At 31.7% G+C, this 72,089-nt stretch overlaps 2 protein-coding genes across 2 annotated transcripts; one reads left to right on the forward strand and one right to left on the reverse strand.

Moving 5' to 3' along the window:
* Positions 1–5,002: 5,002 nt before the first annotated feature.
* On the reverse strand, positions 5,003–29,633 carry LOC139516388 (metabotropic glycine receptor-like). Its single transcript, XM_071306457.1, has 13 exons — positions 29,527–29,633; positions 26,547–27,012; positions 24,181–24,351; positions 17,737–17,863; positions 15,309–15,617; positions 14,410–14,478; positions 13,615–13,724; positions 11,435–11,652; positions 9,688–9,826; positions 8,739–8,844; positions 8,113–8,256; positions 7,661–7,761; positions 5,003–6,409 (listed from the first exon to the last, which is right to left on the reverse strand). The coding sequence occupies exons 1-13, from the start codon at positions 29,579–29,581 to the stop codon at positions 6,406–6,408; spliced, it is 2,019 nt and encodes a 672-aa protein (XP_071162558.1). The 5' UTR covers positions 29,582–29,633; the 3' UTR covers positions 5,003–6,405.
* Positions 22,742–23,661, forward strand: LOC139518158 (tigger transposable element-derived protein 4-like). Its single transcript, XM_071309851.1, has one exon. The coding sequence runs from the start codon at positions 22,825–22,827 to the stop codon at positions 23,659–23,661; it is 837 nt and encodes a 278-aa protein (XP_071165952.1). The 5' UTR covers positions 22,742–22,824.
* Positions 29,634–72,089: the final 42,456 nt, after the last annotated feature.

A 72,089-nucleotide genomic window follows, 5' to 3' on the forward strand; every position in this document is an offset into this window, starting at 1 on the left:
GTAAATACAAAAGAGTGCGTCTGCCAGACAAGCAGCTTTTAAAACGATTTTTACCGCCTATGTGTGTTGTAACCTTATATCTCCTAGCCTGGTCGATATCGGAGAAAGGGGTGACAGAAATTTTGGAAACTTCTAATTTACTGAAATATGATGTTTGTTTAAACAGCTATTGGCTTTATACTATTCAATGTGGTTAGTATTTTTTTCTTGTATCGAGTTTATCAGAAAAGGCATTAATATAATTATGTTTGTATTTATATCAAGAGCATGGAAATTGTGCGATTAGTTATCTATTATAGATAATGTTGAATATCAAAAAGGTTACAGCCGATTGCATTGAGTGTATAGGTAAAGGTTACATCTTTGATTAGCTTGTTTGCTAGCTGACCCGTGATAGTCGAGCAATACTTATATGTTTACTGCCGATTGCATTGAGTGTGTAGCTAAAGGTAATGTCTTTGTTTAGCTTGCTTGCTAGCTGAACCGTGCAGTCATTATTAGGTAAAGCAAACTACCCTCCTTTGTAAGTTGCATAGTCCTACAGACAGATAGATTGGTTAACTGTCGGACTAGTCTACTCTTAAATGAGGGTAGTTTACTTTACCTAATAATGACTACACGGTTCAGCTAGCAAACAAGCTAAACAAAGACGTTACCTTTAGCTACATTCTCAATGCAATCGGCAGTAAACAGATAGGAATTGCTCGACTATTTTACAAGTCAACTAGTTCATTATGAAATGGTACAACAGGACCCATTGTATAACAAATTCAAAATAACTTGAAGAATCTCAGAAGATTATCGGATGAGTTTAAGGATTCTTACCTTTATCGACTAATGAATCATAGAGTTTAAATAGATGAAAATATAATTGATAACTTTAAGGAAAGCGGAAGGCACTAGAAGACTATTTCAAGACAGAAACTGATTTTTGCATAGTTACACGTATAATCAAATCTCTATAATTAAATCATCAATTTAAAAGTCATTTACGAGGCTAGGACTTTAATATTGATGCTTCAACCTACTGGGTTGGATAAATCAGATAACCTACTGGTACCATTGTAGAAATTTTGAAATATTGTATTTCATCTCCTTGGAATATTCTTGCAAAATATAATCGAATTTACAATTTTTTTACCTGAAGGTCGGTTCTTTACTCCAGACATTCAATCTCCCCTTATCAATATAAACTGAACGCTACGATATATTTTATAAATCCTAACATGGCGTGAAACACCTATATTGATATATCAATTAATCCAAATAATGAGATCCACTCAACGTAAATAAAACAACAATTACTCAATCTTTTTGAGATAATCATCAAAACTAATACATCAAACGAGCAGGAAAATATATCTCAACGAATTTCGTTTTGTTAATATTTCAGCTGAGGTATTTCTTTTATTTGTTGGTGGTTACATGTGTTACCTTGTGAGGAGAGCACCGGGTCATTTTAATGAAAGTAAATACATCACATGGGCAGCGTATAATGGAATAATACTTGGTAGTTTTCTGTTGATTCTAACGTAAGTTAATTCGTTATTTTTTTACTAGTTCATTATGAAATGGTACAACATATATATAGTTATTAGTCTTGTGCGGAAACATTCTGTTTTACTAGATAATAGCCTCTTATTAAACATTATTTACTTGTGATAGGATATTAAGTATTTCTCGTAGAAACTAACCAAGATAACAGGCTTATAATTTAGTTTATGTTTACTGGCGTTTTTCTTTTTCTCTACGTATTTCGTTAAATATTTTTCTTCACAAGTGCATAATAGAATGAGTGATACACAAAGCCGAAGATAATTATCGTTATTTTATTCTGGCATTATACTTGAATCTATTTTATTCTTTCTTATCATGTTTAGCAGAGTCTACTACGTTTCCATTTCTGAAAGCCTTTTTATGTCTCTTACCTTTTGACAGAGTGACCTTTATGTGGTGAAAATGTTGAAAAAAAAACATTTGTGTAAAGTATCCTCTGTATGGAACATCAACTATTGTTTCCTCAAAATCGCTTATGAAGACCAGGTTTTTAGTGGGAAATGCATAACATGACTTCTATTTATCTCCCCCACTACGGAATAGTTTTTTTTAATATTTATAGATATAAACACTATTTATGAATCTGTTTATTGTACAATAGTATTGTAAAACGTTAATACACATAGTACTGGGTTCAAGTGTATTTTAGCTGAAAAAAATTAAAAAAAATATTGCGGTAGAAATATTTGTCAAATAAAAATTAGTCATAGAGACATGTCTTAACCGAAACGCTGTCCTTTAACCAAACTAATGTATGAATAATATTTGCATTATAAAACGCATTTCAGTTTCCAGTATTTCATAATAATATATCTATACATATAAAAAAGAAGATGTGGTATGATTGCCAATGAGACAACTATCCACAAAAGACCAAAATGACACAGACATTAACAACTATAGGTCACCGTACGGCCTTCAACAATGAGCAAAGCCCATACCGCATAGTGAGCTTTAAAAGGCCTCGATAAGACAATGTAAAACAATTCAAACGAGAAAACTAACGGCCTTATTTATGTAAAAAAAAAAATGAACGAAAAACAAATATGTAACACATAAACAAACGACAACCACTGAATACAGGCTCCTAACTTGGGACAGGCACATACATACATAATGTGGCGGGGTTAAACATGTTAGCTTACTTATTAAAACTGACTCATTTTCATAATAACTGAAAAAATAAATTCAAAATAAATTAATAAGATATTTGACTTATTTGTACATGTACTACATTAACTAAATTTTGTCTGTTTATGCTGAAAAACTAATCTATTGACATTTTCAGACATTTGATTGGTCATTCATATGGACCAGATTTGCTGTACCTATTGCAAGGGCTGCAGATTCAAGCGTTCGTTACAATAACTTTGACGTTAATCTTTATTCCAAAGGTAAGTTCTAAAAACCATGGTAATACGTCGTTGTGAACTATATTATCTTTACAAAAAAAACCGCTTTGATATGTCAGATAATTTTTGTTTTGATAATAAAAAAAACTTGTGTGTATCTATGAAAAAAATATTCGTGTAAGACAAGATAGTTCAGCTATCATTTATTCTCATTCAAGTGTGTAGGAATATGGTTAATTGAACTTCTATTTTCCGGGAGGAAAAAATGCATGTTATGGAAGTGCGTCCTTTGCTTGTTCGGGTGTATAACCACGAATCCACGACATTAACACGCCACAAAGTCATTGCATCAACTATTTGATAAGGTTTATTGCAAGTAAACATTTGTTTTCAAGATAATGCCATATTCAAAGGATAAAAGACGAACGGTTACAACTGTCCAGAAATATTTTAGCTTCAAGAATTCTATTTAAAAACTGGGTTTGACCTTTAAGGGTTAGCAGATGCTGATCTATCAGATGGATTCAGACAAAGAGCTTAATTACCACTACTTATTGGCTGTCTACAAGCGGTAACAGATATTAAAGCCAATTAAAAACTAATCAGAATTAACATTAAACTATTCTATGATACTGACATTTATAAAAGTAAATACTATCTCATTTAACTACTTTGTGTTATTTCAGATTTCAGCTTTGTACAAAAAGGAAGACATTAAGCGTGCTAACGATACTTTCAAAACCGAATACGACAGCAAATATCCGAAGACAAATACCATTGAAGCAACACAATTAAAGTCAGTTGGGACACAAACATATGAATATGCAGCATCAGATAAAAGGGTAATGATCCTGAAAAAAGATTCTTATATTCCTTTTCCCAAAACATTATAAAAATCAATCTCTGACATTTGAATTTGAAGTTAAGGATACTTATCTAAGTTTATTTGAATAGAAAAAAAACAACGTAGAAAGTAGTACAGGAATTGAAAATCTCAAAACCTGTAATTGATAAGTTTTTAAACAGAACAGAATAGTGTGAAACAGTATATCATTCGTAAATTTACGCGAAGCAATGCCAAATTTCACGTCATTATCACTTATTGGCTGATAAGTTTGTTGAATAGACTTATACATTTTTTTTTTTATCATATGTCCAGTGATTTTTTTTATAAAGTGCAATAGTAGCAATCGCAATATTGCATTCACTGGCTTTCTTCAGCTCTAAAATGACAAAATAATCTGGACATTTGGGTTTTCAATGATCTTTAACGTCGTGCTGTAATTTGTTTCGCTGATGAGTTTAATAGTCAAACGAGCGAGATTTGAATTCTAGTATATATAATTTATTCATAAGGGTTTCTGAAATTTTGACATTTTCTGCTTATAAAATGTTATGATCAGTTCATCTTGCATATTCCAATGTTTTATATCTTTTTTTTACAGAGTAAAATGTTTTGGGCGTCTGTTTCCAAGTTGTCGTTAAACAGTCAGACTAGAGTTGAACCTATGATTGATCATTTACCCTTACCAAATTGTGAAAACAACAAAGAACTATCCTTTTAGTAAAATAAACAGACCCGCCTTATGTTGAAGAACAAAAACAAAGTACTGTTTAATGAACCTCTTCTATTTTATGTTAGCTAGATATTATTTTTATAAAGATTCCTATTGAATCCTACTTATACAAATATACAAAACATGTACATTGCCGACTAGGGCATGATTGAAAGGACATATATTGTTGTAATGTGCATCTTGGTCTGTTAAATTGGTACCCCGAATATTATGATTATGATCAATTTAATGTCTTTTTTCAAAATAGAAATAAACTAATGGGTTTGTTTTTTTAATTAGAATATTTTCACATATGCGAATATTGATAGGGAAAAAAATCATAAAAATACTGAACTCCGAAGAAAATTCAAAACGGAAAGTTCTGGTGGCCGGTTAAGGCCATTTCGCGTTTTCGCGTTTCGCCTTTTCGCCTTTCATATTCTATAGAGAGAAAACGCGAAAACGCGAAATGGCCTTAACCGGCCACCATAGAAAGTCCCTAATGAAATGGCAAAATCAAAAGGTCAAACACATACAACAATAATATACAAATTACTATTACTAAATAGTTACACAAAAACAAAAATATAAGAGTCTGATGATTCAAATCGTACTTCTGGACCCAACTGCACCACGGAAACATAGTCCTATAAGAACAAAATCTGGATGTACAAATATCAAGCCGCTCCAAGGTCATACGACCAAAAGAAAAATAATAGTACATAGGCAGCTAAAAGGAAAACTGTATTGTAAATACAAAAAACACAACGTCAGCTTCCAGAATCTAGAACGGAAGTCAATCCTGTTTTACTGGTGAGTTACACACTGAATATTTATCTATAACTAAGTTATAATCCATAAAGTATGTGTCATTTCTGGTGATATTTTTTAAAACAATCAAGCCTCAATAATGTTAAACTCAGGACACTTTACAAACCATGAAAATCAGTGGCAACCTCTTCAATTAAGAATTGAATGCTTCTTTTTGTAACTTAGTTGGGGTGTAAAAGCGTTTACAGAAGTACATTTTTCCGCGCTTCATTCTAAAAATGTGCGCACGGTCAACGCTTTTACAACCCTATGAAGTTACAAAAAGTAGCATTCAATACTTATAATTACATCTTTTAGCTATGATCATGAAAACACGAATTTTCTGATTTTTTTTATCTAATTCACCTGTGCACTTTATTGTGGGACCACGTGTTATCATGAATGATAAGTTTTATTGAGTGATGCAATTACCTAAGGAATAACATGTGATGTGCAGTTAGCCAATCAAAATAACGTATTATAATGAAACATACATCTTATGTAATTATTATCGTATAATAAGTTGAAACATTTATACTCCACAAGTGTCACATCTAGATCTGTTAGGGCGGAAAATTGGTTTGTCAGATTAGCATTTGTAGGACCGACTGTCTAACTACTTATGCACTTTGGTCTCAATATCAGAGATCACCACTAATATATTAATCTTCCCTCATCCTCGGGAGTCATCTTTATGTAGAGGTTTGATTTAGATATATATATATATATATATATATATAAGAAGATGTGGTAAGAACTCTCAATCCAAGTCATAATTTGTAAAAGTAAATCATTATATGTCAAAGTACGGTCTTCAACACAGAGCCTAGGCTCACAACGAACAGCAAACTATAAATGGCTAGTGTAAATTAATTCAAACGGAAAAATCAACGGTTTAGTCTATATAAAAAACGGGAAACAAGAACCATGTATGAACCATGTATGAACCATGTATGAACCATGTATGAACCATGTATGAACCACATCATCAAACGACTACCACTACTTATTGTGTAAATGAAACGTCAATAAATGAAAAGGCATGTTTGGTGATTGTGATATTCTTGCATCACATGTCAAGATGAATACCTAGCTAGGAAAAACTTTTCTTCTACGGCACTGTTCCGGAATCATCTAAAATTAAAAACACCAATAAACAATTAAATAGAAATTTCACATGATTTCACTTTTAATTGTTTTTAAATTATCTATTGAGATTCATGCATCATACACAGTTATTTTGAACGAAATGCGTAGAAGCATTCACCACCTTCAATCCTCCTTTAATTAATTTCCACACCAAAGCAGCAAAAGAACATACAAATGATGTTAAAACAGCCTTTAAAATGGCTGTGTATTTGTCCAAGAAAACTTAACTTAACATTTAGCTGTTTTTAAAATTTCGAAAATCTAATAAATTTATACCCTCAGGAATAGTTTACCTTAGCTGAATCTCATAAAAACCTATCGGAGATTGTGGTCATAAATGCTTATCAACTTTGTACTTAATTTGCCTTTTTTTTAATTTTGATTCCAGCGTCTCGGAGAGTCTTTAGTAGACGAAACGCGGATCTGGCTTACAAAATTTCAATAACCAATGTTCTTAAGTTATCGACTGATTTTTTTAGTGTTTTCTCATTTCGTGTTTGTATACTGATATTCAAAATTAAAGAGGGTTCGGCGTTTATAAATATGTCAAATTTCGCAAAATTGAATTTTAAAAACCAGAAACTTGTAATCCAGTTTGTCAGTTGTGGCTATCCGCCGTTTTTGTTCATAGTAAAAAAAAATACTTTGAAATTCGTCACACTTTGTAATTCCGGTGTCTTTAAGGAAGACTAACTATTTAGTATATTTTTGCTCATTGGTTTCATTCTGTACTGCTTATATCCTCCTTTGCTTTCAACACCAAAGCACAAACACAAACATACCAGCGATGGTAAAGCAGCTTTAAACCTATTTTGTTTGATATTTCAATTTCATACTTTTGTTTACCGACTACTTTCTCCTACCGACTACTTTTATCTACCGACTACTTTTGTCAGTCAGAAACCCTTAAAAAGGCTTACTATCAATTATATGTTTTGCTCATTGTTGAATACCGTACGGTCACCTGCAATCAATCACACTTTGTCTTCCCGGAAAATTGTTTCGTTTCCACTGATATCACGGTACTTGTTTTTGTTAAGCGCATTAAACATGTTAAAACAGTCAAGCAGTTTACTAGTATTTGTTTTTATTTGTCAAATGTCGTCCTTGTCAAGACTTTAAATTGTTATTATACAACAGAAATTCATATTGTTTCATTATTTGTGATGCATAATTCACAGATTGTAAATCTCATGTAACTACTTCATAGATTATGTAGGATAACTGTTTACTTACAAGTTGTCCATGTCCGTATTTAGAATAGTTTGCGTACCAATCGACTCAGTTGTACAACGTTTATCAGTGTCCATTTTTAAATATTCGCTGCTAAAAATTGACTAAAAGTAAAATATAAGTTTCTTTAAATTCTTCCTGATGGCAAATTTATATAAAAAAAAATCATCAAAATATTTCAGGCGAGAAAAAAGTTGAATGCGCAACAGTCATGCGTGAAAATTTTCTTTTCTGTATTGATATATCATTGGTTATAGAAATGTTTGATTTTAAGCTTTCTTGCTAATTTGATAACAATATCAATTTTTATAAATATAGAAACCCAGACATCATTGCATAATATAAAAATAAAAGAACATGAAAAGCGTCCAAATCCGTTTTGGTTATTTTTAATATATATTTCACTGTACTACATACTCAAATTTCAAACGTCATAACTATGGATAACCTATTACCTTTGAGACTGCTGTTTTTATTTCATAGCTGTGCAGGTCCTTTGATTGAACGATGTCAATTGAGTTTGTTTTATTATTTTTGCCGCCATAAGAGAAGGTATTGGAGCCTTTCTTTACATCATCATTTCTGTATAATGCTATTAACTGCAAAAGATAAGAAAACTTATAAACAACTGCCCATGTTTCTCCTTGACCTGCACAATGACAGGAACGAAAACAAAATGGAAATATAGATAACTATAAAGAGATCTACAGAGGCAAACGATATTTCTTTTTTTTATTTTGACAAAAGTGAACCAAGCAGGCAGTTAAAATGAATTATAAAGTTACCATGGCACTTTTATTAATGAGTGAACTATAAACAAAATCATATATTTGTTTATATTTCGAAGCTAGTATGGAAACATTTTCAACAAATGCTCGAAATGACAATAATATGTAAAAGGAATTCGGAAGGACTGAATATGGTGATACACTTAAAATATGATGGCTTCACATTACTGAAGATTTCATACAGTTATATCATGCCATTAGTTGTACAGGAAGAGAAACTATTGTACAATATTCCAAGTCAACCTGATGAAAAGTAAGAAAAAATAATGAAAGAGAATTATAGTTTTGTTTACCTTAGGAACGTAAATCAACGTCAGAGTTATCGTAGCAAAAACTTGAATCTGAAGACATTCGAACAAGTACAGCATGCCTGGTCCGTGGTGATGGCCAATTACATGCCTTTAAAACAAAATTTGACGTTAGGTTAAAAAATATTTACAAAAAGGAACATTAACACATATATTTATTTTGAACTTGAAATACAATATACAACAGATACAGTTATATCTGCCTCATATCTTGATTAACATCTACTAATTGACAATGAGGGTAGGTTGACAGCAAAACTTACGACAAAAGAGATCATTTCAGCCTCCGAATTGTGAATTTTTCATTTCTTTGTAACAACTTTCCAGCAGCGCCTACATATGGAGTATATATATATAAATCTCAAATTGATACGACATTCATGGGTAAGGGTTTGTATTTCATGTCATGATGATATTGTTTCTCAAAAAGAGACTATTAAATCAAGTGTTCCAAGTGGTGAAGTTGAAATTATTTCTTCGAAAAAACAATACTGTCCTGATTTTCTCCAAATAAGAACAGGATTTGTACCTACATGAGCAACACGACAAAACCCACATGTAGAGTAGCATCTACTCAATAGTTTTTGGTAGGGTCTCGTGTTGCTTAGTCTTTGCTTGTACTTCTCTAGTTCGTGTATTGTATGTTGTTATTTGTCTTTTTGCCTTTTTCTTAGTTTTGCCAGAGCATTGTCAGTTTATTTTTGGCTTATACGATTGAATGTCCTGCGGTATCTTTTCTTAAGAATTGTCAATACGATATTATCTTGTGAACACGTACACACGTGAAATCAACATGAAATAAAAACTTAATTTCTTTGTCCGATATTCATTGTCGATTGTATCATAAGTATTTTGATGTTCATTTTGCCTTGGTAGGTACATAATAGAAGAAGGGAGTTATGTTGCTGTTTATCATTGTGATAATTGCACTTACGTCAGAATCAAGAGAAAACTTCCAAGCAAGATACCATTATAAACTGCCCATGTGATGTATTTACTTTCGTTAAAATGTCCAGGTGCTTTTCTCACAACATAACACAAATAAACACCAAGAAGTAGCAATAACGCTTCAACTGAAATATAGAATGCATTTCTTAATCATGTAGACTCAAACGAGTAGATTTTGAATACACAATATGAAACGGCTGTCAAGTGTGTTTTTAGGGTATGAGCTATTGGTGAATTTCAAATCATAAGTCAAAAAAAAATAAATCCCCGAGGCTAAATTGCTTAAAATACAGGTAACTTTTATGAGAATGTTTTTTATAGATACTGATAAAATCAATATTATCGTCAAATTATTGCATATGGCGTTAAATAATAAATAATATCAAATATATAGAAAGAACATGACTATAAATAATTGGAGTTTTTATTTTTTTATTTGTATTCGCATTTTTCTCAACAGCTAAGACTGTAAAATGCATGGCTTCCATTGACAACTTCGGATTCAATTCACAGGTTATAAAGTATGTTCAAAGTTCAAACCAAGATTTTAAAGGGTTATATATACGTCGTTTCTTTACCATGTTTACCAAAACATTGTAATTTAGTTTGTCTAAAATCTATAGACTATTTGATGTTCTTTACCAAATATGATTCTTACAAACCTAGTTTTAAAAGTGTCTTTCACAAAAAGCATAGAAAATGTTTCGATTGCTTCAAAAAAAAACTGATGTGCCAATTATCAGCAAACCATCGAATATATATTGACCAGTGCATGAGTGCATAGGATGTAAATTAGCACATTAATTTTAAGATATTCTGATAAATCGGGACATGTGACGCTAACCGGCTAATCAGTAAAATTGGTTCAAAACATATACAAACAATCTGAAGTGTTTTGCAATAGTTAGTAACGCATCATCTGTAAGTCATATGAAACTTCAAATTTTTAAACAATTTGTAAAATCCTTTATATTATTAAAATTTTCCTGCTAGATCTCAAAGGTACCAGGCTTATAATTTGATACGCCACACACGCGTTGCGTCTACATAGGAATCAGTGGCTCTCAGCTTAAAAAAGAATGTGTCCATAGCACACGGATGCCCCACTCGCATTATCATTTTCTATGTTCAGTAGACCGTGAAATTGGGGTCAAAACTCTAATTTGGCAATTAAATTAGAAAGATCATATCATAGGGAACATGTGTACTAAGTTTGAAGTTGATTGGACTTCAACTTCATCAAAAACTACCTTGACCAAAAACTTTAAACTGAACGAACGGACGGACGGACGGACACACATACCTGAAAACATAATGCCCCTCTACTATCGTAGGTGGGGCATAAAAATTAGAAAGCCAAAACAAGTATAAATTGAAGAGCATTCAGGACCCAAAATCCCTAAAAGTTGTGCCATAAACGGCGAAGGTAATCTATGCTTAGGATATTGAATTATGGCCTTCCCATATACTAAATATCCAATATATTTCCGTATACAGTGTCTTTTACAACGAGACATCTCGTAAGAACTTCAACCTATCACAGCGCAAATAGGTGGTAAAATCGCGATGAAAAATTGTAAACAAATTTGCTCTTGAAGGTAAATAGTAATAAATGATTTTTAAAGAAGAATATTTACCATTGTTTAGGAAACGACTTATTAACAAAACGTAGTGCATGGTTAAATACTTGTATCACTAACTAATTGAATTTTATCTTAACTGTAAAAACGTACCACATTGAATAGCATAAATCAAATAGCTGCTCAAACACACTTCATATTTCAAATGATTGGAAGTTTCCAAGATTTCTGTTTTGACACTCTCTGATATGGTCCAAATAAGAAGAAACATAGCAATAATGAAAATTAGAGGAAAAAACCTCTTCAACAGTTCTTTATCTGGTAGATACACTCTTTGTAGTGTGTTTGCTGATTTAAAAATGATGGCTATTCTGAAAATAAAAAAGAATTAAAGTCAGACGTCTATAGTATAGTGGCTTTCGTTGGTTTCTGTCTTTTCATCAGTCTTGACAAAAATTTGAGGGTTGATTTTTTTCGATCAAATTGTTTCACGTTTTGTCATGTTGGTGGCTTTAAAGCTTAATATATGGTATGGTTTTTCCTCATTTTTGAAGGCCATGTTGTATTGACTCTGTTGGATAGTTGTCTAATTGAATATCATACCACATATAAAAAAATATGTTGTATGAATGCCAATTGGACAACTCTCCACAAGAGACCAAATGACACATAAGTTAACAACTATAGGTTACAATACGGCTTTCAACAATTTGCAAAGCCCATATCGCATAGTCAACGATAAAAGGCCTCGAAATGGCAAGTGTAAAATTTAAACGAGAAAACTAGCGACCTAAATTATGAACAAAAAAATGAACGAAAAACAAATATATAACACATCAACAAACGACAACCACTAAATTGCAGGCTCCTGATTTGAGACAGGCAAATACTTGCAGAATGTGGCGGGGATAAATGTCCTTATTTTAAACAAATATACAGTTTCTGGTTAATATAGTTATTGAAGAATACATGACATGTATAGCAATTACTATTTTTTTTTATATACTGTTTTATTCGGTATATTATTTTATAATTAGGAACATGTGGTATCCTTGCTAATGAAACAGCTTTCCGTGACAGACCAATTTACGATGATGGAACAAATTAAGGGTCATCATATTGCATTAAACAATGTGCAAACCTCATACTTAAATGTCGGTTTTAAAAGGGATCGACAAGACAGAATGCAAACGAGAAAAAAAAAACAATCTGAATTATGCAAGAACGATTTCAAATCTTTGTTTTCCATGTTATTTTTAAAATTCATATCCATACTGAGTTTTCCGTGTAAATTATTTTCACTGTTGCCGTACATCAATTATTGAACAAACGTAGCAGACCGTTAAAATTTTGTTGACGATAAAAAGTAAAATCATTGTATATGATACTAGAATATACCCGTGATATCGCGTGTCCGTGACTGAATTAAAGTATGTAGCTATGTGTAAGCCTTATTTTAGTATTGTATTGGTATTGTCATCTGATAAAGTCATGCCGATTATCAGATACACAGTTTTCTCTGCTTGCAAAATCTTTCTGTTTGAAAGCGTCGATCTGTAACTTATCAATTATTGGTAATATTAATTATTTGTAAAACAAAGGGCCTAGAATGTAGTATTTTTTAATCAATAGCATTGTAAATAAAGTTGAATTATTTTATTCGCTGTTTTACGTCATGCCCGCTAACAAATTGAAAACTGTACCTATATACGCCTTATTTTAAGTCCAGATTTTCAGTATTCGTATTGTTATCTCAGAAAGTCTTACTGATTAAAATACTACAATAGGGAACAATTTGACTATGATTGAATTTAGTAGTGTCAACCCTGTGATTATGACCCGTGTATATAGCAAAATCATAAATACACCGTTTGGTGGTGCGCCTGTCAGATGCGGAACGTACAGGTAAGGTAATAGGTAACAGGTGAATATACTATTGGTATCGGTATCTGATTCGACCTGGAACTTGTTAATAATTGGCAATATTAATTATGTGGAAAACAAAAGGGTCTGGAGTGGTGTAATTTTTAATCTACACCATTTTCCTATATACGTTATATATAAAGTTGAATTCTTTGGTATTTCGTTGTTACCCGATGACGGCTGACAAATTGGACCTTGTTATTTTAGTATTATAGATGTTCTATACCTACCTTATTTCGAATACGTAACAACCTACCCGAGCACATCAATCTTTTGTTTTAATGTAATTACCGCCAGGCTGGCCGAGTAATAACAAATATGTAATAGACGTTTAAGATTTAACCGAATCAATAATCGAATACACTACCGTTCTGATATTTTATTTTTATTTTGATAAGGATGTTATGTACCTCCATGTCTTTGCCACAAGTGCGCCATACATCAAACTGAAACCTATATGAAACACCCAGGTCTGTGTAGCACATATAAATTCTGAAGGCTTTGGATACGCAATAAATCCCTACAATTGAACTTGTATTTCTTTATGTATGTCATCTTCAAAATAAAGCGAATATAAAGATACGAATTACCTGTTTAATTTATAAGTTTAATTTTCCGGTTTTGTCAAATAAATCAAATTCAAGGCTTGGATTCAGAAATAACTTTACATTGTGTGTACTTACGACTGTTTGAGAGCTCCAACAACGAGATTTTGAAGATACTTATAAGGCTGAAAACAACACAACTGGTTGGGACTGTACGTTAAAGGTTTGAGATTTTTTCCTCCATGAATTGATTACTTAAGCTATTTTTTTCAAAAACCTTCCATAAATTTTGAACCCTTAATGCTCTTCAACTCGAGCAGGAAAGTTCGAAATTTTATTATTTATATTCGAGTGTCACTTCTCTCTTTGCTTAGAGTAAACGCATTTGTAGCATACGAAAATATAAGTCTGCTTATAACTTTTGTTCGAAGCATCGATATATGACTAAACACCATTTTTTTCAATTTCATAATGACTAGTTGCAGAATTTAAGAAACGTGGCATTTTGAAAGGATAAACACACAACTAAAACAGTAATGTCCTTTTTCAAATTGTCAAACAAAGTCAAACCATGGAAAAAATTGAAAAAAGGAAGATAACAAGATAATTAAATGTTTGTCATTAGTTATTAAAAAACTTCATCCAATTTGATAATCTTACCGTTGTACACACCAGTAAACCACCAGCACACATAAGCAGCAGAAACATAGGACTTCCAGCTTTTATTACCTGAAAAAGAAAGCAATTACTAAGTATCTCAAACAAGTGTTTCAAGCATTTATATCACTATAACATGAAGGAACACTTTTTTCAATAATGTATACACTCAAATGATTGAACATAGTACCTATATTTTATTTGAATTTATTTCATATAATTTTTCGTGCATAAATGACAGTGCATCATAAGCATCTAAAGGCTGGTTGGTATAAATGTACATGTTAATTGACTGCTAATGTTTAAAATTGTAGTATATTGTATTTCATGTATATGTACCAAGTTGTACTTTAAAATAAAAATATCTATCTATCTATACATTTCAGTTTAATAAAAGAAGAAACAATCTTTAGAAACTGCAAACACTTATCGTTCGAGTGAAAATATTATAGTTATAAGTATTGCTCAAACTATCATTCTATAGGTTAAAATTTCTAAAGTTAATGATTCTGAAATCGTATGAAAAATAAACACAACAGAAAATACGTTATATCAAAAACCTAACAATAAAACCGCAGAATCAACTGTCATGATTCATTTACAGGGTGTAAAACTAAATCTAGCTGTATATCGAAATGAGTAATGTCAACAAGGTGAGACCCACGCGAGTTATTCTAGTGCTGTCTGAAAGAAATTCGTTAAATTCATTTAATTTATTATAAGGGTACGACTAAAGTATATATTTTTTAGACACATACGGTTGCCATGCTTATTTTAAAACATGTTCCTGATATGAAAACTCTGTGACTTCCTTCAAACCATTTTTTTTGGCTTTGTGTTGCATGTTTAAACACTTGTATGGAAACATTTAAACATTTACTTATTCGGATATAGTTCTTTACCGGTTTATTCCTTAAGATAGCTGTGAATGCAATCAACGCTCCGATTGCAATAAATGTTAGGAGAGTAAGCAGTAATAGCAGGAACCGGAACAAAAACTGGTATTCGTAAAGGCATGGTGAGTCATCATCACATTCGGAACATCCCTCCTTACAAGGTAAACACTTATACTGAGTCGTTTCAGACGAATTTTCCATTTCTAAACCACTGAACGCCTTTACTTTAGCGTTTATATCTGGAAAGAAGTACCCCTCGGAGCAGACACACTCATAAGCACCTCTTTGAAAACCTTGTCCTTCTATAAACTTACACTGAAACAATAAGATATAAGCATTTTAAATTAAATACAAATGCATTTATTGATATAGGTAGAAATTTATTTGCCTGACTTTCAATATAGTTTACCAGTGCTGTGAGAGTTACCTTATTTTTAACGTCATATGTTCGTTTAAGATACTAGAGGATGGTCGCTTGCAATTACAATTACGAATGTTTCAGGCATTTTGCTTCATTTAAGTTTTAGTATGATAAATACTGCGTATCTTTAACAAAACAGATAAAATTATTTTTCCCTTCTGGCTGACAATATATTTTACAATAAAGATAACAAAAAATGAACAGAATTAAAAACCAACAATTGAAGGCCTTTCCACCAGTTTATATCTATTTTGATATTAAAATATAAAAAAATAGTCTAAAATGTCAGTTCATATGGCTTTATGATGTATAGATATGAATTTAAAGCAAAGGTCAAAATCTAGAACGTCAAATTAACCTATGACCTTGACCTCAATTTCAAGGTCACAAACTGAGGATTTCAAATTAAAAGACCCTAGTCTCTAATATGTATGGTTAATAAGTGATATCGCTTTAAACATAATTTAAGATATGATAGGGGCTAAAACTCCGATTCATTGTTTACACACCCTTTCAACTAAAATTATTTAGTTACCACATGTCGTAACTAACAATTTATACAAAATAATTTGTCGATATCTTATAAGGTTAATGAAAATGAGTGAAAATAAGACAAATTCAAAAATTAGAATATGACCTTGACCTTTGACCTTGACCTAATTTTCATTTTTTTGGACCAAGGACCTCAAATCAAAAGATCCTAGGTCTCTATCACTTATGGTGTTCCAGTTTAAAATACATTTCAAAATTTTAAATACAAAAAGGGAAATAACTCTCATATGGAGCGTTCATATTGCTTCGGTCGAAATTGGACAAATCATGCGAAGGATATAACGAGGAATTTTATAAAATAAATTTGTCGTAATCTTTTACGGTTGCGAAGGAGTTGTGATCACAAGGAAAACAGTGTTTGGGGAGATAACTCCTACAAAGAAAAGTATTCGGTTACGCAGGGTAAATTTCAAAAGCGCATAAACTGTTCGATATTATATACCAAATATCTAAGCGACATGTTGCGAAACAAATGTTTATCGCAAGAACAAAATTTGGCGGAAGAAAAAAAAATAATCAGAAGAAAAACAATAGGTCTTTCCACAGAAAGTGGAAATACCTAATAATTGTTGATAAACTGGATAGGTATGCTTACCCTTACCAAGCACATTGATTGTTTTACATGCGAATAAACAAAATAGATACGCTTATCCTTCCGGAGCGCAGGATATCATAACCTCCCCAGTTTTCGTATTATTGGTTGATTTTTTTTTGTAGTTTCTTCGTTTTTTGCCATGACATTTTCAGTTCGTTTTCGTCTTATGAGTTTGAATGAACATATTCTAGTGTTGTATACTGGTGTACTGTCGTAAGTTAATGGGAGTAGTGTCCGTTGTTATTCTGTAGTTGTCATGTTATTATGTACTATTAGATTATTTATTTATGAGTTTCTCTGCTTTTAGTTTTCTTGCGTTTATTTATACTATATTACTGTCACACAATGTTGTCATTTTATTGGTATTTTTAACATTGCCATATGTGCGGGGCTTGGCTAGCCATGCCATGAGATCTAACTCACCATTTTGTCTTATTATGTCCTGTACCAGTCCGGAATATGGATTTTTTTTTATGAAATAGTCCTTTTATATGACTGGTAGGCTGAGGTGTCTTATTGTATCGTTGTTCGTTGCTTACCTCTTATAGTTGATATGTTTCCGTCGGTTTTGGTGTGTGATATGATTATTTTTTTTCGCTCAACCGGTTTATGAATATTGAACAGTGGTATACTACCGTTGCCTTTCTTTTTTTGCATGTTTAACTATTTTATGAAGTATATCCCTGAGGTCTTGTTATCACATTTTGTTCATCATTTATTTGTTTAAGCTAAATAAACAATCGAGTTTTACAGGAATTAATTCTAGTATGAAACACACTTTGGTTTAATTATATCATGGCGATAAAAATGAAAAATGAGCATCATATATTAGACCGAAAAAAATAGGTGCACCTATCTGAGAGTACCTCTGTTGTTGAAGGACACCTATGCGTTCCTCGAAAAACGTCAATATCGCTGTTTATGTGCGTTGAATCTTGGTCACATTGGTTAATGTCAATATTTGTTAACTGTATATCAACTGAAGCTATGCCTCTAAAATGATACAATGATAAATGCTATAAGTGCACTGACGTTGCTTATCATCTTAATAACGTGTTAAAATATTCTTTCAATTGCCAGTATTAATATTTCTTTTACTGTGACGTGACACTTAAGGTGGCACGGTAGTATTTCCTGGCCCATAGGGATAATGATAGCCTTTTTAGAATTTTCACCACTTTCTAACACTGCAAAAAAATCTACATTCACACTTAACTGAAGTACTTTCATTTTACTATTCAGAAATGAATTTGAATATGTATCATGACCGTTTACTTTTTTTGCTATTTTTAGAAACCTAAGGCCACTAGTAATTTTAGGTCTTTTATGGTGCAGTGAATACAAAATTTAAAAAAATTCTCAAAAATTCATTTTCATCTGTATGTAAAATTATTTCATATTTTTCTACACCTGATTCATCCCTCAGTTTGGGAAAGTATGTTCAGTTGATACTGTATTTTTTGTCCAATCACACTGTTTAGATACATTTACCTAAGTAGGGTACACAAAAGAGCAACCTAAATTCTGGAATGCAAATACTACCGTGCCACCTTAACCAAGACATAACAAACTTGAAACCAGTCATGACACCTATGATGCATAGACTTCTTACTTTGGAACATATTACAATAAAGAATACTAGTCTGCACTCATTTCTTATTAAAAAAAAATGAAACATTACATCCCTACCCCATCTGGCAGATTTTCACTTTTTTTCATCTTACCATTTTTACTTAAGAAGTGAACAAAACCCAAATATATGATGTTTCAAATCAACACAGAAGTCAAACATGGTGATTTAGGAGGAATTATTGGATTGCCAACTCTGTTTATGGTTAATCTGAGTAAAAGAAACAGTTTAATCACCAAATCATGAAAACTGATATTAAAGTCCATTCCACATTTTACAGCATGCCTTACATTACTTTAAACATTTTCAGATTATGAGGGCAATACAACAAGAGTCTTTAGATTGCAGTTAACTATTATTCCGTAACCTGTTTGACAATACATGTACTAGAATACATCTCTAAGTTGACTGTTTGTCTATTTCTCATGTATGCATTAAGTTAAATTATGTCCCCTTACATAATCAATTTGCATTTATTGTGCTTTTCACTGTCAGAAAATCTTAACAACTAATGGTATTTGCATGGAAAATAGATAAACCATTTAATCTTGCTGATATAGAATCATAAATACATTCTTTGTCAAAAATAATGTCTATTCAATGTACAGAAACCCCTATTTCTATCTCTATTTCATACCAATATGAGAGCTAAATGAATAAGTAAGGACCCCTTAACCACTTACTGGTTCCCCAAAAGCTCCTACTGGTGTCATGTAACATCAGAACTACTAATTAAACCTTAAGAAAGCTAGTATAGCTGTACTTATGTTGAAAAAAATAAGAAATTATGCAATTTATTTATTTCGGTGAAAATAATAGGATGAACATGCAACCGTAGAATGTCGCGTCTCAAATTTCAGTGGTTGCACATGTGTCAGACACTGCGAAAAGTTAAAGCGAGCATTTATAATTAAAAATGTATTGCAAGTTACATAAAAATAATGAAGTTCTACTTTCTATGAAAATTTTTACATTATTACCTACAGATCAGGCAAAATTTGCTGAATCAGCAATTTTTACTCTCAGGGGTGGAATTTAAGGCTTGTTTTATCATAGTTGCCCTTAATCAACTTTTTATTGATAAACTTACAAATTGCATAGGTAAAAAAAGTTCCTTCATTGATTTAGTGTAAAAATATATATCCCCCTTAAGGTGGCACGGTAGTATTTCCTGGCCCATAGGGATAATGATAGCCTTTTTAGAATTTTCACCACTTTCTAACACTGCAAAAAAATCTACATTCACACTTAACTGAAGTACTTTCATTTTACTATTCAGAAATGAATTTGAATATGTATCATGACCGTTTACTTTTTTTGCTATTTTTAGAAACCTAAGGCCACTAGTAATTTTAGGTCTTTTATGGTGCAGTGAATACAAAATTTAAAAAAATTCTCAAAAATTCATTTTCATCTGTATGTAAAATTATTTCATATTTTTCTACACCTGATTCATCCCTCAGTTTGGGAAAGTATGTTCAGTTGATACTGTATTTTTTGTCCAATCACACTGTTTAGATACATTTACCTAAGTAGGGTACACAAAAGAGCAACCTAAATTCTGGAATGCAAATACTACCGTGCCACCTGCACTATGCATCCCGACATTTTTTTATATCTACCTATGTGTCGTTAAACACGCAATTTTACGTCAGAGTCAATCTTACCATGTGTCTGTCAGTGTAAGGATTCGGTCCCAGTGCTCGCAATCTTTAAATAATTTATGGTTGCATGTTACATAGTTTAATACAATCGTATAATAAAATAGCAAAATGCGGTTGTAAAATTTGATGTATGCCTAAATATACTAACACAATGTTGACTGTCGTACCCCTATTTTTTATCCTTTAACCTATTGTGTCCGATTTGTTTACGCATCGTTGTTAATATATGGAATTTGATGTGACTGTCTTACAAGTGAGTGGTTTAGCTAGGTATGAAACCAGGTTCAATCCACCATTTTTAGATAAGAAAATGCATGTACCAAGTCAGGAATGTGAAAGTTGTTATCCATTCGTTTGATGTGTTTGAGCGTTTGATTTTGCCATTTGATTTGGGACTTTCCTTTTTGAATTACCGCCAGAGTTCAGTATTTTTGTGATTTTACTTTTTTTCAATACTACAAAATAAAACTAAATAAAGATTGAATTGGGAAATGTTGTTAGGTAAAATAAATGAGAGAAAAATTTAGTTTGTGACAAGTAAGTCTAGATGAAGCAAGAACGTATAAAACCTGTGTTCCCAAAGGATGAAAAAATAACTTATTGTGCTTAAAACACAGGTCGTCACATTTGGCCTAACAGGAATAGGAAAATATGCCATAAAATTCCAAAATTTAAATGATCCTTTTTAACGATATCTTTCACGAGGTATGTTTTTGTTCATTTTCTTTACAAAATTGTTTAAAAAAAAAATTCAATTTTTTTTCAGTCTAAATTGGTCTTATCCAGTACACGTTTTTCCAGTTTTCAGTCCTCGACTCTGTTATTAACAGGTAGTTGCTTTGAATACAACGGTATTGGTAAATCTTATGTATACGAACCGTGCGTCGGACGTATAGAATAATAGGCCTGGTATATTCGTTGAAATTTTTCTTTTAATATCAGTTATTTTGAACGATAAATAAAATTAATAACCTTTATAGATTAATTACTTTGAGCTTGTTACTAGAAATTGCGAGTATTATCTATACGGTAGTTGTGTTTTCAATCTATATATAGCTCTACTTTAGTTAAGTAGATTTAATGACATATTGTGTGCATTGCATTCATATTTTTATCCTATTAGGTAACTAATATAGGCAAAATATGTACAGTGAAACTTCTCTAAACCGGTCCCTCTTAATACCGGTTCTCCCTTCATACCGGCCAAACCAACAAGTCCCGGCCGGCGTGTATGTAAATAAACGGTCGGGTAACCTTATAAAACCGGCCACCCCTTTAAACCGGATACCGGCCGTTATTTGTGTATTTGTGTAATCAAAATCAATAAAATATCACCTCATAAAACCGGCCTTCTCATTTGTAATCATTAGTCCATACTTATAGGTTAGACAATACTTGGTCATGTTTTATGAAGATTTAAGCCCAAGGCGAAGCCGAGGGCTTAAATCTTCATAAAACATGACCAAGTATTGTCTGACCAATTTAGAACATATTCACACTTTCGAGTGACCTTACAAAATTAGCCTTTCCCATTGTAATATTCAAACCTTAAAAAGAGTTCACATTTTATAATGAACCAAAACATAGGTAATCATCATTTCAATGGATGGAATGAAATAGCACTGACATAGTTTGTGAGGTCCGAACGGATAAATTGTTTTTCTTTTTCTTCTGCTTCAGGTAAAATTTAATACTAATATATCTTGAGATTTTTTTATTTTAAAAAGCTACAGAATGTTATATTAATCCCCTTTTTGAATTTTTTTTTTTTTTTTATAAATATAAAACTCTGTATAAGCATTTAAATTCAGACCGTTCAACGTTAAATGCTTACTTTTTTATTGATAACTTTATATGTATTGTGTTCACCGTAAAAAAATCCTTGGCTTTATATATCAGCAGTCTGAAATTGTTTTCTTGAAAGAAAAAAAATCCCTCAAATGCCCGGTTTATAATAAATAAATATTATTTTACTTACATCCTTACCCCCATTGTTTTTGTTTATTCTATATATGTGTACCATTAGAACATTTATGAAAATTTGCAAAATTCAAAATAATTTATTTTAATCTTTGCTCTTTCATCTTTAATCAGTAGGCTCTTTTCCAAGGGAAAATGCTTCAGGTGATTGTACACTTCATTAGTGCAGTTATTAAGAGTTCACTTTCATAATTAACTGACAATGAAAAGTCATTCATGTATAGCATTTCATAGTGCAAGGAAAACCATGTACTATGAAAATTAGAGGGTGAAAAACTGACTTTTCATTGGACGAGAAGGGGTGAGTATGTTCTAAATAATACTGTTATATAAACAAACAAGTTAATCCGGTCAATTAGACACCTGCATGGTCACTGAGTAGTGTTTACCTGTCAATGTTAAATCAATACCCGAATAAATTATCGGTTGAGAGATTATGATCTTCACCCACGCTAATCAATGATGATAATTAATTTTCATTAAATGTTTTAGCTTGGCTCCTTTATTTGATCATTTAAAAAAAAATATGTTTTAGGAAATTACAGAAATTAATCACTTTGATCTTTCAAAATAAATCGTAAATAGATATCGTCGGGATAATCTATTGATGTTTAATTTAAACTAATGATACACGCTTTTAATAAAATAAAAAGGGTAGTTACTGCAGTAATTCATCAATAATGTCTCGTCCAGTGAAACGTCAACGTGTAGAGTTATCACTTAGTGATAAAGTGAAATTGATAAAAGATCATGACTCAGTACCTAAGCCATCACAGAGAGAGCTTGCCGAAAAGTATAAAGTAGGCAAGTCGACAGTCGGCGATATTCTACGCAAGAAAGATACTTACCTGCAACAGTTTGAGCTTAACGCCAATTCTTCAAAGCAAAGATTTAACACCAACTGCAAATTCTTTGATATCAACGACATTGTATGGAAATGGTTCAATACTGCCCGTGCAAAAGGCATACCCATTTCCGGACCAATAATCCAAGAAAAGGCACTTCAGATTGCAGATGAACTCACCATTCCAGACTTCAAAGCTTCAAATGGATGGTTAGATAGATGGAAGTCCCGCTACTCTGTACACGCATTTAAAGTAAATGGAGAGAGTGCCAGCGTAGACACAACAACAGTAGAAGAATACCGCACCAGGTTACCAGACATCACAAAAGGCTACACACAAGCAGACATCTTCAACTGTGATGAGACAGGGTTATTTTATCGGGCCTTACCAGATAAAACACTCAACGTAAAAGATCAATCATGCAAAGGTGGAAAAAACGCAAAAGAGAGGCTCACTGTCATGTTCGCCTGCAGCTCCACTGGTGAAAAGTTGAAACCACTCGTCATAGGAGAGTCGTACAACCCACGCTGCTTCAAGAACGTCAACAAAGGAAACCTACCAGTCACCTACTACCCTAACAAGAAAGCCTGGATGACAACTAATGCCTTCATCGACTTGTTACGCACCGTCAACACAACAATGAGATTGCAGCGCAAAACCGGCCACCCCTGAAAACCGGCCGAATCCCGTGGTCCGACGGGCGGCCGGTTTTGAGAAGTTTCACTGTATACTCAAGAAACATTTACGTCTCTTATTTGTCATAACGCTCCTCTGCGGATTCGGTTCTTAACCAAAAATGGCTTTCAAATATTCAGCCTTAAGCGTTCCCGATGATGGTTATTTCAGAAAAGCTGCATCCTAATATCATATTAACCAGAGTAGTCTGTTAAGTTTGCTCACCAAGTTTTGACAATATAACTGGACTATAATCAACTGTCATACTAGCGGGAGGTATAGCCAGGTATAAAACAAGGTTTAACCCATCATTTAATTCTGAAAATTCCTGTATCAAGTCAGGGATATTGAAGTTGTTTTTGTCCGATCCATTTGTCGGTATAGTCTAATAATTGATTTGTCGTGTTTTATTTGACCTCCCACTTTATGAATTAAAATTAGATCTTGGTATTTTTGTTAATTTTAAACTTTTGGAATTTATAAAGTGTTGTTTTCATTTTTATATACGACACTTACTGAAACTTAGGTCTTCCCCGTTTCAAATCCAGTGAAAATATAGGAGATGAGAAAGTAACCATCCAAATATCTCCTCCTCCACAGTCAAAGTACGGCTTAGTCCAATGGCCGTCTTCTAGCTTAGCTGTAAGAACAACTATTTCTTGCTCCGGCAATGCTATTTTACCTGACCTGGAAATAAGCAATGGCATGTTTAAATGTCAACGGATACCTAAGAAAATTAAGTCAATCTTTGTTCGACTAGAAACTAAATAAACTAAAATGATATAAAGATTCCACAAGATTACTTTTAGCTAGCTATATAACAAGGTTTAATTCACCACATAAGAAAATGCATGTACCAAGTCAAAAATATGACAGTTGTTAACCATTTGTTTGATGTGTCTGAGCTATTGATTTTGCCATTTGATGAAGGACTTTCCGGTTTGAATTTTAGCCGGAGTTCAGTATTTCTGTGATTTTACTTTTTAAAACTAATTTATGTTTCGTCTACATAAGACTCATCAGTGACGCTCATATCAAAATATTCATAAAGCCATAAAGTACAAAGTTCAAGAGCATTGAGGATCCAAAATTCCAAAAAGGTTACATACTAACAGAAGTCAACTGAGGAGCATGGCCTTGTTGATATATTTCAAATCTGACTTTGCAGATCAGTAATGCTATAAGCATGAACACTATTACTATATCGATACGAAAATTTTCGGGAAGAAACCACCGTATTTATTTTCATATCATATTTGTTATCCCTCTAAAAATACAAAAATGGGTAATAATAGTAAAACAATGACAATAACTATCATAGAAAATTTACTTTAGCTTTTGACCATGTCAAACTGAACAATAAAATGGTAAAAGTCGTCATTTGAGGGCAGTAACTCCAATAAAGTGTCACCTGACAATTTCAATAAAATAAAATTAGATCGATATTTACACATAACTTTTAATCTTTTAACCCTGCATACTACCATTCCCAATGTGAAGTTATAATTGTTTTGAAAATACATTGAACGACAAAATTTCTTCCTATGTGAATTTTACATTTTCTGACGCTGAACACGAGATACAATGAATGTATTTTTTTAATTTGATCAATGATTTTTTTCGTAAATGTTTGTTTGTTTTGAGATTGTAACACAGTGATGACTGCTGTAACCATATTTTGACTATTTTACCGATTATATCTGTTTTATTCACACATCGTTGTAAATATTTCGGAATTGATGCGACTGTCATACAAGTGAGAGGTTTAGCGCTATAAAACCAGGTTCAATCCACCATTTTCTACATTTGAAAATGCCTGTACCAAGTTAGAAATATGACAGTTGTTATTCATTCGTTTGATATGTTTTATCATTTGATTTTGCCATTTGATTAGGGACGTTCCGTTTTGAATTTTCAGTATTTTTGTGATTTTGCTTTTTACATTCTAAACATCAGAATTTTATAAAGGAGTAGGTCCGGTAAGGACCGATTTTGGCCTCAAATTTCAGGTTCATCTGACAAAAGATTTTGACCACTTTTTAAACACTTTAGTGTCTATTTCATTTGAATCAATTAGTTTATGTGAAAGATTTTTACTGATTTAGTCATTAAAAACGATCCGATTCAAGCTCAAATATGAAAAATCTACCAAATATGCCGAAAAATGTCACTTTTCAGATGGTTTTTGTCAAAAACGAAAGTGGCCGCATCCGTGTTCATCCTCAACCTTTATATATATTATGTATTATCATAAAATACAACTAACATTTCAATATTAAGGATGAACACGAATGCGGCCACTTTCGTTTTACCTGAAAACTGTCTAAAATTTAACTAAAATGCTAGAATTGTGAAGATTTCAGTAAATTAGCATGACTTTATGGTGCTAGTACCCAATATATGTGCATTGTTATGTCAAAAACAGCCCATATTTATGTAGCAGAAGCATTCTACTGTCCAATAAATGACTAAAAGTTTACATTTTAACAACTTTGTAAAACTGCTATATTTTGGGGCCAAAAAGGGGTCTTACTGAACCTACTCCTTTACAGTACTGTTCTAACTTTGAAGTTGACGTAAGAATATTTTTGCTTCGCTATTCTTTTTTTGTTTTGTCTTTCTATTATACTGCTTCTGACTTTTCTGCATATCTATTGATTCCCGTGTTTAAATTTTTTGATTGAGCGTTTCTAATGAGAGAAAAAAATATTTTGATGTACGAAATTTATAAAGTGTTACTTAATTTGACCCTGCGAAATTTTTCATATAACAATATTGACGACGAGTACATATTAAGTCGCTGTACTCTCCATGGTTATATTTTCAGTCGCAGATTATAGAATAAATACTTTTCTGAAACAGCCTTATTTATGTTTCATTACCTGTATTTTGTTTTAAAGATAGTTCGTGTTGCATTTTCCCAATTTCTGACCTTTAAGTTGTAGTACCACTCAGTTTTGTTGTCTTGGTACATATACGATAGTGCTATATCATGGGCCAGTACAAAGTCACCCTGACGGTACGAGTAAGGTGCAAACAAACGATGTTTTGAATATATCCCTGGTTCGATAGCTATGCAAGATCCAAATACGGTTTTTATACTATTTACATTATTTCTTACTAGAGAGAAGAACATTTCATCAGTCAAGGAATCAAGTGAATTACTATTCTTCATGATAACTGATGTGAGGAAATTTGCGGTGAGAATTGCAGGTTGAGTGTACTTTTCCCATGCTGTATGGTTGAAGGTCAGGTCCAATGTCTCTTCTGTACCACCAGTGCAAGGATTTTTTTCGATTCTACTTACATATTCAAGAGCTAGTTTAGCTGCTTCCTTGCCAGTTTGTCCTGTTTAAAAATACAAAGAATTAGTAGAACTTTACAAATAAACTCATCATAGATACCAGGACTAAAAATTATCGTTGGTCATTTCAACGAGATTTTTTTTTCGCTTGAGCCGGCACGGCGACAGTGAGAAAAGCAATCGAGTTGAGATGACTGATGATATGTTAATCGCTATTTTATCTATGGTCGCGCACGTGTGCCCTTAGTTTCTAACAACAAGTAATAGTTATCCCATGAGGACGTGGTTTTTCAGAGTAAGATCACCCCGGTGGTCGGAGTCCAGAGGGGGATCTTACAATGACACACCAAGTCCGAAATAACTATTTTACATCCCAGCTGTTCTAGATTAGATAAAACACAATTTACGCTAAATAAGATCTAGTTTATATCAACAAAGAATCCTTAACATATGATTCATACTAGAAGACACCCGCGAAATCGCGGGCCTTCAGAGCGTGGTGGAGTGTGTAAAGTGTTGTAGGAATGACTGGTAGATTTCAGAAAAAAGTAACAAAAGTCATAGGTACTTTTGGACAGGGCCAGAGGAGGATTTAGAGGTTTTTTTAGGGGGACCGCCCCCCTTTTGTGGAAAAGAGTTTGTTGATTATATAGGGAATCACTGAATTATGACTGGAGCGGGCGTCCTCTTAGGCTGTTAGTTGGCCCCCACTAATGAAATTTTCAGACCGCCACTGAGGACAATTCTTTTTCTAGCCTGGCTCCTCCTTTTTTTCAAAATTCCAATTTTTGGTTTTCTTTAAACAATAATACATGAATAATGTTAGCGCTTATCTGTATATTCTCTTTATAATCAACTCTTGTGACCGACATGGAAAGTAAACTTGAAAATGATAGCAAATAGCAAATATCAAATACACTTTATTCATAGTATGTTTGTCAAACTATACAGAAAAACGCATACCGGAATGACGGAACCAATATCCGGCCGCCTTTATTTTCGATTTTTTCCCAAAATAACCCAAACTGAATAATCATAAGAACGATGACAAATGCGACTATGCATAGTACCTATAGAACACAGAGGCATGACGATTAATTTATTGTGGAAGGAAGAGAAGCGACATTCAAAATGAGGTCTTCTCGTTTAATAGTACAGATATTATCATAGTATCTACCTTTTTGAGCCCCGGACACTATGTTTAAACATGTTAAATTAACAGTGAGTTTATATCTAGTCGTTCTGGTGTAGGGGTGGGTATCGTGAGTCTTTATGATAAAGGTCGTGCATAGAGACTACATTTTTTCTACAAAAAATTGGATACTAATTCTTTTCGTATAAATAATTCTAAGTTTTATTGTTGATTAAGCATTCCCGCCAAAATGTTACAAAACAAAGGAAAGCATGAAAAACATAGAAAACTCAAACTGGGGTGATCATGTATGGGTGATCCGGCTCAGATCACCCCTGGTAGTACATAGGAGCTGGGATGTAATTTTTCATATCACTCTTATGTTAATTTTAAGGAAAACTCCGACTACGATGTATATCATAAATATTGTTAGTCATGAGCAATATCAAACACTTTAACTTATTATGCCTATATTTGGGATAATATTAACACAATCCTTGCTTTGCATTATTTATGACATTTTTTTTATTCCGGATACGGGAAATGTTATGATAAATATCTTAATTTTAAACTTAAAACGATTCTGATCATGACATGTTGTCTGTTTCCGTAAATAATCATACATGTTATCTATAAAATAGAGTTGTACGACAAAATATTCGGTTTCCATTTTTTTTTTTAAAGATTTCATGATAAAAACAAAATACTTTTCAGTTTTATTAAGCATTCATATGTGTTATGTTTCAACTAGCTATTGTGATAACAGATGTTGATTTATCGATGACATCAACTTTTAAATGTGCTTGTTTTCGTCATTTCTTTTTTTAACTTTTCATGATATAATGTAATAATAAGGTCACCAAGTAAAAACACATATAAATCTAAATTTAGTTGTCTAAGAATTTCAGTTATTAAGTTGAATGATCGACGACACGATATTTTCACTCAGATATTGATAGTTTTCTCTAAGCAAAGTTAACCATCATTTCATTTCATTTGTTTCTAGCAGTTATCAAAAGTACCAGGATTATAATTCAATACGCCGACGCGCGTTTCGTTTACATCAGACTTATCAGTGACGCCCAGATCAAAAATGTTATAAAGCCAAACATGTACAAAGTTGAAGAGCATTGAGGACAGTCTACTTCCATGTTTTGTTAACTATGGCTGTTATAAATATCGAAGTACTGTACGAAAATATGATTTTATATTCTTAAAAGAATCTAACTAGACAATGATTATCTCTCTTGAATCAACTTCTAATATACTTCTTTTTGCCCTATTGAAAAACAAGTCTTCAGCTTGACCATACAAGGACCAGATCACAAAATACAGTTTCCCTAAATTGAAAACGGATGATGAAAACTAACTAAAATATCATTTTGTTTTAATTTTTATCAGACGTAAAACTATTTAATAACCTTACCTGCATAGTTATCATAAGTTTGCCAAAATAACATTAGTATAATCAGTAAGACCATTCTAACTGTGTACTGATCATAAACGGGGTATTTTTTTATAATGAGTATTCTTAGTATTGTACGAAATTTTGTTTTCCTGTGCTGTTTAAATGTATTAAATCAACTGGGAAATCGGCCATTGTTATTAAAGTGTAGTTTCCGATTATTAGAATAAAAATATTAAATCAGATACTTTTAACACTCTCAGTATTTTTAAATTGTATTGTTGATTTGTTAGTACTTGTGAATGGTATATTATTCTAGTTTAAATGCTATTCCTGTGCTGGTTTTAATGCTCATAATTTTTCGCCATTTGTAATTCGACTAACCGAGTTTAAAAGGGAAAATATTTACACTACAACTAGCCATCTGTAGACTCTAGATATCTTCTTTTATTAAAATTCAAACGACTGACAATGGCATATAAGTATTGTCATCCTTCGTGTTTGACGTAAAGTCTTTCTAACGGGTATGATACGTTTGGGTGAATATGCAGCCTCGTCGAGTTGATATTTGTAAGTTTAATCTGATTTCTCTTTAATCGTATATCATGATCTCTTTACAGCGAATAACCATTGTAACACATATTTGGGTCGTAAGTGTCCTGTTGCAAAGCGGAATGGCTGTCCTTTTTCAATTGACGATTATTTACAGTAATTCAAATATCATTTCATCACTTGTTGAGTATAACTATTATATTAAATGTTTATATTCTCTCGTCCTAAATATTCATAAAATGGTTTACTTTGGAAATAACTCATAAACGAACTTTGGTCTGAAACGATCTTTCTGAGCTTACGATCATCCAAAAATCTGAGAAATATATTTTTACGAGATGATCAGTCTTTCTGTAAAATTTTAGTTGAATGCAGTACTGTTCAGACATTTCGCTTGCAGTCTATTCAATACTGTTCAGTACCTTTTTAGGCAATTATGAGTGTGATATTTATCGGAACAAGCCTTTTTGTTGTTGGGATGTACAAGTACCCGGTCACGGCCACTTCTATTTTTGTCCATCTAATGAGTTAAGCCTTTTTTCAACTGATTTTTATAGTTCGTTCCTATGTTGTACTGTTATACCACTATCCCAAGTTAGGGGTAGGGTGGGGATCCCGCTAACATGTTTAAACCCGCCAAATTATGTATATATGTTCCTGTTCCAAGTCAAGAGCCTGTAATTCAGTGGGTTGTCGTTTGTTTATGTGTTACATATTTGTTTTTCGTTTATTTCTTGTACATAAATAAAGCCGTTAGTTTTCTCGTTTGAATTGTTTTACATTGTCATTTCGGGGTCTTTAATAGCTGACTATGCGGTATGGGATTTGCTCATTGTTGAAGGCCGTACGGTGACCTATAGTTGGTAATTTCTGTGTCATTTTGGTTTCTTGTGGACAGTTGTCTCATTGGCAATCATACCAAATCTTCTTTGTTATAACACAACTACTGACAAGTGTTGACATTGACTGAAATTATCTTAATTGACTGCAAGCGTAGGGTCTAGACCGTGAATAAAATAACTAAGCTGAAGTTCTTGGGTAGCTTAAATTAAGGTATTAATATATCAGAAATTGCTTTAAAATACTAAAAAGCAGATTGACATTCATGTTTCCTAATAAAGACATGTTTTCAAATAATTAATGGAGTGGATTTTTATCTTTTCCTTGCCATGTGTGGACATGGTCATTATAAGACTGCTTTTTGTCTGTATGCGGCAGAGGGAACGCTATCTTCACTGAAATTTTACAATCTTTAAAAATCTGCATTTTTTTTGTGGGCTTAAAATTAAATATGCCAGTTAAGGTATATCAAGGACCTAACCAAACTTTCCAATTTGTTCTTCTTAAATATCGAAAAACACAATTACGTCGTTTAAACATACAAGTGTGTGCTGTAAAACCATTGTCCTAGGTTATGGGAGAGTTTAGAGCTCACTAACATGTTTGACTCGTCTACGTTCGTAATATATTTATTCATAAACAGCGCTTGTTGATATCTCATCAGAGTGTCTTTAAATGCCATATCTTTTTTCAAAAAAATAGTTTTAAGAATTTTTGAAATATTTTAGTAGAAACTATAGTCTGCCTATTATTGTTCTTTTTTAGGACTATTATGCAGTTGTGGTATCTAATAAAAGACAGATATTTTTTACTGTACTTTTAATTGTTAACACCAGAGGAGAGATTTGTGAATTACGAAAACAACAGTATTTATTAACGTGCAATTGTACATTGTTATATTATTATACTAGAACACATCCGCAACATCATCAAAAGCCTTACCTGAATAAAAGTATCTAATTTGTATAAGCCTTTTTAGTCTGGATTTTTTATATCAATTTTGTAATCTTGATAAATTCACGCTGATTATAAGATGCACGATTTTCTCTGCTTTCAAAATCGTTCTGTTTGAATCCGTGGAACATTTAACTTGAACGATTTTCGCTTTCTAACAATTTTGATGTGAGCGTCACTGGTGAGTCTTATGAAGACGAAACGCATGTCTGACGTATTAAATTATAAGCCTGGCATCTTTAACAACTATTTATTGGTATTCTATTTACTTGGATAACATTAGTGCCTGGAATGGTGCTTTGATCAACACCATTGTCCTATATTAGTATTATATTATGATCCAGTCGTGAGAAAGACAGTTCTGTTGTGCTGTTTTGTGTGCTGTTCTATGTTGTTTTGCGTGTTCGTATTTATTCTGTGAATAGCATGTGGAAATTTTCAATTGTATTGGGGTTTTTTTTGTGTATTTCTCTGTCCCGAATGTTCTTGCATTTGATTGTACTGTATTCCTGTCATGTAATGTTGTCATTTTAGTGCTATGTTTAACATTGCCATAACAGCACGAGGTTTGGCTAGACATAAAACCAGGTTCAACGCACCATTTGTTCTTAAATTGTTCTGTAACAAGTCAGGAAAATGGCAGTTGTTATCTTAAATGTAGTATGTGTGTGTGTTGGGTTGTTGTTTGTTTTTTATTCACTTCAGTGTTTCTGTTATTTCGTTCTTTTCCTTTTAAAGTTTGTGTGTTTAGATACATAAATCACTTTAGCGGTATTTGGCAGAACTTTTGGGTTGGTCCTCAATGCTTTGAAACGTTTTTGAACAGAACTTTCATGAGTCTTGTGAAGCAGAAACGCGCGTCTGGCGTATAAAGTGTTAAGCCTGGAACCTTTGATAACTATTTACACCACTGGGTCGATGCCACTGCTGGTGAAGGTTTCGTCCCCTATGGTATAAGCCCAGTAGTCAGCAGTTCGGTGTTGACATAATATCAGTTATTTGGTAATTTTCGTAAATTTACTTCGCCACGATATAGCCTTTTTGTGCTAATGCAGCGTAAAGCAAACAACAATCAATCAATCATAAATTTACTGGTTGCAAAGGCAGCATGAATTATTCGAAATACTAAGGATGTTCTCATCCCAGTCCAAGATTACCTAAGCCATATTTGGCACAACTTTTTTGGAATTTCGGGTCCTTAATGCTCTTCAACTTTGTAGTTGTTTTGGCGTTCAAACTTTTTTTTATCTGAGCGTCACTGATGAGTCTTATGAATACGAAACGTGCGTCTGGCGTATAAAGATTTAAACCTGGTAGCTTTAGTAACTATTTTCCTCAGTTTAATTTGTAACCTGCATTTGTTTTCTCCCAATCTAATTTTGATTTTCGAACTGCAGTATAGTTCTATTGCCTATATTTATGTCTGATTATGACCTGTGTTTATTGCAAATCCCAAATAGTTTGTTAGTGCGCCTGATAGATGCATAACGTAAGAATAGGCAATAGGTAACAGGTATCTATATCGGCATAGACCCGGAACTTGTTAATTTTTGGTAAAACAATCATATGAAGAAACAAAATATGAAAAAATAATGGCAAAAAGACAAAAAAAAACGGACCTCAAAACACTACACCGTATACTATAAGCATTCACACACTCATCTATTGGATCCAATGACCCGTGTAACATATTAATGAAAGCATCTCTTCATTTTTGTTATTTACGAAAGCTTCCAACATAATTATCGAAGACCATTAAAGGCAGGTAACTGTAATCAAATTTCGAAGAGGAAAAACACTTAAATATATCGAATGAGAATCACTGCCAATGTCTGCGATTCTGATCAATCGCACAGACACATAGTGTGCATACATATTGGTTATAGATACCTGAATTATTGACAAAAACATTTATCGTTTCATTTATTAATAAATAATTGTACGACAGTGCTGTCATATGCCATTTGTAATTTTCCAATCATTTGTAATCTTGTTTTCAGTGGTTTGTTTAAATGAATGATAAAAAAGTCTTTGTAAAGTTACGCCTTAAATGAACATAAGAATATGATATGGAAATAATACATTCCTACATTAAGCGTTCATATCGATAAGTTGTTTTTCTATGGAGCTGTTCCAATGTTACCTAGAGGACAAATATAAACAAATTAGAATTAAAATAGCCATAAAATCATACGTTTGAACGTGAAACTTTTCAATTTAGACTTGCATATATATATATTTATTCATATTATCATGTTGTTTAAATAAAGAATAAATACGTAAACTTTCTTACATGTAACCCTTTTTATTGCTTCGATAATGACGAAAACATATCTAAATTTTGAGAACTTTTAAATACTTCTTATAATCAACAATTTCAGTTGGAGTTGGCAGGTTTGTTCAAGCAGCACTGCATAGTTTAAAAACTTACAAACTTTATCATTGGTTACAATATCAGTAATTTGCTTTAATCAACTGTCTATCTATTACAAGTTTAGTATTTCCTGTAAATTTTTAAAAACAATCTGACTTCATATTTAATAAAGAAAATACCTTTTACTCTGTCTATTTATTTCCATAGTTAGTGTACCAACTGAATGTCTTGGGTAAGCTCCAATATCATAAGTTTTCAATTGTAGGTGGGGGTTTGCATCCTTGAAAATATAGTTATCTAATTAAAATGTATACGTTCTGTAAAAGATTCAGACCTGTTAAAAAGAGATGATATATCACTATGAAGCTAAGTTTTTTCATAATCTTTCTTTAGAAGAATAGTAAATAAATATTTATCTAAATCGATGTCGAAAAGGACGTAAATATACCTTAAGTAATAATTAAAATAATCTTTTGTCATCTTTTGTGAGATAAAAAAGTGTTAAAAATTATTCTAGAAGAGCAATTCAAATGCAACCGTTTCAGTTTATCAATTGTTGGTAAAGTAATATTTCTTTTGAGAAATTTAGAATGTTTAAATATCTAACCGCGATTGTTCCCTTTCATCTGTCACACCAATCTATCTTTGCTTTACTTCACTTTGACCGACTACATTAAATGAAGCAATTTAAACTAGACCCTAGAGCTATTGTATGATTTTTATTCAACTTTATTCTGTTCAGAGAGGCAAAAGATGACAAAAGGATTTCCATGTCTTCCAGTGTGTCTCAAATCTTTACATTATGCAAATTCAACATGCAAATTTAGTTTACTACTATATAAAGATAAAGGAAGATGTGGTATGAGTGCCAATGAGACAACTCTCCATTCAAATAACAATTTATAAAAGTTTACCATTATAGGTCAAGGTACAGCAAGCTATGAAGGGCCTCAAACATAACTAGTGTAAAATTACTCAAACGGGACAAGCAACGGTCTAATCTATATAAAAACGAGAAACGAGAGACAACTACTGTAAATCGTAGTTATAGTTTGCGCAATAAAAACATACTGAATTTTCAATAACCTATCAGATTTCACATTAACAAATATTTACCTTTGACTTGTTTCCAACATTTTCATATGTTTGTGTAGCTACTGCCTTTGTTTGGGTAATGTCTTTGCTATTTGTTCGCATATGTTTGCAACCGTAAGCTAGATTGAAGCTATCATTTATCATCTTTAAATCATCCTTTCTGTACAATGATAACAACTAAAAGAATAAAAAAAAACACATAGAATATTTACAGTTAATAGATATTTTATACTTCACGTTTTGTTTAATTGTATTCGAATTGAAGAAAAACAATTTAAAGTGAAAAAACGACATAAAGACAAATATGTATTTGATTGCGGAATCGACGTCAGATCGTGCACTATTATTGGCAACCGTAATGTTGATCATAGTGAGTACAATACCTGTATCAAATCTCATTTAATGATGTAATTGAAAAAAAAATGAATAAATGAATAAATGTTGAAAGGACATTCAAAGATGTGCTACTAAAAGCAATTTACCAAACAAATATTAAGAAATAACCACATACAATTAGTAAGACATTATTTATTGAAATGTCTAAGTAGTTCTTTTACTTGATCACCACACTTACAACAGTGAGATTGTGTATTCGAAGTCCACAGGAGGTAGATGCGTTCGACTCTTGATTGAGTAGGAATGCCATATTGACTGCCTGTCACATGTCGACCCCTTCTTTCGGGTACTCCGGCCTAATCCAGCATTAGATATCCCCGTACGAAATAGGCAATATTTCTCAAACTTGCAATAGACACATTGACAAGAAAAGGGTTAAACAAGTTGCAAGTAAACTTATCGTCTTCTCTCACTTATAATCTCTATTAATGGATTTAATAATAAAAGGAACATGTTGTTCTTTGACTGTCTTTAAACTAAATCCATTCAATGTTGGATGAGTTGACGATTTTGTCTTATAGATGTGTGATTTTTTTATTGGCTTTGAACTAGCTGTCAGTGCATGTCCTGAGTTAGGAGCTTGTTATTCAATGGTTTTCATTTGTAGTTGTTTAACACATTTGTTTTTTGTTCATTATTTTGTAAATAACGAAATTATGCCGTTATTTTTCTCGTTTGTAATCTTTTACGTCTATCATTTTGGGACCTTTTATAACTGACTATGCGGTTTGGACTTTGCTTATTATTGCAGGCCGAACGGTGGCCTATATTTGATAATTTCTGTAATCCGATCTCGTGTCTCATGGTCAGTCATTCCACATCTTCTTTTTTTGGACATATAAAACCATTCAAAATAATTATTACGAAATAATGAGACGTGGTAGGATTGTCATTTAGATAAAAATGAACAATAGACCAAATGATGTGGATTTTCACATTCATTTGTCACCGTAAGGCCCTTATTAATGAGCACAACATATACCGTATAGTCAACTAATTGCTAATTTCGAAATATTGAGATAGAGAAAAAAACACTTTTCAAGTACAACTTTTACAATTATACAGACATCTGAAATACATAACATTCGATAGGAAATCATGTCGTTCAAAACTCCTATTGAGAGCGCAATAAACAGAGTGTTTAGTCACGATCTTAAGCAATGCTCCTTGAGAACATTTTAGAAAAAAAATCACTTAAATGGAACAAAACAAATTTGTATTAGTCTTGCTTACCTTAGGGATAAATACTAACGTCAAAGTGATTGTCACGAACACTTGAATTTGAAGGCATTGGAACAGGTATAGTATATCTGGACCATAGGAATTGCCAATCAAATGACTGGAAAAAAATAATGTAATGTAGATGTCCACAAATTAATATATTAACTTTGCAGAATTACATTAGTGTATTGGTTTCAAAATATTAATTATATATTGTCTAACTATCAAATACAGTTCAACTCAAAATAAACTTATACAATTATAAACACAGTATACCTACTAGTAAAAGAATTCAATAAGCAAAATGTATATTAAAGATATTACATATATTGAGGAGCTTGTTTCTATACTTTCCCGCTATATATATGGAAAGGCGTTTATTATTGATGTTGAAAAGGTCTTTCAATACTATTTACACCGATAGACACAAAAAGGAAGATATTATCGTTTTTATACAGGAATTAAATGCATAAATCATTTTGTTGGTTGTTCATAAAATGGATACAACCCCTAATATTAACACTGTTAATGTGATTATGTCCACTTACATCAGAATCAAAAGAAAACTTCCGAGCAGGATTCCGTTATAGACAGCCCATGTCATGTATTTACTCTCATTGAAATGTCCAGGTGCCTTTCTTCCAATATAACACATGTACACACCAATCATAAGGAGAAAAGCTTCGACTAAAATATAAGACGAAAGTATGAGCATAGAAATATGAGTTTTTGTTTTATTTTGTTTTATTTTATTTGTTTTTCTAACAAGGTTGATTTTTTTAAACAATTTGTTATAGGCAGTAGTATCTACTGATTTTTTTAAATATTTGATTTGCAAATTAAATAACTTCCTGATAGGTGTGTAATGAGTGAAGAGAATATAATTATTAAATGCAACATTTTTTTGTATGAATTTTATTCGAAGCCGTCATATAATTAAAAAACAAAAAAAGAATTCTAACAATAAGACTTTATTGGTAATAAGAAAAGCAAAATGGCAGTTGCTTTTGGTATAAAATGAATCTAAACCTCAAAAAGAATGTATGCTTACGGTAAAGTATAACTATCTGTTTGGTATGGCATTTTATTTCCAATTAATATATAATTGCTTATTTCTAAAGAACTTTTAATCAGGGATGTTTCAATTAAATTATTTCTAAATTCTCACAAATTAACTCATCATAGAAAAGGAATAAAATTTAATATTTACGCCAGACGCGCGTTTCGTCTACAAAAGACTTATCAATGACGCTCGAATCAAAAATGATATAAAGGGCCAAATAAAGTACGAAGTAGAAGAGCATTGAGGACCAAACATTCCTAAACGTTTTGCCAAATACAGCTAAGGTAATCTATTCCTGAGGTAGTAAAGCCTTATATTTCAAAAATTGAAAGTTTTGTTAACAGTTAATATATAATTATGAACATATCAATGTTAACTCAAGTCAACACAGAACTACAATTTAGATCTTTATATCAAACTTGTTGTTTCCAATATCTAAATTAATCAATATCAAGAACGGAAACTTGAATATATGTACTCTTCAATTTTTACTATTTTTTTTAAATACATACCACAGTTAATAGCATATAGCCAATAACTTCTCATACAAACTTCATATTTCAGATGATTGGAAGTTTTCAAGGTTTGAGTTTTCCTTTTCTCCGATGTGGTCCAAATGAGAAGACATAACGCAAGAATAAACATAAGTGGAGAAAACCGCTTTAGTAGCTCCTTATCGGGCAGGTAAACTATCTTAAATTTGTCTGCCGATCTAAATATTATAGCTATTCTGAAAACAAATGATGAAATGACTTTGATATATAGTATATGGTACTTGTCTATCCCAAATTCATGTTTTTGGTTTTGATGTTATATATATTATTCTCGTGGGATTTTGTCTATGTGTGTTACATTTTAGTGTTATGTCGTTGTTCTCCTCTTATATTTAATGCGTTTCCCTCGGTTTTAGTTTGTTATCCCGATTTTGTTTTTTGTCCATGGATTTATGAGTTTTGAACAGCGGTATACTACTGTTGCCTTTATATATAGTAAATCGTCAATGCAATCACTTTTAAAAATATTAGTTAATAATTAATAAACATTCTTATTCAATTCATTCAAATAGTTATATAGTTTCCTTGCACATAAAATATGATATAAATAAGGCTTTTTGTTGATGATTCTGTTGTGAAAATGCATTTGAGGAATCCACCATCATGTTTTGATAAGCATTTTTTTTTGTTTTGTATGTTTCAAGTAAAATAAGTAATATAATTGTTCAAAAAATAGATCCATCGTGCAAAGTTGAACTTCAACAGTTTCAGTGACTGTTGTTTTGTTTGCTCAGAAATTAACTTTTGATAAACGAAGCAGAAACTGCTTATTTTTAAAGTAAATGTTTTCCTGGAGATAACTTGCTCCCGAGACGACCTCTCTATCTCAAAATCACTATCGCGATTATATTCCTTTTGGCCTTTTTAACGTATAAGCGTCAGGCATGCACAATTTAAATCCTGGCATCTATGATGAGTTTATTTGATTTAAATCAGGTGATTTATACTTCCATATTTATATACCTCCAAGTCTTTGCTACCAGTGCGCCATACATTAAACAGAATCCTGTATGAAATACCCAGTGCTGTGTAATAAAAAGAAATTCTGAAGGCTGAGGATAGGCGAAAAATCCCTAAAATTAAATGTATATTTCATTATTGATCTAACTTTTAATTAAAACCAAATCAGCACAATAACATTAATAAACGATATATTGAACACGTAAATGAATCATCAACCGTGCAATTTAATTTTTAAAGAGACGCATATGTTAAAAACAAATTGACAGTGCAATGAGCAAAATCAAAAAAATAATTATAAAGATACAAACAACAGTTCACAAAAGAAAGCATAGTAAATTATCTATGCTACCACTGGTAAACCATCATATATTATTTAAAACTCTAATTTATGCTTGTAGACGGCAAACCAATTTAAGAACATATGTTTAAAATCGAGAAAGGAAATGGGGAATGTGTCAAAGCGACAACAACCCGACCATTGAGCAGTCAACAGCCGAAGGCCACCAATGGGTCTTCAATATAGCGAGAAACTCCCGCACCCGGAGGTGTCCTTCAGCTGGCCCTTTAAAATATGTACACTAGTTCAGTGATAATGGACGTCATACAAAACTCCAAATTATACACAAGAAACTAAAATTAAAAATCATACAATACTAAAAAAGGCCAGAGGCTCCTGACTTGGGACAGGCGCAAAATTGCGGCGATGTTAAACATGTTTATGAGATCTCAAACCACCCCCTATACCTCTAGCCAATGTAGAAAAGTAAACGCATAACAATACGCACATTAAAATTCAATTCAAGAGAAGTCCGAGTCCGATGTCAGAAGATGTAACAAAAGAAAATAAACAAAATGACAATGATGCATAAATAACAACAGACAACTAGCAGTTAACTGAAATGCTAGCTCCAGACCTCAATTAAACATAAAATTGTAAGATAACGACAAAGAAAGGTTTTCAAGCAATCGAAGGAATAGTACTTTTTGAATATGTTTTTAAATTGTAACATATATTTTAGCATACTTCATATTTAAACAAATAACCGCGACGACTTGATTATAAAATATGTCAATTTATCTCTGAAATAACAAGAAATACATCTCTGTGATTTAATAATCTTTAACTTATGATACATACCGTACTACATATCATTAGACCTCCAAGACACATAAGCATCAAGAAAATAGGACTTCCGGCCTTCATTACCTAGTGATAAGAAATATTTGATACATTAAATTCAAAAATATGGGGTTTTTTTTTGTTTTTTTTTATTATCACATTTACTTCCTACAATCATAAATTCGTATGAATTGACTAATCATAGATTCCAGCAATGAAATTGTGTACAAAGACTCATCAGTGATGCTCGACTTAAAAAAAAAGAAATTAGAAAAGCCAAATAAAGTACGAATTTGTAGCGCATTGAGGACCAAGAGGTAGATGTTGATTGGCAATGCTAAAAACCAAACTAATAAAAATACCAAATAGGAAAATTCAAAACGCAAAAGTCCCAAATACAATGGCAAAATAAAATGTTAAAACACAACAAACGCAACAAACGAATAGATAACAACTGTCATGTTTCTGACGTAGAATATGGCATTTGCCCTTGATAAAAGTATGCTATATGTAGTGCATTACATTTTGATGTGTATGGTTATTATTTTTTCTGATTAAAATACAAACTGCACTTTGTTGAAACATTCAATCAGATAGTGTTGCCAATTTGAGTTTAATTGTATAATGTGATTTTGTAGTTGAAATCATTCATTTATCAAATACTGTGTGTTTAAAATTAATATTATTGCATTCCACTTCTAATAATTGTGCTCGTTTTATCTGATTTGCAGACCAGTCTTCAAACGAAAATTTCACCCTCATGATTATCTTTGAAAGCCCGTAGAGAAAACATTTATAAATTCGTAAAATTAATTTTCCTCACTGCATTAATATCAAAAGTTTGATTATAAATGAGAAGCGTTTGAGGGTCATAAATATTTTTTAAGATTAAATTATAAGTCCTTAAGCAAGATGTAGGACTGATAAGAACATAATTTTCCTCGTGTAAATATATATTCTCTATCGGCTTGTCTTTCAGTCAAAGTACGATCGGTGTAACAAATATTTTGCATCATTTCTCTTCAGAAGCAAAGAACAAATAAAATAAATAAGACCGATCAATTTCTATCAGCAGTAATGGCACTGGGGAATATTGAGTTTGGCACGGCTATGGACAGCGACGACAAACACGTTAAGATGTCATTTTACAGTTCTATTTCATTTATAGATTCGTATGGTTGTTGTTCTATGCTAAAATCGAGCATTTACCCATTATCCACTTTTTATTACTGAACAATTGGGTTTTTTTTGTAATTATAACTTCATATTTTTTACTAATTTCAGCTCTCTGACAATTAATTGTATAATTACCTTGGTTTAAGTTAAAAGGAATACTTTACGCTAGTTGTGACTAAAAAAAAAATAAAAAAACAGGTAACATTTAAACGTGTACTTATTGAGACCTCACAAAATGAATACAAATCATACCGATTTATCCCTAAAGTAAACTGTAGTTGCAAATAACACTCCAATACCAATAAAGGTCAGGAGATTAGCCAATAAAAGCAGGAACCGGAATAAAAATTGGAATTGGTAAAGACATGGTGAGTCATCAACACATTTGGAACATCCTTCCTTACAAGGTAAACACTTATACTGGGCCGTATCGGAAGAATTTTCCATTTCCAAACCACTAAAAGCCTTTACTTGAGCGTTCATATCAGGAAAGTAGTATCCTTTGGTGCAGAAACACTCATAAGCACCTCTTTTAAAACCTTGTCCTTTTAAGAACTTGCACTGAAAAAAATAAAATGTGAGTATTATTAATGAAATACAACTTTTACATAAGGCATTGTTTTCTTATCAAAGTATATAGAACTATGCTTTCACAGGCGATAAATACTGTTCGCTATAAAGATAACTTCAGCAACTACTTTGTATTCAATATATCCATGAAATCGTTCGCCCGTAATATTAATTGTAAAGCTAAATGGTCTTTTTCATTTTAGACAAAATAGGTTTTCAGAAATTTGACCTCATTCTAATATGTAGCATGATATATACAGTTCCGTTAAAAATCTCATGATGTAAATATGTAAAATGAAAATGAGCCATATATTTAAGACTGGTTGAATTAGAGACTATTTAACAGTTTTCTTATATTAGATTACTTCTGTTGTAGAAGGACATCTGTGCGTTCCCCGAAATACGTCAAAATCACTATAACTGTGTCTCGTGTCTAGGTCACACTGGTTAATGTCAATATTTGTCAACTCTATATCAACTGACGCTTTACCTCTAAAATTATATAAAAATAACTTTGATACTACAATTTAATATAAAAAAAATATATATGTAGGACTCTAAAGTGCGATGGTACTCTAAAGTACGATGGTCACGCTAAAGTGCGATGGTCTACGCTAAAGTACGATGGTGTATCACGCTAAATTGTGACGGCTGTTTGTTCGCTAAAGTACGATGGTTTATCACGCTAAAGTGCGATGGACCAAAAGGGCTAACAACTTTATGGAACACGGATGTAATAGTTATTTCTTTTGCAAAAGCTACGGTATGATAAGGTTTTATAACATATGTGATAGGCTTTATAATTACCGGTAGGCTTAAGTGATTGTTTCTAAATTAAGAAGTAATTCGGGCGTATCAAATATTGGATAATTGATGAAGCTTGCCGCTCACACAGTCTATCACTATTGTGCATATCTCCCCTTAACGTCGTCATTGTAAATTACAAATACAAATATTTTATTGTGAAACATTTATTTGTATAAAACATTCTTAATTTAAATGAGAGAAATGCAATTTTCTCCGAGCTTTCTTCTTTTTTTACTAATTTTTAGCAGACAATTTATGATTTACGCATGAAAACATGTACTTTTATTTTACCGACTTTAATTTTCAACAAAATCGACAATAGTTTAACGGGGACCGGAAAGTAAACTGCTACATCAACAATTATTGCAATGTATCCGTTAGCTTCTAATAGAACCAGGATAACGGATACTTATGCGTATTCTTTTGTATCTGTATAGTAAGATAGTCGACTGCAGGACACAAGTCCTTCTTTCAGCACCCCAAAAAATACACATTTGCCTCAGCCGACAAAGCACGGTTATGTTTAAAATGAGTAAGTCAAGGACATTTGGTTTAAAGTTGTTGATCAAATATTCTACATTTATCTTTCGGCATGTTCATTTTTTGTTTGTATACTATATAAAAGACTGTTCACGTCATAATCCATAGTATACGTTTATTACGTCAGACTCTATACTTTCGCGGACCATCGCATTTTAGCGTGTGTAGGCATCGCACTTTAGCGTAGACCATCGCACTTTAGCGTAACCATCGTACTTTAGCGTCCCCATCGCACTTTAGAGTCCTACATATATATATTTGAAAAGCAGTGTAGATGAGTCAAAAATTGAAAGGTAAAAGGAGAAAAACCTCAGCTATGGTAATATAGTCTGTCAAAACAAGCTAATTCAGAGTGGTTTGTAAAATCCCATTTTGCCTACAACTCATGTCTAAAAAGTAAAAACACAAAAATACTGAACTCCGAGGAAAATTCAAAAAGGAAAATCAAAAATCAAAAGGCAAAATCAAAAGTCCAAACACATCAAACGAATGGATAACAACTGTCATATTCCTGACTTGGTACAGGCATTTTTTAATGTAGAAAATGGTGGATTGAACCTGGTTTTATAGCTAGCTAAACCTCTCACTTGTGCATGAACAAAACAAACATACTCAAAGAGTAAAAATGTCAAAAATAGGGGTACAACAGTCAATATTGTGTTATCATCTTAATATCACTACATAAACAACAAATGTAACAAAGTAGCACAAAAAGGCATACATCAAATTTAACATTCTCATTTTGCTTTTCTTATACGGCTGAATTTATCTATGTAAAGTCTACCCATAAATGAAAGAAGGTTTTCATTACTGGTGTAAAATTGCGCGTTTGAAATTCGCACAGGTAGACATAAAAATAATTTTGTCGTATGACGGCATACATAAATGCAGACTCACGTAAAGTAGATATAACAACAAACAGACTCACAGTAAAAATAATAAATAAAATAATGGTGTGGTTCAAAGTATGACGGGACACATAAGTACAGTTTCACGTCAAATACGGCTGAATTTATCTATGTAAAGTCTACCCATAAATGATAGAATGTTTTCATTACTGGTGTAAAATTGCGCGTTTGAAATTTTCACAGGTAGACATAAAAATAATTTTGTCGTATGACGGCATACATAAATGCAGACTCACGTAAAGCAGATATAACAAAAACCAGATTTAACAGTAAAAGTAATAATAATAAATAAAATAATGGTGTGGTTCAAAGTATGACGGGATACATAAGTACAGTTTCACGTCAAATGCATATCATAAAAAACAGACTAAACAGAAAAAGTAGTCTTATTGAATAAAATAGTTTAGTCATTCATAGTATGTCAAGATCCTTAAGTAAAAGTAATATCAATAAATGAAATAATTTTGCCTTTCAAAGTGTGTGGTTTTACGTAACCACAGAGTCACTTCAAATGAATATCTAAAAAAGACATATAAAAGAATACTATAATTCGTAATTAACGCTAAGGATCAAACGTTAAGGCAAGTAATCAAAGTATACACTTTCTATAATGCTGTAATAAAATATTAATGATTGAGTAATATTCCCTTCCTTCTTTTACTGTAAATAAAGTGTTCAAATTAATTGGGTTTTTTAACTATTTTCTATCTATAACTATTATACCGACCGATTTTACTATAATATATTTAGTGGTTTTATAGCTGATTTTTTGTATGATATGCATGCTTTCATCTAATTGTTAACTAACATAGGAAACATATATATGTAGAAGAAATCATTCACATGTGACACTTACTGAAATTTGGGTCTTCCTGTTAAATCCAATGAAAATATTGGAGATGCATACGTTACCATCCAAATGTTCCCTCCTCCACAGTCAAAGTACGGCTTAGTCCAATGACCGTCTTCTAGCTTGGCTGAAAGAAAAACCATCTCTTTTCCAGGTAATGAGGTATTACCTGACCTAAAACGAAGCAAACACCGGGTTTAATTTCAACAGAATGTTTATTTTACCAGGATCTATATCCATGTAAAAAAATATAACAAAATGTGTCAATATAAAATAAAATATGCGTCAATATAAAATAAAAAAAGGTGTGGTATCATTGCAAATGAGGCAACTCGACGACAGAGATTAAATAAAGTAGATGATATCAACTATATATCACCTTATGGCCTTTAACAAGCAACAAAAACCATACTACATAGCACACTATAAAACGGCCTGATTTATGTAACCCCCTCCCCCCAAAAAAAAAATCCAAAAAAATATCTGATATTAATCGCAGTTTTAGAAAGATATTCAAAGCCAATAGCAATAATTAAAATATCATTTATCAAAGAATGAAATATAAATCAAAACACATCAACATCCATGGATTTAGTGTAAAAACATCATTAACCGTGAAAAAAGAACGTCATCTTGTGTAACACAAATCTACAGAATGTAGGAGCGTTCAAATGTATAAGTGTAACACATCTGTAAAGAAATAACTTGTACATAAGTTATAATCTATTGAAAGGGTTAATAAAATAAGTAAAAACCCAAGATACTCAACTCCATGGAAAATTCAAGCCCATAATTAAATGGCAAAATCAAAAGCTCAAACACATCAAACAAATGGATAACAACTGTCACCTTTAAGAATATGTTAATTAAAAGTATTTTAACTTTACCAGGATTTTCCAACTTTGTTATATATGAAAGTCTGATACTTTCGTACAATTTGAAATATTAGTACAATGGTCCTTTTACGTGCAACGGAATCTGTATCGCTTAGCTGGTATGTTTAGTTAATATTGATACAATACTATACTTTTATCTTATGCTGCCCAAACTACTGTCTATCTAATAGATTTTGTTGGACTGAGTTTTTATCTTTTCCATTAAAGTTTCAAGTTAATACGCAACAGCTTCTGTTAATGTTGGAATTATTCATTTTGACTTAATATAGCAAGGTTAAAGCTAAAATGCAAAATCATGATAATAATCATCACTATCGGTCATAAATTAAGAAACCACTCAGAAACTATTCCCTCGAGCAAAGTTGGACGTATATGAAGTTAGCTATTTAGTTAAGTTCCATTAGGTCATAAAGGTTTTTACGTTTCAGTGTGTCTATAGTTAATGAGGAAAATTCCCGTAAATGGCTTCGAACACACGAAAGGTGTAGGTCCAGTAAGACCCCTTTTTGACCCCAAAATATAGCAGTTTTACAAAATTGTTCAAATGTAAACTTTTAGTAATTTATTGGACAGAAGAATGCTTCTGCTACATAAATATGGGCTGTTTTTGACAATACAATGAAAATATATCGGGTAATAGCACCACAAAGTCATGCTAAATTACTGAAATCTTCACAATTCTAGCATTTTAGTTGAATTTTAGACTGTTTTCATGTAAAACGAAAGTGGCCGCATTCGTGTTCATCCTTAATATTAAAATGTAAGTTGTATTTTATGATAATACATAACATATATAAAGGTTGAGGATGAACACGGATGCGGCCACTTTCATTTTTGACAAAAAAACATCTGAAAAGTGACATTTTTTGGCATATTTGGTAGATTTTTCACATTTCAGCTTGAATCGGTGCGTTTTTTATGATTAAATCAGTTAAAATCTTTCACAAAAACTAATTGATTCAAATAAAATAGACACTTAAGTGTTTAAAAAGTGGTCAAAATCATTCGTCAGATGAACCTGAAATTTGAGGCCAAAATCGGTCCTTACCGGACCTTCTTCTTTATAATAAGTGTTTATGTTTTTGAGGTCAACAACTCATATATACCATAGTGGAGTTCACTGATAATTTATGTCATGTAAACGTATTATTGGATCTTATAATGTCCTATTTTAATTTTTTTTCGGTCTCTCTTTAAAAAAACATATAGTTTCCGGAGAAAAAATATTCATTCGGTGTAAATACTTCAGTAAGTCCAGTTAGAACTTTTGTCATATTGACTTTTTTTTTTTAGATCTGTTTTGCTAATGACAGTTTCTAATTTTTTTTTAGGTATACTTACCAGTAATAAAACTAAAAGGGACAAAAAATGTCTGTCAAGTGATGAAAATCATAAAAGGAGTCAACTGAAAATTCTGATCATGTTGATTTATTCGTAGATATAATTTTACTGATAATTTTAGCTATACAAGGATTTTTTTTGTAATTTCTAATATCATGTCAGGAACATGACAGTTTATTTCCATCTGTTCCAGCTCGTTGATATGTTCGAGTACTTAATTTTGTCAAGTTTTATGAACTCCCCCGTTTCGGCCTTATTTTAAATTTGTTAATACTATTTTTCTGTATTATATTAAGATTAGAAAAGAATCACTAATAAATGGCATTAACCATGTTAACTCTTTTAATGACTACTAATATATTCGGCAATCTTAGCTTATTTGTAGATATTATTTTGATTTTAATTGGTGGTATAAACAATATCTCACTTTTTTCTGAAATAAACTGAAAATACAAAATAAAATGGTTAAAATTATCAATCAAGGGCAATCACTTATAGAAGGAATCTGCTTACGACTTTAATCGTGCTTTATGAATGGTAAATGTTATTTTAAAAAAATTGTATATAAACGTCATTTCTGAGCAATATGATGTCAAGTTTTAGGAAAGGGTTATCATATCCTGCGTGATATAGATTTTTCTTTATAAAAAGTCAGTCTCTTTTGGACCTGTTAAACAATTTTACTAGACTAGAACATTTTTTTATAAATAAATGTATCCTAAAACCTGAAAGAAAGATATGTATTACACGAAACAAAATTATTTACACTTTATTACCTATATTTGGTTTTTGACACTGTTCGTGTTGCATTTTCCCAGACCCTGTTCTTTAGGTCAAAATACCACACGGTTTTGTTGTCTTAATATGTATATGATAGAGATATATCATGAGCAAACAAAATCCTATTCTTACGGTAAGCGTATGGTGCAAACAAAGAATATTTTGAATATATCTCGGGTTCTATTGCTATGCATGCTCCGAATAGTGTTGCATGACTATTTACAATATTCCTCACGAGAGAGAAAAACATTGCATCAGTAAAGTAATCGAGTGAACCATTATTTTCAAGGATCACTGATGTGATGAAGTTTGCTGTAAGAATTGCAGGTTGAACATATGTTTCCCATTCGGTATGGTTAACGTTCAGGTCCAAAGTCTCTTCGGTACCACCAGAGCAGGGATTTTGTTCGATTCTGCTTACATATTCTAGAGCCAGTTTTGCAGCTTCTTTGTCAGTACCTCCTGTTCAAAAATACAATTTGTAATGAATATTTTAGATATCTTAATTGGACATCAGTAGGGTATCCATTTTTGTTACAGAATCACGTTAAAAAAAATATCTATTGGTCATCTGGTCACTTTTATGAAATATATATAGTTATAACTGATCTGTTACTAGGTTTTGGACACTTTCTTCTCAAATGGTACTGCATGTTGAAGCCATCAAAGAAATACAAATCATGGTATTTTAGAGGAAATGTTAGAACACATCAACAATAATTAATTACAAATTTTTAGATTACAGTTGTTTTATTTTTCTTTATTTTCAAATAGTAGTTATGTGGGTTTTTTTTCTTGTTTTGGCCTAGTGTTCAGCCGTAGTTTGAAAGGGAAATAAATCCAACAATAGTACTATATCGCTGTTCAATAGTCATTTAAAATTGATTGAGCGAAACAAAATCCCGATCACTAAACTAAAAAGGAAAACATATCAACTATTAGAGGATAATAACGGAAAAACAGACACTGAGCAACTACAAAATCAAACGCTAACTCATATAGAAACGGATGATTTGATAGCAACTGCCATATTCTTGACTTGGTACAATAAGAGAAAATTCACAAATGATAGGTATTCAACAGCAGCTACAAAATGATATTCATACTTCTTTTTTTTTTTGTATAGCTTCTTATATATATTTTAATTTTATCACTTCTTTTTTGTGGTCGAGGTGTTTTTAATTTATATTTCTAGCCAATACCTTATACTTGATTGTGTGATTATCCAATTACTGCATGATCCAATGTTCATTTATAAAGCGGAAAAGAACCGTATCGGTGAAGTTAAATTCGTTAAGAATTAAAAAAAAAAGTAGTTTTCCGTTTCCTATCCTTTTGCTTGACAGGATAGGAGGATTTTGGTCTGATAATGACTGACAACTTTCCCCCAGCACAGAATGAAAATGAAAATTGGTCCAATAAAATATAAAAGAAGACAGGCAATGGTTATATAGAAAAGTGAAAATTGAATAAAATGGTCGTCACTTGACTCATGAGAATCAAGAATACCCTTCGTGTTTTTCAGTCTGTTGTATTTGTTTTGTATACTGTTGTCTGTGATTTGGTCTTTTTCTTTCTATAATGATATGTCGGTTTCGGTTCATTTTAAGCTCACCTGGCAAAAAAGAGGCAAGTGATCTTTTCTAATCACTTGGCGTCCGTTGTCCGTCGTCGTCCGTTAACTTAAGGACAATCTTCTCCTCTGAAACTACTTAGTCAAATGAAACCAAAATTGAGCTCAATTATTCTTTGGGTATCTAGTTTTTAAAATGTATCCGATGACCCCGCCCATCGACCAAGATGGCCATCATGATTAAAATTAGAATATGGGGTAAAATGCAGTGTTTACCTTATAGCTCTGAAACTAAAGCATTAAGAGAAAATCTGACTCTTGTTAAAATGGTTATCAGAACAAGATCTATCTGCCCTGAAATTTTCAGATGCATCAGACAACTCGAAATTAGTAATTTTAAGGAAAGTTTTTTGCAGTTTTTGGTTATTATCTTGAATATTGTAATTGATAGAAATAAACTGTAAACAGCAAAATTATTCAGCAAAATAAGATCTACAAATAAGTCAAGAATGGTCAATTCACCCCCTCAAGAGTTATTGCCCTTTAGAATCAACTTTACCCGACTTTTCGTAAATTTTTGTAAGTTTTTACAATAATCTTCTCCTCTGAAAATACTAGGCCAAATTTAACCAAACTTGACCTATCTCATCCTTAGGATAAAAAGTTTTAAAAAAATTACCAAGATTGCCGTCATGGCTAATAATGTAACATGGGGGTAAAATGCAGTTTTTGACTTATAGCTCTGATACTTTATCATTTAAAGCAAATCTGACCTGGGATAAAAATGTTCATCAGGTTCCTCTGCCCAGAAATTTTCACACACATCAGACAACTTGTTGATGGATTGCTGTCTCAAAATTGGGTATTGTAAGGAAATTTTACATTTTTTAGTTATTATCTTAATAGAGATAAACTGCAAAATTGTTCAGCAAACTAAAATCGACAAATACGTCAACAAGTCTAAAATGGCCAATTGACCCCTGTAGGAAATTTTGTCCTTCGAAGTTAATTTTGGACATTTGTTTTGTAAATTTTTGTAATCTTTTACAAATTCTTCTCGTATGAAACTACCGAGACACATTTAAACAAAGCTGACCACAATCATCATAAAGGTATCTAGATGAAAATGTTAGATAACCCTGCTTACCAACTAACAGGGCTGACATCGCTTTAAGAAGAAGATAGGGGTTAAAAGCACGTCTTGTATTTTATTTTTTGAACCCTTATAAAAAGAGAAAGTCTGTTCAGGATAATGAGCACTTTCAATTGTCCATGTATACGTCAAAACTGTTAAAAAAAATTCTTAAAGGAGGTCTTGCCCATACATCATACATTTCAAATTTAACGATATTTTTTTCTTCATTTTTGCCGTTTATCATGAAAACTGATAATTAGAGAGAAACATTTTATTCTGTTATGTCTCATAATGAAAGATAAAAAAAAACCACTCTAAATCACAAGGGTAAGGCAAGATCTATAAATAAGTCTCAGAAACTAAACAAACTAAAAGATAAGTAATACAAGATCAGCAATACAGAGATTTCTGTCATGGTCTATTCTCGTCGACAATATTGGACAGTGTGCTTTGTTTGATATTTCCATAGACCAAGGTGAGCGACACAGGCTCTTTATAGCCTCTAGTTGATTTATTGGGTCCTTTTAATGTTGGTTTTTTATTCACAGGAGTAAATTACCTTATTTAGCAGAATCTTTCTGAATTTTCAATCCTAAACATTCATAAACTTGGTACTTTATTTTGTTTTCTTACGATTTAGATGCAAGCGTTACTGATGATTATATTGCAGACGAAACGCGCTTCTTGTATCCAGGATGAGTTTATTTATCTACATGTCGAGACTGATTGCTTTGTACTTAAATTAATGAATCTGGTCCTTCCATATAGTTGTATTTTTAAAACGGAAGTGTTCATAGCAACAACAAATCGTTTCAAATAAAATTGTGTGGACAAATATCTATATTTTCGAGTCATTTGTAATAAAGGAAATGAATATTAAAGATGTCAACAGAATACAATATTGATAAAATTTAATTTTATAGATTCGTAATCGCTTAATACATTGTACACCAGCTCTTCATACAGTAAATTCATAAACAGTTGTAAATAGTACTTCAAATTATTTACTCCTGCATCAATTTACATATGGATTTACAAAAGGTGCTACATAATGTTGCTTAATTGTACAACGTTTACATCTGATTTTTAGAGTTATTCCTGTTCTTTAACCGTTAACATAAATTCATTGATCGAATGCATGCAATTGATTCTATTATAGTTTCGTATGCCTTCTATGATAAACCTTATATGCACAATCACAGATACAAAGCCAAATGGCTTTCTTAATATAGTTATACGTGCAGAAATGCATATAATAGTTATTCAAAAATAAATTAAAAATTATTAATTCTACTAATGTTCAAGCCAAAACCCTACATTAACGCAAAACACAATTACTTTAAAAGTATCTTCAGATTGCCATTCAAAATTCAGTTCACCAAGTATAGTTTTAGACTCGAAAAAGTTTGTTGAAATTTAAAAGAAAAAAATATGGGTTTTTTTTGTGTTTTTTTTTCAAACATAATATAAGTTAGTAACCTTACCTGCAAGGTTCACATGCGCTTGCCAAAATAACATCAATTTTATCAGTACGAGCATCCTGACTTTGATCTAATGTTAACCGAGTTGAAGCAATTAGAATTTGAAATCACATTTTCTGTGGTGTAATTATTGCGGAAAAGATAATAATTAAAAATCAATATCTTTTTCTAGAATTAACCAAAGTGATCTGAACCAATGAATTTGTAGGATTTGAGGTGTATCAATAATGAAAAATAAATATAAATCTTGTTCTGAGTAGGTAATTGCCTTTATATTTTAGGTCTACTAACAAATCTGAACAAAAATGTCTATAAACGTGATAAAAATTTCCGGAGCCATTTATCTACATTAGAGTATCGTTTTTATGATTAAAATAATTTAAAAATAATGTATACAAAAATCAAAATAAGTTGAAGTTTACTGGTGCAGTAAAACGTGGTCTTCTAAAGTTCTTATTTGAAAATTAAAGACATAAAAATTGCCTCAGAAATATACAAAATCAAAGCATTGCAAAATGATAAAAAAAAAAACACTTTAAGTTGGTACCAAACACCTTGGCCAAAATGATTTTTCACAAAACTTTGACCCTATGATAATAATATAAAAAATTCAAGAAAACTTTATCGGAAAATTTTTTCATTAGATTAATAGAAGTCTGACAAACACTTATTTTGATCATTAAGAAACTCCATATTTCCTAAACAATAGAATGTGATTAAAACGTTCAGCTAATGTTGTTTACAAAGTTATCTCCCTGTAGTGTTAATTAAGTAACACATTAAACTAAGTAAAACTTAAACCTTAAAACTAATACGTTTGAAACATAGAATGTTACTGGATCCCCGTTTGGTAAAATTAAATTTGAAATCAGCATTTGAATTTGTTTTAAATGCATTTTCCATCATTAGTTTTATTTAATTACCATACTTAATGAATTCGTATTTTTTGTAAACAGTAGAAATAAAATATAGGCTGTTAAATAAACGTCGGTTGTGACTAGAAATTAAGACTTCGTTGATTTGAACGGTTAGTAAACAAAAAATAAAATTTCAAAAATACCAAGGAGATTTCAAAAAGAAAAGTTCCTAGCTTTACCTCAATATAATTACAAATAATGACCAAAGCTCAATATTACAACGGCGCGATGTATAAATTCAGAGCCACGCCAAAAGAATATCATCAAAAATTGGCTACACAGTAAAGGTTAAAAATATAAAAAAGACAAAAAAAGACCATTATAACACGTATTTAAGATGAGAAACTATGTCAGTACCTAGAATCTAAACTCCAAGAACATCATGTACTATTTGTGAAGTTTATATGAAAAAACTATAAACAAAGTCTTGGAATCTGCTGATCAACCTTTTGGAATAAGGTCGAGACCAGATGAAGCTAAGGTGGGGGAAAATTTTGATTTTAAAATTTTATAACTTAAAATTGTCTCGTTTGTCATGGATTTTGGTACTGAGATGACCGCTAACATCAAATTCGGGGTATAAATCTGAAAATCAAACAAGGGAACCGTGTCTGGTCTTTCTTTAAGTTATAGTTCTAATGATCATACTTAGGCAACTCAATCACAAAAGTTTGGATTGTTCATAGAGAACATCATCAATGTATTTGAATGAGCAATTAAATAAATTCGCCTTTGATTTTCTTAACTGAATGAATTCAGAGGTGCAGTAATCGTTCCATTAGAAATACCGTGAAAAGTCTACCTCTAAATAAAGAAAACATATTGTCAAGATCAAATACTAGAATACTGAACACTTTTGCATCAGTGTATAATGTTTAACGTTTATGTTCACAAAATATACTGTATGGTGGTATATCTAGCAATAAATGTATAGCTTGTGCTATCATTTTTGTATTGAAAAGAATTGTCTATTATTTCGTTTAAACGATTTGTCAATCTCACATTAGAAATAGTAGAATAAAGGTTTCTCTAAAATTACAATTTTTGATATAAATAATTTTGAGAAAGATCGCGATTTAAAGTTATCCAGAGGTTCTTTTGAGTTTTTTTTATAGAATCAATATATGGTTAATACCACTAAGCAAGTAAACAGTTTAATTTCAACAGTGATAGATTTCACGATGTAATGCTATTATTCCAGTGGTAAATTTAACATTGCCATAAAGCGCAAGGTTTGACTAGCCACATTACCAGGTTCAACCCATAACTTTTTTTTTTAATATGTGTTTCTATTGTTTCGTTGTTTTTCTTGCTTTAAGTTTGCAACCCGGATTTGTTCCCTCCAAATCGATTGATGACTTTTGAACAGCGGTATACTACTGTTGCCTTTATCTATATTCATCTTAACAATTCGGAGCTTGTACAATTCTTAACATTCAAAAGCACCTGTTGTGTCATCCACTTTACATATTATAAGTAGGTGAATAATTCATTTTATCCCCGGCTTAGTATATATCCAAGATTTTGATTGGATAACGCACGTCGTTGCAAAACCCATAGCCCCTGGGTGTTGCTAACCCATTCCCCGGACGTTGCTAACCATTATCCCGGGGAACTTCACGCAAGGTTTCTTTCGTTCCATGATTGCTCCTTGTGAAATATTGAATTTTTTAGTTTATATATGATGTTTGTAATTAAATATTTAATTCATTAACGATTTTGTCCTATTATGCCCATTATTTACACTCATTTCATTAAATGCATCACTTGACTGCCACATTTTCAAGGAGTGGGACTACTGACCTAGCTATGAAAATAACCAACGTTGACGTCAAACCATCTATGACGTAACTCTCACAACATTGAGCGCCAAATTTGACTCAGTCCAGTTTCTCTGTCTCCGTATTGAAAACGTCTTATATTTGACTACCTGTAAGGTACGCCTCATGGTGTACTGGGGTATTTCAGGGTGTTGAAATATTCATATCTACGGAAATGAACGTAGATAACTTATAATATGCTTGTCTTCAAATAATCAAATGATATATAGCATTGCTTGTTTAGGGAATTCCGTATACGGCATTCTGCATACTGCACGCTGCTGTTATTATTATTTGAGTACATCGTATACAGTTATTTTCTTTGCCCAATTTTGAGCATTATGGGTTTTTGGTCTGTTCGTCCGTTCGTCCGTCCGTTAGTCCATCTGTTCTTTTGTTTGTCCGTTCGTCCGTCTGTCCCGCTGCAGGTTAAAGTTTTTGGTCAAGATAGTTTTTTGATGAAGTTGAAGTCCTATTTACTTAAAACTACGTACACATGTTCCTTATGATATGATCTTTTAATTTTGAGGCCCAATTAGAGTTTCTGCCACAATTTCACGGTCCACTGACCATATAAAGTGATAGTGCGATTTGGGCATCCGTGTACTATGGACACATTCTTGATTTTTCATATTCATCCAAGTTTTCTGATTGGGTTCTATTAATATATCCTCTAGAACTAGAAATTAAAGAAAAAATAGACACGGCTTCCTTCACCTCATTTAAAGAAGGAGTATGACATCAGCGATCGAACAATCACCAGAATCTTTTACAAACGAGACATTTTTTTTTAAAGTACAAATTTCCTCAACCTTAATACCAATATAACAACTTCACCTGTATATGGAATAAATGTTTCACAACTCATTCACTATTCAAGAGCTTCCCGCTTCTTCTCATACTTTGTAAATCTTCACAAGTGTCTGAATAAACATTGATGAACCAGGGTTCTGCCAAAGAACGCATCGTTCTTTCTAAAACAAAATCACCGGAAGATACCAAGACCTAGTTGATAACTATTCCGTATCAAGTTCACAATTAATATATGATGATTTTGATGTATATATTCTAGGAACTGACGTTGCTTATCATGTTCACAACATGTTATTGTGTTTTTTATATGTCTTCGTAAATTATCAACATTAACTGTAAGTCCATTTTTGGTAATATTCTTTAGACGTGGTTCGGTACTTGTATATCCCTCCATTGTGTTGTGCTGTTGTCATTTTTCTTTATTATTGTGTTTCAATGTTGCGTACATGTTTGGTCTTTTTGCAATTTTTGTTTATTGGCATATTTGTTTGTTTTATAGTGATTGAATTAAAAACACAATGTTGACTTCTGTGTCCCTCTTTTTGGCATTTTTAACTATTATGTCTGTTTGTTTTTTTCTAAATAAGATATGAAAGATAAATTTAGAAAGGGAAATTTTATTCTGAACAAAATTCATGTAAAACGTCAATGCTTGAATGCAGCTTTACGGATGTGTTTACTATTTTCTAACATTGCATATTTGGACGCAAAAATTAGTTTGGTAGTTTAAGAACGTTCACAATGTCGTAGTACATCTTTAATATTCCATTTGATTCTACCAATGAGAATTCAGAATTTAAATTTCAATAATCATGTTGACTTTTTTCAATTCTGTTTGTCTTCATTGGATGTACCCGTGAGATTGAGAACCGTTTGATGTGTTGTTTATTTTGATAATACGTGTTGATTTAAATAAACTTTTTTTTATCATTGAATGTTTAAGTTCATTAATGTTAATTATTCATGTTAAGATTTGAATAGCCATACGATATGTTCGTTACAAAACTGATCATATAAGTAATCAAGCTAGTGTGATTCAAATAAACAAATTAAAGGTTGTTGTATTAACGTATAGGACTTCAAGTCAGAATCATTCAATTATACATCATGTACATTGGGGTCAACAGATATCGACAAAATGTGTATTTAAATTTTCTTCAATAATAAATATGCATTTCTTTTTCAAGGTCTCATGAATTTCCATGAGAGCGAATCTTAAGATTATGAATGCTGATATAGATACATAGAACAACATATCCACATCTCAAATGTTCTTTAGATAAGAAAAAAATAAACAAAATAAAGACAACAAAAAATATTCATTATTTGGTTTCTATTTTTTTTTTTCGATTTTTAAATATCTCTATTTTCATTTCCTTATTCGGTTTCTATTTCCTTATTAGTTTACTCTTTCCTTATTTGGTTTCTTTTTCCTTATTCGATCTTAATTTCCTTATTCAGTTTCTTTTTCCTTATTCGATTTCTATTTCTTTATTTAATTTTCATTTCCTTATCACGTATTTTTTTTTTTTTTTGCCTTATTCAATTTTCATTTCCTTATTCGATTTTCATTTCATCATTATGTTCTATTTTCTTATTAGATCTTCTTATCCGTAATCTGTTTCAATTAAAAGTGAGAATTGAAATGGGGAATGTGTCAATTAAAGAGACATTAACCTGACCATAGAACAGACAACAGCAGAAGGTCACCAACAGGTCTTCAATGCAGCAAGAAACTCCCGCACCCGGAGGCGTCCTTCAACCGACCCATAAACAAATATGTATACTAGTTCAGTTATAATTAACACCATACTAAACTTCAAATGTGCACAAGAAGCTAAAATTAAAAATAATACAAAACTAACAAAGACCGGAGGCTCCTGACTTGGAACAGGCGCAAGCATCTCAACCCTTCCCCATACCTCTAGCCAATGTAGAAAAGAAAACGCATTACAATACAAATATTAAAATTCAGTTCAAGAGAAGTCCGAGTCTGATGTCAGAATATGTAACCAAAGGAAATAAAACAAAATGCAATAATACATAAATAACAACAGGCTACTAGCAGCTAACTGACATGCCAGCTTCAGATTTCAATTTAACTGATTGAAAGATTATGTCTTCCCTTTTTAGATCTTCATTTTCTTATTCGCTTTTTATTTCTTTATTCGAACTTCATTTCCTAATTTGAATTTTGATATGCATTTCCTTATTTGATTTCTATTTCCTTATTCAACTTACTTTTCCTTATTTGCTTTTTATTTCCTTATTAATTAGCATTTTCTTCAATTTTCTATTTATATTTCATTTTTCGATTATTTTTTTTATTTACATTTCCTTATTCTCTTTCCGTTTCCTTATTTTAATTCCGTTTATTTATTTTAATTCCATTTCCTTATTCAATTTTAGATTTGCATTTCCTTATTTTATTTTTATTCCCTTATTCAAATGTCATTTTCTTTTTTTCCCTCCACAAACATAACATAAAAGTCATTCGTACTTTTATTAGTTTGTGACTGAGTTAGGCTAGGTTATATACCAATAAATTTCATTTGACAGGCGTTTAATAAATAAGTTCTTATCAGTCTAAAACCAAAACTACATGTATAATGATTATTTTATTACTTGTGAATTTTTTAAGTAGGGATTGAATACATAACAGTCAGTGCTGATTTCTTTTTTTAAACGAGGACATAAGGCTTCAGCAATGTGAATCTATTGAAGATATTTGTATGTATTCCCACAGGGTCCTAAGTTAAATTAAACCGCCTTTGGCGGACATCTTTGATGATAAGTCGGCTACAAAGTAACAACATGTGGTCATCACCTCATAAGGAATATGCATGCTATGGTTGATTTCATGCAATTCAGTGGTTCTCTAGCAGACTTTCAAAATGCAAAAAGTTAACGGACGACTGAGGCCAAGTGATGTAAACGGCTCACTTGAAAAATTTCTCCATTCAAGGCGCTTTTGTTTTCCACATTATTAATAATAGAAATATTAAACACGTTAATGGTCGAATTTGACACAGATGCCAATGTTGTATGTCACATAAAAGTTCCGTGTGCCATCATGAACTTGCATACAGTTAAAATGCGTTCATCTGCCTAAGATACATTTTGAAGATATTGTACAGATGACGGAGTCACAGTGATTTTTTTTCGTTTGTAAAATAACATATATTTAAACGACGAAACAACGGAGAATAATAAGGTAAAAGTAACTATGTTCCGTAATCTGTAATTTGTAATTGTCCGCATTTTAGGTTATTCCGTTGTTCCATCGTTCCGCATTTTAGTAAATGCCGGTATGTGTCGTGTAGTTTGAGATTGCATACATTGGTGCATATTTGAAGTTGCATACACGGTGCTGTATATTTTCGGTTGCATTCATCGATGCATATATACACGGTTATCTTTTAAGCAAGAATTTTGGAATTGTATATCAATATATATGTTCCTGCAAGAACCTAGCCCAAAAGAAATTTCCACAGCGGTCCCTATCATACGACTTCCATCCATCTGCCTTTGGTCTAGCTTTTTTAATGGTATCAATATTAAGCAGTGTCCTCTGGAGTCTCCTAAAGGATGTACTTCGGTGAGGTTTTGGAATTCGTGTCAAATGTTAGGACTCCTTGGTGTTTTTCCATACAATACCAGGTAAAATATTTTGCCCCATAACACCCATTTATTTTTTTCATATAAGACTTAATTAAGAAGATTCTTGATTTTCTTTGTTTGGTTTTGAGACTCAAATAATACCAATGTAAATATAAGGTAAAATTCTGAGTCAGCCTTTTCCCGCCATATTTTAAATCTCAAATATATCGAAAAGAAGGTCCATGACCTATCAATATTATTAGCTTAATTTTATCCTTAACACATGCTCTACCGGCTTAAGGGCATACGATACACTTACAGGGGAGGTAATGACGTTGCTAACGTGAAATATTATTTTCGCGACGTCAAACTATGACATATCGGGAAAAGATGCATTTTTCGACTGATTTTTATCATTCAAACAGATTTAATTTAAAAACGAGTGCAAGGACTCCTATTTTTCAAAACGACATTTTGTTTCTTTTTGCAGGGAGATTATGTGGACCAAATTTTAAAAACTGTAAATAGTGCAATTTTTCTAATTGTGATGAATATACAGCAAAAAAATACGTTTTTTTTCTCAAGTCATGACCATTTGATAAATATGAGTAATTTTTCAATAAAAAATGCATAGATTATTAGGATACTTATAAAATACAGAAATTACAAATGATTAAACAAAAAACAATTTGTGTTTATCTTGTAAAACAAAAAAGTTCAAGCTTTCTTTCGAAAGGGAATAAACGGCCACAAATCCGAATTTTTAGCAAATATACAAAATTTCGACCTCATTAAACTCAAAAAGTAGCACATGAAGGTATATTTTTTATTACATATTTGATTTAATAAGGCAAAAAATAGCCTATATAGACATTTTCATCAGACTGTAAATACGGGATCAAAACTGTATCGCATGCCCTTAAAGTATCAATTTTAATTTCTTAATTTCTTAATTCTCACCTAACCTCATCTAAGAACATCCTTAAGCTGAGTAATCAATCAACCAAACGAAACATAGTAACATTATAGACCAATAGTAACTTGTAATGGTAAAACTATAAACCAAATATCAAATCAAAATCTTAAATTAAAAAAATAAATGGAAATTTATGAATTTTCTAGGTCCGAGGACCACAACTTTGCAAAAATATCATCAGACCGAAACACAATACGCCGTTGATCTGTTACTTGTCATTGTTTAAGGTATCACAATACAAAGATTTTATAACTCCAACTTCAAATTTTTAAAATGCTGTGACTTTTTTAATAATGCTTCAAAATTTATAAAAGTGGTTGTTTTGGATAGCTAATAGATTACTCTTTCAAATTAATGCAATGTTAGTATTATGCAACAATTATGTAACCAATTATAATTTTAACTGTGTCTAAAATATTTTTCACCAAATTTCCACTTTCAAATGAAATTAGCTTCTGCATAGGTATCCCTAAAGGGTTGAATTTATTATATGTTTTTCCTATGGCCATTATCTACAACAGGGTGTCTCAGATTTCAAATAGAATGTATAGAACAAATTTTACACCTAATTAAACATTATCTTCTTTTATGTGGTTAGGATGTTTACACTAATTAGAGACTTATGGGAGAATGGAATACATAGAGACAATCTGAGACACTATTTTGACGCCCATGATGTGTTGACTAAGATTTTGTTAATTTTTTTTGCATAGTCAAAGAGATGATAGAACTAAATTCATTCAAGTAAACTTACCCAGATTTTGCCACTAATTACATAATAATTCATTACATAATGATTGCATAATAAAAATATTGAATTAATTTAAAAGATTAATCTTTTAACTATCTATATATACCTCTTATTATTTTCTATGTATTCATAAGAAGATTACAGCATTTCCAAGGTTAGTGATTGGAAATAACAAAATCTTTGTATTGTGCTACCTTAACTATATGCAAAATTAAGTAAATATCTTCAAGCATTAAAAGAAAAATGTTGAAAACAAAATATTTCAGAGAATTTATAAGGACTATAATTCTGCATAATATCATCAAACTTGAATGATGAAAATCAGTATCGATAAAGGAAACAGAAACCAAATAAGGAAATGAAATTGAATAAGGAAATGAAAATCGAATAAGGAAATAGAAACATCGAATAAGGAAATAGAAACTGAATAAGGAAATGAAAATCGAATAAGGAAATAGAAACCACGAAACGAAAATTGGATAAGGAAATGAAAGTCGAAAAAGGAAATTAAAATCAAACATCGAATAAGGACATGGAAAGCAAATAAGGAAATAAAAGCCAAATAGGGAAATGAATATCGAAATTCGAATTTGGAAATGAAGTTCGAATGAAGAAATGGAAAACGCATAAGGAAATGAAAAAATCAAATAAGAAAATGAAGATCTAAAAAGGAAATTGAAACCGATTAAGGAAATGAAGATCAAATATGGAAATAGAACATAATGATGAAATGAAAATAGAATAAGGAAATGGAAAATGAATATAGAAATAAAATCCGAATAAGGAAATAAAAATCAAATAAGGAAATAGAAACCGAATAAGGAATTGAAAATCGAATAAGGAAATAGAAACCGAGTAGGGAAATAGAAACCAAATAAGGATATGAAAATCAAATAAGGAAAAAGAAACCGAATTAGGAAATAAAAATCTAATAAGGAAATAGAAACTGAATATAAGGAAATGAAAAAAAAGTTTGGAAGAAGAAAATTTATAGAAAAAACATTTAGAAGGAAAAATTTGAGAAAAAAAAAGTTGAGGAAAAAACATTTTGAGAAGAAAAATTTGAGGAAAAATTTTGACAAAAAAAAATTGAAGGAAAAAAAATTTGGGAACAAAAATTTGAGGAAAAAAAATTCTGAAAAAAAAAATCAGTTCGGACAAAATTGGAATATTGAAAAGGAAACAGCTTGTGTTATAATAACAAAAACAAGAAAATATGATGGGTTGAACCAGGTAAAATGATTAGCAAAACCTCCTGCTTACATGACAATATTTAAAAACGCTAAAATAACATTATGAAACAGAAATGCAGCAAAAACACAAGCAAGAATACTTATCACAGTAAAATGCACAAACAAATAATATAATAGCCGACGCAACATGATAACTGCAGAACACCAACAAACATCTTAAATAAACGAAAGACATCACTAACTCTCTTACGTAATACCCGGTGACCTATCATTTTTATTATATTTTTGAACATATCATAATATTTACAACAGTTTGGCAAAGTATGAAAAATTCTCTCATTTTCAATTTAAATTCCCATACCACCTTAAGCTATTGCGTCTTTGAGTTTCTTCCAAAACACAACATTTCCTTGATCATCGTGTGGGTATTCAATATATGAGTGCTCCTGAACTAGTTCTAACATGACAAGAGGCATTTCTCTTGGAAGTATTTGTTCATAAAATACTAAAAGCAAAATATTTTCTCCACCTCTTGAGTAAATACTTTCCATTCTAGCCATATTAAATTCAAATTTGCAGTAGTATGAATCCAAAAAGGCTCTAGAAATGATACAAATAGTTTTTCTACTGTTGTGGATTGCATTTGTTATATTTACGGTAATGTCTTCACCGGGCATGAAATCACGGTGGTGAATACATAGCTTAAGATTATTGTTTATCTCAAGTTGTGGTATACAACCGTTTTTGATGAAACGAAGGTCAATTTCTGAAAAGCTAACGAAAGCATCGTACTTGTAAGTTTGTGTACTAAAATCGACTGGTTTATAACTGTAATATCTGCTTTTTGACAGATAATACAAATAACGAATTTTCCAACGATATCTATATATCAATCCTGATGCTATAGCTATACCACATGATATTATTGCTATAGATAAACAAGTTATCAAAACTGTATACGACGTACATTCTTTTTCAATTTCATGAACAGTCTTAGGGAGATTTGTCAATTGAATGATAGCCTCATTTTCGGATACGCATTTGTATGATTGAATTTTCAAAAACACATACTTGTTCTGATTCATCCATCTTAGAAATGGAAGTGCTCGACAATTACATTGGAGAGTATTACCGGTCAGGTCAATTGTTAGTTTCGAATTCTTGGCAATAGATAATACTAAATCCATTGTACCTTTTTCAAACAGTTTTATCCTATTACTTGACAAATCCAAGAGCTGCAAATTGATATTGTGTGAAAGATCGAACGTAATATTTGATAGAAAATTATGACTCAGATTTATAATTTTCAGATTTGGTTGAAAATGAAAAATTGTGAAACTGAGAGAATTGATTTCGTTAAAAGACAAATCTATCATTTCTAATTGAGAAATACCGGTATCGTTATCCATGTATGAATTGTGCTCCAAATATCGTGCAAGAAAATTATTTTTCAAATTAAGTGTAACCAAATATGGTATTTCAAAGCAAAACTTTGTCAGCTTATTGTTTGAAAAATCTATTAATTTTAATGTCGTTGGAACTGCATTACACATCTTAATGTGAACATTTTCAGCAACAACAAAACTGTTATTGGCAATATAAAGTTCCTCAATACCAGTATCATTCAAGATTCGAAAAAAGCACAGCGGAAGATCAGCTGAAAGTTCAAGCATACCATTTGCTTTTACAATTTTCACCTTAGAGGATTGTATATCTACCGTGAATAAGTCCTTGAAGGAGTCAATTTGCATGGGAACGTTTGACATATCCAGATATATCAATTGTGTTCTCTCGCTTAGTGTTCCAGCTACATAATTATAAATAACACAATTAGATAGATCTATAAATTCTAGATGTTGCAAGTTGGAAAACGTTTCATTGTTCACAATATCGATATGACATTCTCCTGTTTTTATTCTTTTAAGAATTGATAATCTAGAAAATCCCTCTCCAAAGACACAAACGCCTAAACGACGATCAATTGCAACTACATCTAGTTCCAAACTTTCAAGCTTAACTAGGTCTGATATAACATCATCTGGGATTATGCTATATGCTGATTCTTCATTATTATTAAATTTGATATTCAAATAAATGAGGGAAACCAAATATTTGAAAACACCTGAGGGAAACGAATTACTATCCTTTAGTCTATTGTTCTCCAAGTCCAATCGTTTTAACTTGTGTAATCCCTCAAATGAATTGATACTAATAATTGTGAGTTTGTTGGAAGAAATATCAAGTTCCAGGAGTTCCTGAAGATTTGCAAATGCTTTATCAGGTATACTTTCTAAATAATTATTATGTAGATTCAGAATATCAACAGTTGGTGGACATTTCGGAATCTTGTTCATGTATTTATTCGAGCAATCTACAAGTAAGTGGGGATATCCACTGTAGCAGAAACACAGCCGATTAAACTGGCAAGTTCCATTTGTCTTGTGAATGATATAGGATGTAACTCCTGTAAGACTTAGTAAGATTATGAGAACTGTTTTCATCTTTAACGACATCTGTATGAACCTGAAACTGAATCAGACTTTAGAATCTGTATTTTGATAAATAGAAAATATAATATACGACGACAAAAAGAAACTATTGAAATTATCATCTATGCGAAAAGACAAATTGATTATCCTGATCACGTTTTAAAGATGACATTTAGAATGTATGATACATAGGCTCGTGTTTCTCGAAAAAAAAATGTTTGAAATACGTACTTTGTCTGAAAATAACTATTGTACAAAAATGAAATTTAGAAAATGAAATGTTTGTAACGAGTACAAATAAATTGATATTTTCTGAAAATGTATACTAATTTTTGTTATCATAATATTTACACCCGGACCAAAGCTGAAGAGCATCGAGGACTCAAAATTCCCAAAAATTGTGCCAAATACGGCTAAAATACGACAAAACGGCCACCAGCATTGGCATCGACACAGTGGTGTTAATATTTATCAAAGATACCAGGATTATGATTTAATACGCCGGACGCGCGCTCCGTCTACATCAGACTTATCAGTGACATTCTGATCAAAATAGTTATAAAACCAAACAAGTACAAAGCTGAAGAGCATCGATGACTAAAATTCAAAAACAATGTGCCAATTACGGCTAAGGTAATCTATTCCCAGGATAAGAAAATTCTTTCGAAAAATCAAAGTTTTGTAACCCGAAATTTATTAAATGACAATATAATTGATATTCATGTCAACACCTAAGTGCGGACTACTGGGCTGGTGATACCCTCGGGGACAAAATTGATTGTGAACTTAATCGTACATCTTGACTTGCTGATCATTTACGACTTTCTCTCCATCTTTTATAGGCTTTATAGCTTTTAAGATGAATTACAAACATGAAGAAAACAATAATCATTTAAGGACAGTTACACACCTACAAAAGTCGTCTAACAGTTTTAGCGCCAGAAACCCCTTGTTAAAGATCAACATGTTGAACAAGTTTGCCCTATGAAAATTTCTTTATTTATATTTTTTTATAATTAGATAATGGACAAAACTTGGATTTCACCCCTGTGTTCTATTTTTAGCCATGTGGGTTATCTTGGCACATTTTGTAAACTAGTTACACAAATCATACTTATCGTCGCTGGGCTTCTAAAACGTTGTAAATTACAAATTTTTCAATAAAAAAATATCTCATAAACAGGCTTTGAAAATTTTGGTAAAATGCATGCTTCCAAAATGTCGTATGTGAACTTGAACATTTTTGTAAATAGCAGTGAAATAAAAACTTTGACATTTCTGGATTATCCAAGAACTTAAACTATTTTCACAGAAATAAAGAAATGTACAATTATTTTTTCCCAAAGCCATTCTACAACGATTTTCAAGTTTTCATACAACATTTTGGAAGCAAACTTTACAAACAAATGACATTGGCAATTTTGTAATATGTCTTATTTCACACATTTTGATTGGTCTAACTGTATGCTATTTTGGTATACCAAATATTTCCTCCCGCCGAGACCATTGATGTCAAGAAGTATTTTTAGCCAAAAAGTCATATACGACATTTTAGAAGCCCAGCGACGTTATGTTTGTTTTTTAATTTCGCCAAGTAGTTTAGAAGAGAAGACTCTTCTAAAAGTAAACGATAACGACCGAAAACGTATGACAGACGACGACGGAGGTCGACGGACGCCGGACGCCAAGTGAAGGAAAAAGCTCACTTGTCATTTGGGCAGAGTTTATGACGTGTGTATCACATGTTGTCTTTATTGTTTAACTTTAATTTCACATCAGAAATTAGACAGTTGTTTTCAATTTGTTTGATGTGCTTGAGCATTTGATGTTTTTCCATTGTTAAGACACTTTCTGTTTTTAATTTACCTTGAAGACCGATTTGGGTTTTTTTTAACTTTTGAAAAAGTACTTTATAACAATGATTTTTACCTTGTTCGTTGCAAAGTGTCGTTATATATGTGTCTTGGATCATAAAATGTTACAATTTTGATTCCTATTGTTATTAAGGGATGGCAGATATAATGACATTATAAGTTATATGGTTCGCTACTGACCCACGCTGGACTTTCTACTGCGTTTTGTTGTAAAATAAACAATGAAACACAACAATATAAATAGATGACGTCACCATTAACGCGTTTTGAACCCCCTATGAAATTTACTAACCCCTACGGTCTTATAGGGGGTCACCACGTGACGGCGTTAAACCAATCACAACATGATAATTTACCCGCTGTACGATAAAGATACATAACAGGTAGATTTTTAAATATATCCAGAAGGATCGATGGTCTAACGTGAAATTAAAAAAAAATCAAGAAATTAAAATTGATACTTTAAGTCAGAAGAGCATTAGTTAAGGACAAACATAAGCTCAAAATCTTGATAGGTGATGTAACTCCTTTTCGAGAAATTTTATTTGTTTTAAATGGCTGGAAAGGCAGAATCAGACCTGATATTTGCATTTGTTATAATTGATTGAGTCTGAAAATCTGTCTAAACCTCACATTAGTACATTTTTAAAAAGAGTTTTTAAAAATTCAAAAGTCAGAGAACAATTCAAAATGGAGACACACGTAGAAATACACAAATATACAAAGAAAATAAAATGCCATACAGCGCCAAGTGTTTGTTCACATTATCTTATTTGATCTATGTTGAACATGTTATCTCGTCGGCCATCATGCTAGATCCTGTTATCTTTTTTAACAAACCGCCTACACTTAAAACCAAATCCCCCCCCAAAAAAGCTGGAAATTATTTATTTGTGTCCGAGCGATACTGGTGAGTCTTATGTAGACAAAACGCGCGTCTGGCTTATCAAATTATTAGCCTGGTACATTTGATAAAAATTTACCTCAGATACAAGCCTATCTTACTATAGTTTCTTATGTTCTTCTTTGCAAAATTTGACTCTCCAAGATAGTATAATGCAATTATCTTCAATCCTTTCAATTTTACATATCAATGTCAAACATATTGAAAAAAAAATCAGCGTTCTGCAATCCTGGCTTAATTGCAAAAGTAAACTATGTCTTCAAAAAAAATATTAATCCTATTGTCTATTCCTTTTTTAAAAGAAACAATTACAATGATTGTAAAACTTACTTTCAATATTCCACAAGAAAACGTCTTTTGAGTTCTTTCCAATTACGTTTTAATGGTTTATTAAATGCAAAAGATTATTTCTTCAAGCTTATACTTCCCTCTTTCTCAAGAGCTTCGTTGAATAGATATGAACTTTGTCATTTACAATGATAAGGAACATTACAAATATACTTTTTTAAGTACTTATTGGTTTCGATATTGTTTTCAAATTAAACACAGGTCAAAGTCTGAAGTATTTGTGATAATACAGAAATATACTGATTCAAATCCATTTTTATTTTTGTATGTTATCGTTGTTGTTCAATAAATAATAATTGCGTTTTGCCATTCTTTCAAAATAAACTTTGAGTTGCTATTTGAAAATTTAGAAAAAATATCATCCGAAACTGGCTGGATATGAAAATGTTACAGGCTATTTGGCATCTTTACTCCAGCTATTGAAACATATTTCCAATCAGTGATGTATTCTTCCTGAACCATCAGGCGAGGGGAATAAATGGAAGACCAAAGTACAGTCAAAGTTAACTCGATTATCCTGATTTCAACAATTGTTACTATTTTTATCTTCGTTTATGGTCACGAGGTATATTGGCTCCCCATAGTTATAAAAATAAATGGAAAAGGTCGAGCGCTCAAATAGTTATCTAAGGTATCAGGATTATAACTTTATACGCCAAACACGCGTTTCGTCTACATAAGACTCATCACTGACGCTCAGATCAAAATAGTTATAAAGCCAAACATATACAAAGTTGAATGGCATTGAGGACCAAAAATACCAAACAATTGGGCCAAATACGGCTAAGGTTATCTATGCCTCACACCTCATCTTCCTATATCTAGGATAAGAAAATCCTTAGTTTTTCATAAAGTTCAAAGTTTTGTAACAGGAAATTTATAAAAAAAAAATACCATATAATTGATATTCATGTCAAAACCGAAGTGCTGACTACAGTTGCATCGACCCAGTGGTGTAAATAGTTATCAAAGATAAAACGTATTTAATCCCAACATATCATTGTGCCTCTCAAAGTCCTGAGCCTGTACTCGGGTTGTTTTCGTTTGTTGCTGTCTGTCATAACTGTTTTTCGTTCATTATTTTGGAATAAATAGTGTCGATAAATATAAAAACCTTTTGATGTCCCCTTAACATTTATATCTAGAAAACAATAATCAGTCATCACGATAACAAAAGTTTGAAAAGTCAAAAAACGAAAACATCTGAAATCATCAAAACCAAACGTGACCAAATCAGAAATTGAAAGCAATCTTACGTCAAATTATTTTTGGAATTTGCAACCTTTGTTTCAATAACTTCATTTAGAAATTAAAGAAATATATTTAAATTGTGTTTAGAAATGTATATACCATGTTTTCTGTTTTAAACAATAGTATTTGTAGTTAATTATTTCTTAAAACCATGTCTGAGGATCATGATCTACACATACCAATAAGAAAACAAGGAACCGTTACAAATAACCAAAAGATACACATAAGGCAATACAGGTATATTCAGTCTACAAAAAAGTTCAAGCTCTGCATTTCTATAAACTTTGTATCAAATAAATGTTGTAGTGGGCGTGTAAGGAGCATAGATTTCTTACACATATATTTTTCTTTATATTTCACATTCATCTAAATTATATCTTAAGTATGATCCTGCATAGCCAATCTATATGCAAGCGTAGTTATTAAAATACAAAACATTGCAAGTTATGTAAAGTAGTACCATTTATATTTGGAATTGTCTAAAATATTTTTTTAAATACAAAGAAAGTTACATTCCCCCTTTCCTAACTATTAAAAAACATACGACTACCTTGGTCGTTACGGAAATGCAAAATTTAAGGTTCAATTATTGTTAAACCAAATTATATTTGTTATAGAAGTATGGTTAAGTGATGAATTTGTATCCCGAAAGTCGTTTCTGAACAAATCAGAATAATCAGCAAAATTAATCACCTACACCAATTTTCCATTCGTTATAATACGACATCAGTTAATACCCTCTGCACTAGCGTATGTGCTTGTTATATTCACCATGTCTTTGCAAATTTCTAACTTTTAAGGTTTTTTTCAGTTGAGAACAAATAACATCAAAATCAGGGTCAACCTCAAGGCTAACAAAACAAGTCATAGCACTGAACAATAAACCTTGTCTTCCAAGACGAAAGAATCCTATATAGTTAAGAATAAGGTTGTAAATTTTACGGACGCCATCACGAGTTGGTTGACCGTTATGGAATGACCGTTTCACAAATGATCTCGGATATGTTCCTTACGTCGTAACTACAATCCCCTTCCCTTTCATGAATGTGACCTACCGAATTAGACTATTTACCGGATTTGTTATCACATAAACAACACGACGGGTGCCACATGTGGAGCAGGATCTGCTTACCCTTCCGGAGCACCTGAGATCACCCCTAGTTTTTTGGTGGGGTTCGTGTTGTTTATTCTTTAGTTTTCTATGTTGTGTCGTGTGTGCTGTTGTTTGTTTGTCTTTTTTCATTTTTAGCCATGGCGTTGTCAGTTGTTTTAGATTTATGTTTTGACTGTCCCTTTGGTATCTTTCGTCCCCCTTTGTTATGATGTTGTTTCCATAATTTTAATGGGTATAACATCTTCAAGACTGTATGTACATGCAAGCCGGAAGTACATATCTACTTAAAAAAAACTTTGCTTACACATTGTTAAATAAAACAACAAAAAATGTCATACCATACGTGTTAAAAAATAATTAGACATAAAAATTATTGACAAAAACGGAAAAAACACTTAATTCTTCCTTTTAATAAAAGTGCATTTAATACATATCCCTTGTTGCCTCAATACTATCTTATAAACAAATATCAATCACACTTTAATAACAAAACGGTTACTTCAGAGAAATATTTTTATATTTCTATTCTGTTTGAACTAAAAGACGCTAAAATAAAACTTTTAAACTCACCATACAGTTTTCTAATGTACAATATAAGACAAATAAAATGAGGCAAGCCATTTGGGGAAAATATTCAATTAAACTTATCAAGGATAGCTACACCATATTCCGAAACGGATAAAAACACACACACCATTCAGCATAAGACATATCAGTTACCGAGTACATTACCCGGGACTGCAACATGAATAGTCATAAACTGCGATTCATAGCAATCCAGGAATAAATCTGCTATCAAAGGAGCCAATTAGTCTCCATAGGATTATCTACTTTCTGACTATACACTGTATCATGGAAACGTATATAGTGTTACGTACATTTTCACTGAACACAATTTAAATAACTTTGATAACTTTTTACACTACTGGTCGATGTCACTGCTGGTGGAAGTTTTGTCCCCGAGGGTATCACCAGCTCAGTAGTCAGCACTTAGGTGTTGATATCAATAGCAATTACATGCGACATTTTTAATAATTTCCTGTTTACAAAACTTTGAATTTTTCGAGAAATTAAGGATTTTCTTATCCCTGGAAAAGATTTCTTTAGCCGTATTTGGCACAACTTATTGGAATCTTGGGACTTCATTGCTCTTCAACTTTGAACTTGTTTGGCTTTATAATTATTTTTGATCTGAGCGTCACTGATGAGTCTTATGTAGACGAAACGCGCGTCCTGGTGTATTATATTATAATCCTGGTACCTTTGACTTGTTAGGGATCACCTAAGGACCTCCTCCGGTGCAGCATTTCCCGCCTGCGCTGAAGACCCGCTGGTGGCCTTCGGC

This window comes from Mytilus edulis, chromosome 3 (genome assembly GCF_963676685.1).
Source record: "Mytilus edulis chromosome 3, xbMytEdul2.2, whole genome shotgun sequence".
NCBI lineage: Eukaryota > Metazoa > Mollusca > Bivalvia > Mytilida > Mytilidae > Mytilus > Mytilus edulis.

Excerpts from the sequence above, each read along its gene's own strand:
- LOC139518158 (XM_071309851.1), top strand. The coding sequence starts at position 22,825 with ATGTCTCGTCCAGTGAAACGTCAACGTGTAGAGTTATCACTTAGTGAT.
- LOC139516388 (XM_071306457.1), bottom strand. The coding sequence starts at position 29,581 with ATGGTCTTACTGATTATACTAATGTTATTTTGGCAAACTTATGATAAC. Across the intron at positions 11,653-13,614 it reads CTTGTGGCAAAGACATGGAG|AATAGCCATCATTTTTAAAT; the intron begins GTACATAACATC and ends TTTTATTTTCAG. Across the intron at positions 9,827-11,434 it reads GATTTATGCTATTCAATGTG|TTGAAGCGTTATTGCTACTT; the intron begins GTACGTTTTTAC and ends TCTATATTTCAG.